General features: G+C 43.9%; 2 protein-coding genes and 1 pseudogene across 4 annotated transcripts; 2 read left to right on the top strand and 1 right to left on the bottom strand.

The window, feature by feature from the left end:
- The first annotated feature begins 25,179 nt into the window (after positions 1 to 25,179).
- Positions 25,180 to 29,841, top strand: LOC123069969 (glyoxylate/succinic semialdehyde reductase 2, chloroplastic). The gene is made up of 12 exons (XM_044492969.1): positions 25,180 to 25,482; positions 25,600 to 25,693; positions 25,978 to 26,043; positions 28,006 to 28,081; positions 28,182 to 28,237; positions 28,395 to 28,479; positions 28,616 to 28,676; positions 28,777 to 28,829; positions 28,925 to 28,995; positions 29,089 to 29,161; positions 29,252 to 29,356; positions 29,433 to 29,841. Exons 1-12 carry the CDS (start codon positions 25,377 to 25,379, stop codon positions 29,598 to 29,600), a joined length of 1,014 nt encoding a protein of 337 aa, XP_044348904.1. The 5' UTR covers positions 25,180 to 25,376; the 3' UTR covers positions 29,601 to 29,841.
- Positions 29,842 to 30,102: 261 nt separating this feature from the next.
- Positions 30,103 to 31,736, top strand: LOC123069967 (omega-hydroxypalmitate O-feruloyl transferase-like; annotated as a pseudogene).
- A 34-nt stretch (positions 31,737 to 31,770) lies between these two features.
- On the bottom strand, positions 31,771 to 37,603 carry LOC123069966 (ATP-dependent zinc metalloprotease FTSH 5, mitochondrial). 3 transcript variants are annotated; one of them, XM_044492968.1, is made up of 8 exons: positions 37,295 to 37,551; positions 36,134 to 36,189; positions 35,692 to 35,779; positions 35,119 to 35,379; positions 34,214 to 34,450; positions 34,001 to 34,125; positions 33,102 to 33,578; positions 31,771 to 33,026 (listed from the first exon to the last, which is right to left on the bottom strand). In XM_044492968.1, the coding sequence occupies exons 2-8, from the start codon at positions 36,152 to 36,154 to the stop codon at positions 32,127 to 32,129; spliced, it is 2,109 nt and encodes a 702-aa protein (XP_044348903.1). In that variant the 5' UTR covers positions 36,155 to 36,189; positions 37,295 to 37,551; the 3' UTR covers positions 31,771 to 32,126. The 3 variants fall into 3 exon arrangements, with proteins under 3 accessions (XP_044348903.1, XP_044348901.1, XP_044348902.1); XM_044492966.1 differs by lacking the exon at positions 37,295 to 37,551 and adding an exon at positions 36,396 to 36,447; XM_044492967.1 differs by lacking the exon at positions 36,134 to 36,189 and having other exon boundaries at positions 37,295 to 37,603.
- Positions 37,604 to 72,089: the final 34,486 nt, after the last annotated feature.

The following is a 72,089-nucleotide window of genomic DNA, read 5'->3' as shown; positions in this document are numbered from 1 at the left end:
CCAGACTTTGGATACACAATTGATCCAATAGGAGCAACTTATAAAATAAGTCTTACAATTTCCTCATGGAACAATGGATAACCTTGAGAAAAAGGAAACTATAACAATAGGTCCCCCGGCTAGGTGTGCTAGGCATGACATCACCCTACCGGATTTAAATAAAGACCAATGTTATGACTTTTGGAAAATGTCCCAACCATCATATCCGACCGAGATTCAGATCTGATTGGTGTCAGGATACCTCAAACTTGGGATGCTTGAGAAGAAAAGGTGCAACACAAATTGGTAAAATGACACTGCAAGATTCTCAGGAATGAACTATGGGAGCGGGTTCCTAAAACAATAGTTCATCATTAAACCAAGGAGAGGAGGAGGAGGTGGCTGATGGGCTCAGCGACAATTCATTGAGAATTTCAAACGGATGGATTTCCACAATAATGTGAACAAGAAGATGACACTTGTCAATTCAAATGATATAATGTTGCATGCTCTAGGAAAACACACACCATCAATCATTAGTTGAAAGGTGTGCCCGAAATATGACCTTAGGCAGCAAGATCAATGTTAGAGTGACGATTCAATAACCAACGGTCTAATAGCGAACATTCGATCGTTAACTTCAAAGCAATAGGGTTGCTAGAAGTACAGAACTCAAACAACAACGTTAGCATATTGGTATCCCGGTTAAAAACAACATGAGGCCCAAGGGAAGAATGGTGATGGTGAGAAGTATCATCATACCGAGAATTTCTAAGAGGTGGAGCAATCCCCACAACATTCTCGACATAAAAGACAGTAATAGTTCAAGGTAGAACACACCACTAGCTGGAGAGCAAGTTGTATTCATAATGTGGACAATTTCGCGATGAAAGGAAGTCAAGGGTGTTGTCAATGATAATAAAAATCATCGAGGGCAAGGAGGGTATTTCTCATCATGAACACAGTTGACATCTCGGAAGAAGTCAAAGTGTTGAAGGTGATCTGACACATTTGCCGGGAGGTTTCGAGAGGATGCAATCAAACAACAAGGGCAACAAGCGAGGAAATGATGAAATGGCAAGTTATAGGATCAATATATAAGATGCAAGCTCGAAACCAAAGTTGCCTTTCAAGACAAGCACCAGGATGTTGAAAGCTCGACGTAAGTCGTGCTCACACATTGAAGAATTCATGCACCAGAGAAGGACGAGGTAGCACAGTCAAAGATAGCAAGACCAGGATGCAGCCGATAGTCTAGGAATGACCAGACTGGGTTCAGAATTTCCCGGTAAAAATACTAGGGGTATTTGATTTGTAGAGTGGAATAATTTCACTAGTCGGTGTCCTCGGTTGACAACAACCCATAACCCGTAGAGTGATTACGACAATGAAAGACATTACTTCAATAGAGTTAGTAAGATGTGGTGCAATGGCAAGAAATCTTTGAGATACCAGGGGGTAATACTCGAAGGTAGAACATGATAGAAGTAGAACCGGGTCATTGACCTATGACAGTAGATACTTCGACATTGCCAAAAATAGATGAGGCACTGGAATGGATTCCCATCAGATATATGAGATCAGGACAGCATGGTCGGAACCATAACTGTAAGGAATCAATTTCAAGAATACCGAAAGAATCATACATCTGGATAATCATTTTGCAAGAAGCTTCTGAGACGGTCTACATCATTTTCATGGGCATGAACACAAAATTCAAGGTCGAATCCCACTTCTTTAATGCATATCATTTCATTCACCTCTCGTTTTGATAAAATTGTATTGTTGGAATTTTATTTGGTGGAACACTGAAAGAGTATGAATAGTGAAAACTTTCGGGTCTCACAGATTAGGGGAAAGCATAGGTTCAACCCATCGGGCATATTAGTAACATATACCACAAGTTTCAAAAGTAAATACACAAGCTCAAAAGCAGAGCATGGTTGGCCAATCAGAGGATACAATTTACCAAAGGCACTATGTATCAGGGAAATAACTCACAAGGTGATTGAATATGAAGGACACTGTCGGATAACAATCCAACAATGGATCGGGCGATCCACAACGGAGCTGATGTGAGTATTGGTACACACTCAGAGGAAGAAAGAATGCAGAGGCATCAGATTCAAGAATCACCTGATTAGTCTGATGCTTAAATAGAAAGAAATTAATGTTTCCAAAACGAAGGATCAGAAGCAGATGCTCTGATCAAGGATGGATAAGTTGAAAACACTTAGTTGGACAATCAATAAAGGTTTGAATCACCGATAACCAACTCATGTCCGGAATGACGCCTGAGTCGGAAACATAATCTTAAAAAGGATAACATGATGACTGTGTGCGTACGGACACATTGAATCAATAGGCTCAAAATGACTAAGACAAGGGATGTTAACGAGGAATACTAGTCATATGGAATTACCCATAATGCGAGCAGGCAAGAGTTTCAAGAGTAACAGGCTGCAGAGGATTTTTGAAAGATTGAAAGGTATTTCGAAGAATTATGTGAGACACATGAACAATTGAGAAGAATGGATCCTTGGTAAATGTGAGGAAAAACCCGTAAGGGTTTTCACGTGAAATAAAACTGCAAGACAGTAAACTGAGAGGATTCTCGGGACAACGGTGAATATTTCGAGTCATCTTGTAACAACAAGAGCGACGAGGAATGATCAAGAGAATGACAAGTGCATACATATATCCATAGGGATATATCGATGACAGTGGATTGCAAAGGCGATGAGCACAAGGGTCTCAGGAAAATATCGAGGGATATCCTCAGAATCTTCTGACGAAGCAGGTGATCTTCCGGATTGAGGGCTCTCCGGAGAACTAGTTACGAGAACCTAGAGTCAGCAAAATCATTTACCCCGAATAGAAGAGAGATCAGAGTCCCAGAGTATAGACAAGGAGTAAAAAGATCCTAATACCACCCGATGGCGACGTGGGCCCGTAAGCCGCACAGCCAAGTTAGTAAAAAGCTTTGCAATGTCTAGACTCAACTTTGGCCAAGCAGTGTGGAAGGGGGATTCCAACAGGTAGTCGGCTCTGATACCAACTTGTGACGCCCCCGATTTAATCGTACACTAATCATGCACGCAAATGTGTACGATCAAGATCAAGGACTCACGGGAAGATATCACAACACAACTCTAAAAGTAAAATAAGTTATACAAGCATCATATTACAAGCCAGGGGCCTCGAGGGCTCGAATACAAGTGCTCAAACATAAATGAGTCAGCGGAAGCAACAATATCTGAGTACAGACATAAGTTAAACAAGTTTGCCTTAAGAAGGCTAGCACAAACTGGGATACAGATCGAAAGAGGCATAGGCCTCCTGCCTGGGATCCTCTTAAACTACTCCTGGTCGTCGTCAGCAGCCTGCACGTAGTAGTAGGCACCTCCAGTGTAGTAGGAGTCGTCGTCGACAGTGGCGTATGGCTCCAGGGCTCCAGCATCTGGTTGCGACAACAAGGTAGAAGGGAAAGGGGGGAAAGAGGGAGAAAAGCAACCTTGAGTACTCATCCAAAGTACTCGCAAGTAAGGAGCTACACTACATATGCATGTGTATATGTGTAAAGGGCCATATCCGTGGACTGAACTGCAGAATGCCAGAATAAGAGGGGGATAGCTAATCCTGTCAAAGACTACGCTTCTGGCAGCCTCCGTCTTGCAGCATGTAGAAGAGAGTAGATTAAAGTCCTCCAAGTAGCATCGCATAGCATAATCCTACCCGGCGATCCTCCCCTCGTTGCCCTGTGGAAAAGCGATCACCGGGTTCTCTGTGGAACTTGTCTGGGTGTGTTTTGTTAAGTATCCGGTTCTAGTTGTCATAAGGTCAAGGTACAACTCCGGGTCGTCCTTTTACCAAGGGACACGGCTATTCGAATAGATAAACTTCCCTGCAGGGGTGCACCACATAACCCAACACGCTCGATCCCATTTGGCCGGACACACTTTCCTGGGTCATGCCCGGCCTCGGAAGATCAACACGTCGCAGCCCTACCTAGGCACAACAGAGAGGTCATCACGCCGGTCTAAATCCTATGGCACAGGGTCTGGGCCCATCACCCATTGCACACCTGCACGTTGCGAGGGCGGCCGAAAGTAGACCTAGCCTTCCTAATACAAGAGCAGGCGTTCTAGTCCAATCTGGCGCGTGCCGCTCAGTCGCTGATGTCACGAAGGCTTCGGCTGATACCATGACGTCGAGTGCCCATATCTTTCCCGCGTAGTTGGTTAGTGCATATAGGCAAGTGGCCAGACTCAGATCAAATACCAAGATCTCGTTAAGCGTGTTATTATAAAGCAACCGCGAGCGCCGACCAGGGCCAGGCCCACCTCTCGCCTAGGTGGTCTCAACCTGCCCTATTGCTCCACCACAAAGATCCACACGGAGGGCCGTCGGGTCAAAGGTCCTTTCAGCCCCCAATCCGTGAATCACTTGCGGGCACTCAACGAGCCGACCCGACTTTAGTCACCATCTGTAATAATATGTATATATGTATAGTATATACCCGTGATCACCTCCCGAGTGATCATGGCCCAATAGTATAGCAAGGCAGACTGACAAGAATGTAGGGCCAATGATGATAAACTAGCATCCTATACTAAGCATTTAGGATTACGGGTAAGGTATCAATGACTGTAGCAACAATGACAGGCTATGCAACAGAATAGGAGTAACCGAACAGTAACATGCTACACTAATCTAATGCAAGCAGTATAGAGAAGAATAGGCGATATCTGGTGATCAAGGGGGGGCTTGCCTGGTTGCTCTGGCAAGAAGGAGGGGTCTTCAACTCCGTAGTTGAACTGGGGTCGCCGGCAGTCTCGGGGTCTACCGGAAAGAAGTAATGGAGGGGGAACACAATAAATAACAAAGCAATCAAAGCATCACAAAGCGTAACATGGCAATACGCGGTGCTAGGTGTGCCCCAACGCAATAGTAGGTGATACCGGCGAAAGGGGAAAACATCCGGGAAAGTATCCCCGGTGTTTCACGTTTTCGGACAGATGAACTGGAGGTGAAATGTTGCAGGTTCGCTATGCTAGGGATGCATGGCGGATGAACGAGTTGCATGTTCGGGTTCGTCTCGTCGTTCTGAGCAACTTTCATGTACAATATTTTTTCAACCGAGCTACGGATTATTTTATATTAATTTTTAAAGTTTTAAATCATTTTTAGAATTTATTTAATTAATTTAATTCAACATTGTCCAGAATAGTGTTTGGTGACGTCATCGTGACATCAGCAGTCAAAAGGGAGTTGACTGGGTCAAACTGACGTGTTGGTCCCACATGCCATTGACTGTTTAATTAATTAACAATAGTTAATTAGGTTAATTAGCTAATTAGGTTAATTAAACGGGATTAATTTAGTTAATTAACTAATTGAATTTATTATTTTTATTTTATTTTTATATAATCGTTCTGGGGGCTAGGCCCCACATGTCATTGGCACATGTGTCAATAAATCATCTAACTAATTTAATCAGGGGGTCCCACTTGCCATGGACTACAAGCTAACTTATCACTAAGTACACCTAACAATCTTTTAATTAGGCCCTTGTTTAGTGGGTTGGCCGCATGTACAGAGAGCCAACCGGCCTCACACACGGCCGTGCACATAGCACAGGCAAGCCATGGCCATGGCACGGGAGCGTACAGGAGCACCCGGAGATGCGCGTGGGCTGGGCGGCTATGACGTGAGCAACAACAACGGGGTAGGAGCAGGCAGAAGAAGCAGCAAAGCAGCAGCTAGGCAGCACGCAGGCAACAGCAAGGAGGCAGCAGCGCAAAACACCAAAGTAGCATCAGTACAAGAAGCAGCAGAGCAACGACAGGGCCGCGGGTGGCTGCAGCGTGGCACGCGTGGGCATGCGGTATGTGCGGTCGTCGATGGAGGGAGAGGGAGGAGATAAGGCCGGAGCCTCACCGCAGGTCGTAGGGATAAGGCAGCGGGTGTCGAGGGGGAGGAGGGGGACGACACGTGGTGGGGAATAGGTCCGGCAAGGAAGCGTTCCGGCGACGTGGTGGTCGTGGCCGGCGGCCTGCCGGCATTGGAGGGCGTTGGAGCGGGGCGACTCGCCGAGAGCGGCCGCGGCCGGGTTTGGTGCGCGCCGGCGGAACCCTGCCGGCATGGTCCGGTGATGAGGTGGGCTTGGCGAGAGGCGCCAGCCTGGTGGCGGGGATGAGAGGGGCTCGCCGAGGTGGGCAGCGGGGCGCTGCCCCGATCCAGTCGAGTGAGGTGAGAGGAGGGGCACAGAGGAGTCCGGGAGGGGCGGTGGCCATAGCGGAGCGGCGGCGAGGGGGCGCCATTGCGCCCCGATCCAGATCAAGAGGGAGCGAGAGGAGCGAGGTGTGAGGGGAGAGTGGAGGGGTCAATCCTAATCCAGGGGGAATCGGGGGAGGGAGTGGGGCGAGTGGGTAGCGGTTTAGGGTTTCGGGGGATAGAGGCCATATAGGCCACGGGAGGTGCGGGGTGGGCCAGCCGAAGTGGCCAACTGGGCCTGCTTGTTGGGTCGGTTGGCCCGGGGGGGTCTTTCTCTTTCTTTCTTTTTTCCTTTCTGTTTATTCCCTTTTTGTTTCTTTCAAATTTTAATTTTATTACCATTTATAAAATGTGAGAACAACAACTAAATTTAGTATGTTTAAATATACCATTGCCACCTAATTTTTGGACAACTAAATAAAATAATTTAACATTTTAAATCATTGAAAAAGGTACTCAATTAAATGTTTTGCTGTTGTTTTAATTATTTTGATGACCTTAAACACTTTTTAATAATGTGGTTTCTTCACCAATGTTAATCAGGATTTATTTGCTACAACTAGAACATTTTTGTTTTGATATTTGAAAACTTTCATTATTTGACTTTATTTCAAATTTGAATTTGAACCGGTTTCGAACTAACACAAGATTAGCAACAATAATCGAGGTGACGTGGCATCATTAGCAGAGGTTCATTGTAGCTTGATTATTCGGGCGTTACACGGACGTGGCGAGAGAGAAGGCAAGTGGCGAGCGACGTCGGGCCGGTGGGGGTTATGAGGGGAGCCGATAGGGCGAGTTGGGTGACGATGCTACCGGAGAACACTTGGAACCAGTAATTATAGGCGGAAGGTAGGTGAAGCAGTGTTCGCGGGAAACACGACGGTCATTGGAATTCAATGCATAAGCAGGCATGGCTTAGCGCGCCAGCTTACTGTGGAAAACTAGAAAAACTGATGTGTCATCCCGTCCCGTCAGTGGTGCGTCCTGTCCGTGCTGGGTCGCACATCACCATGACGGTCAAATGAGTGCACTCGAATCATCTAGATGAGGTGCTCCCTCCTTGTCAAAAATTATTCCACCACTCATCATCTACCTTGGTGATACGTCTCCAACGTATCTACTTTTCCAAACACTTTTGCCCTTGTTTTGGACTCCAATTTGCATGATTTGAATGGAACTAACCCGGACTGATGTTGTTTTCAGCAGAATTGCCATGGTGTTATTTTTGTGCAGAAATAAAAGTTCTCGGAATGACCTGAAAATCCACGGAAACACGTTTTGGAATTAATAAAAAATATTAGCGAAAGAATCAGCGTAAGGGGGCCCACACCCTGTCCACAAGGGTGCAGGGCGCCCCCCCCCCCCCCCCGAGCGCGCCCCCTGCCTCGTGGGCCCCCTGGACCTCCACCGACCTCAACTCCAATTCCATATATTCACTTTCGAGGAGAAAAAATCAGAGAGAAGGATTCATCGCGTTTTACGATATGGATCCACCGCCAAGCCCTAATCTTCCTTAGGAGGGTTGATCTGGAGTCCGTTCGGGGCTCCAGAGAGAGAAATCCATTGCCATCGTGATCATCAACCATCCTCCATCACCAATTTCGTGATGCTCACCTCCGTGCATGAGTAATCCCATCGTAGGCTTGCTGGACGGTAATGGGTTGGATGAGATTTACCATGTAATCGAGTTAGTTTGATCCCTAGTATCCATTATGTTCTAAGATTGATGTTGCTATGACTTTGCCATGCTTAATGCTTGTCACTAGGGCCCGAGTGCCATGATTTCAGATCTGAACCCATTATGTTTTCATGAATATATGTGAGTTCTTGATCCTATCTTGCAAGTCAATAGTCACCTACTATGTGTTATGATCCGGCCCTCCGAAGTGACAATAATCGAGACCACTCCCGGTGATGACCGTAGTTTGAGGAGTTCATGTATTCACTATGTGCTAATGCTTTGGTCCCATACTCTATTAAAAGGAGGCCTTAATATCCCTTAGTTTCCATTAGGACCCCGCTGACACGGGAGGGTAGGACAAAAGATGTCATGCAAGTTCTTTTCCATAAGCATGTATGACTATATTCGGAATACATGCCTACATTACATTGATGAACTGGAGCTAGTTATGTGTCACCCTATGTTATAGTTGTTGCATGATGAATTGCATCTGAAATAATTATCCATCATTGTTCCATTGCGAATGAGCTTTTCACATATTTATCTTTGCTTAGTTACTTTTCTGTTGCCACTATTACGATTACTATAAAACTGCTACTGTTACTTTTGCAACCGTTACCGTTACCTCCATACTACTTTTCTACTAAATACTTTGTTGCAGATATTAAGTCTTTCAGGTGTGGTTGAATTGACAACTCAGCTGCTAATACTTGAGAATATTCTTTGGCTCCCCTTGTGTCGAATCAATAAATTTGGGTTGAATACTCTACCCTCGAAAACTATTGCGATCCCCTATACTTGTGGGTTATCACTTGGTTGATGAGATTTTTGAATTGAGCCCTGCAAACCAGAAAGGAGGTGGTAAGTGCGTGATCCGCTATTTATTCATGTAGGATCGAGTAGGTCGGATAGTGTACATGTAGGATCGAGTAGGTCTGATAGTGTTCGTCTAGGATTGAGTAGGTCAGATAGTGTACGTGTAGGATCGCATTAGCTGATGAACGTTCGCTGGGAGATAAGGCATTTGCGAACGTTTTTGCTGGAAGTTTCTTCAGATTCGCATGGCATTTTCTTCAGAACAGCTTGTTAGTTTCTTCAAAGGTGGGCATTTTTATTGAAAAAACTGCCACCTTTGGATCTTGCGTTGCAACTAAAACTGCAAGGAGTGTATTAGTAGGCTAGCTAGTGATTGAAAAGTAACTTGTAAACACTGAGCGAACAGAAATAAGGAACTGCTAGTAACATGTAAACACCGAGAACACGGAAATCAGGATCATGTTGTGCACTGTAGTAAGAGCCGATCTGTTCGAAATGTTCACACGAGACTCACAGGCCTAGCATTGTAATATGTTCACATTAGTATCCCAAATTCACAACCAACTAGTAACATGTTAATGCATATCAATGATTCACAGATCATATACAAATATGTAGCTCCAAAAGCAAAGATCTATAAAACACATATGTTCTTCCTACTAACATGGATGCTTCTCTGGGCCAACATTCAGTACAGAGTGAAAGACAAATTTCTTTGTGAAATCTACAATTCCTCTTGTAAACGTAAGTTGTTTCACCAACATCTGGAACCATGGGAATGAACCACACATGATGGAGGAACATCCACTGTGATATGATTTGGTCTTCTCTCGATCACACATCGAGACTATTTTCGGAATACAAACCTTAACTTAGGCAAAATGATGCCCATTTTATAATCAGACCAAAGCAACGAAGCACCTAGTGCTGGCCAATAAATAGTACACTACTACTTTTGTGCAGTCCATGAAGTGACTATCCAATCTTTCTGTGTCTATTTTCAAATGGCACTGCATGCAGTGACTATACTATTCTTTTGTGCAGTTCCACCAAAATTACGGTCACTTTGTTTGTTTGCCAAATAGCAACGGGCAGACATCTGTCTGCACAAATATCAACAAGCTAGTAAACATATATCCCACCTTGTATGTTCGGTTTAAACACGCCTCTTCCGCTTAGCGTCTGTCATGTTTTGCACTGGACAATTTGATACTGTCATGTTTTGCCCTGGACAATTTCATACTGAATTGATTTGCTGGTACAAAGCAGAAATATAGCGCCTATTCTTCATCAGACCAAAGATATCCATGTTCGCAATGATGGAAGAGGTGAAATCGATAGAACCAAAATTGAGCGTCCAATCATTGAATCATGTCCTGCACCTCCAATGTAAGTCCACCCTGCCAATAAATTCACATGCAAACCACTAATATTACTATCTAATGATTGTACAAAAAGAGTAGCAAACCATGTACCTTTATAATGAACAGCTCATAGTGCCACCAATTGGATATAAAGGTTTTGAAGAAAACATGCTCCTAATGTTGAACCATTTGGACTTTTTGTGCAGTTCCACTAAAATCGAGCATCCTTGTTTGCATAGATATTGAAAGTGTGATTACTATAAAAGTGGCACTAGTTGAAGCATAGACTCACAAATATAAGCATTCCAATTTCTTAATGGGAAAAGGTAGCAAGACTGTTTCTAACCACCTGTTTGAAGGAATAAATAGGGCAACAACGCTGATGTCAGGAAGGCATGCATATTTTTCTTAAAAATTGAACCATTCCTGACCTTTCCTCTTCTTTTAAGCATATTTTGTGCAGTTCAAATAAAATAAAATGCCATCACCTCCTTGACATTCAGTGACACTGTATAAAAACAAATGACTTAACATTACATCATGATGTCAGGTATGTAATCGGCATGCATTAGACACAAACATACAGACCTCCTCCGATAACATAATGAACATTAATTTTAACAAAGGTGTGACTAGCTTTACCGGGATAATTTGAGTGAACTCTACACCCTATGTTCCTTAATATAAGACGTTTTTTGCAGCTCAATTTAAAGTACCCAAACGTCTAGTATTTAGAAAAACAGGTAGTATTTTTCTTGAGCACATATCTGGGAAAGCTTGCCACACTTTATATATGTCCATACGCTAATGCAACACCATTCGAATAGTACAAATATACACTAATCCAGTGGCTAGTGCAACAGTAGGGTAGTTTTTTTATTATGGGGTGCAATACAATGGTTTTACTGAACATATTTCCATAAGCTAGCACCAGAAGATTTCTATAAGCATTAACAACACAAAATGTAAAGGTAACAAGTTTTGGCATTGGTATACTAGTTGTGCAACAACATTAAACTGAATACAAAAGTGTGAAGGTAACTAGCATTATTAACTAATGGTAGTATATAAAAAATGCAAACCATGTACCTTCAAGGTAAATATCATTTCGAACTCGAGGGGACTTGAAAAATTGATATCCCACTCTTGATAATCGATCAAACATAAAAACTTGATCGAACGGATCAAGAGAACAGCCGGAGGAGGAGGTGCCCACTCTTGACCTTTCCACTTCTGTTCGTAATTTTTTGTGCAGTTTAACCAAAATAAAATGACATCAGTGCCTTGGCATTTTGGTGACACTGTACAAAAAAATCGACTTATCTCATTAAAGTGAGGTATGTAATCTATAAGCATTAATAGTGTAAAAATCTGAAGGTAGTAACAAGTTTCATCATTGGTATACTGGTTGTGCAGCAGCATTAGAATGCCTTAGCTGAAAAATCTTTAATACATCCACAATCAACAGCTAACCCTAAAATAATCCAGCGACATTAAATGGCATTGCTTAAATTTATCGGTGGCATTAGACCGAGTGAGGCATTAGTTAAATGTGGCATCACTTTAGTAGTAGCATTGCTTGAATTTACCATTGGCGTTATACTAACAGCAAAAAAGTGGCAATAAGAGCATGGGAGGCCCATTCGGATAGTGGGTGCACCAGTACGATGTAACTCCACGGGCGCATAGAGTGGTGCCCAGAGCAACAAATATCCAGGCAGCATATGTGGATTATGTCCCATTTTTGTTCTCTTTAGCCACCTTTTTCCTATGTGAGGACAACAAACCGATCGACTTGGTCATTCTCTATTGCATTATCATGCCTTTCTACCCTTTTCACCTTTTTCAACCAAGAGACACAAGACTCGTTCCTTAGCTACTGATTTTCCCCTTTTCAACCTAGATGCGGATTCAATGCCTAGTCTCTTCGACAGTGCTTTCTCCCTTCCTTTCCTTATTCAACCCAGACATGGATTTGTCCGCATGAAGTAGGGTTTCCTTTAATAGTGCAAATTAAGTTTTTCGCCTGCGTGACCAGCAGAGCAGAGGATAGCAAATTGGGAAGAAGGTGGAGTGGAGAAAGATCCACATGTAGTGACGTGGCAGATGGGGCAATAGAACAAGGGTATGGTTTGAAAAGAGGTAGCATACCTGAGGGTCGGCAGGAAGTGGCTTCTCTTATGGTCGTTGTCCTCCACACACGCTACGGCAGCGAGCTTGGAGACTGAGGCAATCCCACGCGGGCGCTAGGTCTAAGAGGATGGCCTTATCGTCGGTGCGTGACCTCGCTCGCCGACGACGAGTGCGTCAACGATGCATGTCGTTTTCTTCCTTGGCGGATCTGTGACCACCTGTGAGGAGGGAGAGAGAGGCTGTCTTTTCTAGATCTGGAGAGAGGGTGATAGTGTGAGAATCAAGTGGGCAGCCCTTAGCAAGCAAGAGCTGAAGCTCTAGCGTATATATCATTTTTGATACTAGTACTAGAGGTGGAATAGTGGTAGAGTACTTTATATTTTCTCTGCATACAGTACCAGATAGTCGGCACCTCCGAGTACCGATCCAAGCACCGAACGTACGGCACCTCCGAGTTCAGCACATGTTCAGCTCGATGACGATCCCCGGACTCCGATCCAGCAGGGTGTCGGGGATGAGTTCCGTCAGCATGACGGCGTGGTGACGACGATGATGTTCTACCAACGCAGGGCTTCGCCTAAGCACCGCTACGATATGACCGAGGTGGAATATGGTGGAGGGGGGCACCGCACACGGCTAAGGAACGATCACGAAGATCAACTTGTGTGTTATGGGGTGCCCTCCTGCCCCCGTATATAAAGGAGCAAGGGAGGAGGAGGCCGGCCCTAGGAGGAGGGCGCGCCAAGGGGTGTCCTACTCCCACCGGGAGTAGGACTCCTTCTTTCCTAGTCCAACTAGGAGAAGGGGGGAAAGGAGGGAAGTGGAGAAGGAAGGGAGAGGGGGGCCGTGCCTCAAACCCCTTGTCCAATTCGGACTGGGCTTGGGAGGGGCGCGCGCCACCTCCTGGCTCCTTCCCACTAAGGCCCATTAAGGCCCAATACTCTTCCCCGTATTCCCGTAACTCCCCGGTACTCCGAAAAATACCCGAATCACTCGGAACCTTTCCGATGTCCGAATATAGTCGTCCAATATATCTATCTTTACGTCTCGACCATTTCGAGACTCCTCGTCATGTCCCCGATCTCATCCGGGACTCCGAACTCTTTCGGTACATCAAAACTCATAAACTCATAATAAAACTATCATCAAAACCTTAAGCGTGCGGATACTACGGGTTCGAGAACTATGTAGACATGACCGAGACATGTTTCCGGTAAATAACCAATAGCGGAACCTGGATGCTCATATTGGCTCCTACATATTCTACGAAGATCTTTATCGGTCAAACCGCATATCAACATGCGTTGTTCCCTTTGTCATCGGTATGTTACTTGCCCGAGATTCGATCGTCGGTATCTCAATACCTAGTTCAATCTCGTTACCGGCAAGTCTCTTTACTCGTTATGTAATGCATCATCCCGCAACTAACTCATTAGCTACATTGCTTGCAAGGCTTATAGTGATGTGCATTACCGAGGGGGCCCAGAGATTGTTGGAAATATGCCCTAGAGGCAATAATAAAAGTGTTATTATTATATTTCTTTGTTCATGATAATAGTCTTTTATTCATGCTATAACTGTATTATCCGGAAATCGTAATACACGTGTGAATACATAGACCACAATATGTCCCTAGTGAGCCTCTAGTTGACTAGCTCGTTGTGATCAACAGATAGTCATGGTTTCCTGGCTATGGACATTGGATGTCGTTGATAACGGGATCACATCATTAGGAGAATGATGTGATGGACAAGACCCAATCCTAAGCCTAGCACAAAGATCGTGTAGTTCGTATGCTAAAGCTTTTCTAATGTCAAGTATCTTTTCCTTAGACCATGAGATTGTGCAACTCCCGGATACCGTAGGGATGCTTTGGGTGTACCAAACGTCACAACGTAACTGGGTGGCTATAAAGGTGCATTACAGGTATCTCCGAAAGTGTCTGTTGGGTTGGCACGAATCGAGACTGGGATTTGTCACTCCGTGTAAACGGAGAGGTATCTCTGGGCCCACTCGATAGGACATCATCATAATGTGCACAATGTGACCAAGGGGTTGATCACGGGATGATGTGTTACGGAACGAGTAAAGAGACTTGCTGGTAACGAGATTGAACAAGGTATCGGTATACCGACGATCGAATCTCGGGCAAGTAAAATACCGCTAGACAAAGGGAATTGTATATGGGATCGATTGAGTCCTTGACATCATGGTTGATCCGATGAGATCATCGTGGAACATGTGGGAGCCAACATGGGTATCCAGATCCCGCTGTTGGTTATTGACCGGAGAACGTCTCGGTCATGTCTGCATGGTTCCCGAACCCGTAGGGTCTACACACTTAAGGTTCGGTGACGCTAGGGTTATAAAGGAAGCTTGTATGTGGTTACCGAATGTTGTTCGGAGTCCCGGATGAGATCCCGGACGTCACGAGGAGTTCCAGAATGGTCCGGAGGTAAAGATTTATATATGGGAAGTCCTGTTTTGGTCACCGGAAGAGTTTCGGGGTTTATCGGTAACGTACCGGGACCACCGGGAGGATCCCGGGGGTCCACCAAGTGGGGCCACCAACCCCGGAGGCTTTCATGGGCCAAGAGTGGTGAGGGACCAGCCCCTTAGTGGGCTGGTGCGCCTCCCACAAGGGCCCATGGCGCCTAAGAGGTGGAAAGGGGGCAAACCCTAAGGGGATATGGGCCTTAGGGCCCATATTGGTGCGCCTCCCTCTCCTCTCCCCTCTTGGCCGCCACCCCCTTTGCCATCTAGGGCTGCCGCCCCCCTAGGGGTGGGAACCCTAGAGGGGGGCGCACCCTCCTCCCTCTCCCCTATAAATAGTGAGGCATAGGGCTGCCCATAACACGCGATTCGATCTCTCGTTGGTGCAGCCCTGCGTCTCTTCTTCCTCCTCTTCTAGCCACGCTCCTCCACCACCACCACGCCGTTGTGCTGCTGCTGGATGGAGTCTTCCTCAACCTCTCCCTCTCTCCTTGCTGGATCAAGGCGTGGGAGACGTCACCGGGCTGTACGTGTGTTGAACGCGGAGGTGCCGTCCGTTCGGCACTAGGATCTCCGGTGATTTGGATCACGACGAGTACGACTCCTTCAACCCCGTTCTCATGAACGCTTCCGCTTAGAGATCTACAAGGGTATGTAGATGCACTCTCCTTCCCCTCGTTGCTGGTTTCTCCATAGATAGATCTTGGTGACACGTAGGAAAATTTTGAATTTCTGCTACGTTCCCCAACAGAGATACCTCTCCGACAATCGGAGTGACAAATCCTAATCTCGAAATACGCCAACCCAACATGTACCTTTGGAGACACCTGTAGAGCTCCTTTATAATCACCCAGTTATGTTGTGACGTTCGGTAGCACATAAAGTGTTCCTCCGATAAACGGGAGTTGCATAATCTCATAGTCATAGGAACATGTATAAGTTATGAAGAAAGCAATAGCAACATACTAAACGATCAAGTGCTAAGCTAACAGAATGGGTCAAGTCAATCACATCATTCTCCTAATGATGTGATCCCATTAATCAAATGACAACTCATGTCTATGGTTAGGAAACTTAACCATCTTTGATTAATGAGCTAGTCAAGTAGAGGCATACTAGTGACACTATGTTTGTCTATGTATTCACACATGTATTATGTTTCTGGTTAATACAATTCTAGCATGAATAATAAACATTTATCATGAAATAAGGAAATAAATAATAACTTTATTATTGCATCTAGGGCATATTTCCTTCAGGGGGTGCGTGTCACATAGAGAGAGAACAAGGGCGGAGAGTGTTAGATGGGTCTATGTAGCGCGAGCGAGATATATGTATGTGTGAACCAGGGATATATAAAGTTTTAGAGAGATAGAGGAGCCCCGATACGGCTGAGTGGTGCGTCAGATAGCTAAGAGGGGGAAAGAGATATTCCATCCGCTCGGTAATGTAGTGCATATACATTTTGTAGAAGTCGAACTTTGGAAACTTTGCCAAGGTTTACGCAAATATTATTTATATCTACAATACCAAAGATACATAATATGAAACTACATCTCATGATGAATCTAATGATATATGTTTGTCATTCTAGATGTAAATGTTTTTCTCCACGTACATGGTCAAACTTTGTGATGTTTGACTTTTCAATAAATCTATATGATATGGACCGAAGAGAGTGCCTAAGTCGAGAGAGATCAAGTGCGTGTGAAGGAGAATGAGTGAGTGTACAAAAAGAGAGTATGTGTGAAAGAGAAAGGGACAACAAACGATAAATTATAGAGAGTGTGTGTGTGTGTTCGTTTCTTATGCAAACATATCATGCATGCATCTCCAAGATAGAAAAGCGAGGTGAGGAGATACACGAAGATAGCTAATACGTGATTGTTTGCAATGGAGAGACACACCCCTATAGCACATGTCCAGTAGAGGTCTGGCCAACAAGGGACAAAGGTCGAGAGGGACGCATGGAAGAGATGGACGCATGGGGAGGGAGAGAGGGTGTTTGTGATAGAGTGATGCCTCGAGAACGTGAGGGGACTATATGGGTGGGAGATCGAGGGACGAGGGGTGCAATAGAAAGATGCCCCGGGAGAAATAGAGATAGACCATGCACATGTTTGTGATGGAGACTAAGAATTAGCTAGTCATATACATATAGGGGGGACTGTGTGTGCCTACAATTGAGTGAGAGACCATCATACTTGGCTAGGCGTGAGATTGTGTGTGTGTGCATGTGAGATGGAGAGAGAACAAGGGAGAGAGAGAGTTTTAGATGGGTCTATCGAGTGCGAGTGAGATATGCATGTGTATGTGTGACCCAGGGAGATGGAGAGTTTGAGAGAGAGAGAGAGGGAAGAGCTCCGAGACGGCAGAGTGGTGTGTGAGAGAGTTACGGGGAACGAGCCAGGTAATTTGTGTGTGTGCGATGAGGCACCCAAGATATTTAGCTTGGACTAGAGGATAATACATAGTGTGCGAGCGAGACCTATACATGGAGTGTGCATGCGAACTAGAAAGACCCCACACACACACACACACACACAGAGAGAGAGAGAGGGAGAGAGAGAGAGATAAAGAGAGAGATAAAGAGAGAGAGAGGGGGAGGGACCAACAAGGGTTGTGTTTGGATGTGTGCGATAGATTGAAGATTGTCGGCTAGAGAGAGAGAGAGAGAGAGAGACAGAGAGAGAGAGAGCAGGAGTCCGGGAGAGGGGGAGGTCGCGTTTTATGCATCAAAGACTGATATAAACCATGTTTCGATATAAACTTGCATTCAAATATTTAAATTGGAGAACATGTTGTGTGCAATCCACACATGAACGGAGATATGCGTATCAAATAAGTTCATTAATTTGACTTTCAACATGTTCATGGAGTACTATCATACTGTACAACATGCTACTCGATTGAGGTGTTCAATTTTGGATTTAGTTCACTATTTTGACATGGTGAATGAGCTATTTCATTGAATCGAGCTATTTCATTTGGGGCTGATTCCTGTTTTTTGAGTGGGTCAACTATTTGTCATATAGTAAATCGTTAGCAACGAGCATGTAAAAACAGATTAGTCCCGAGCATCATCTCTCCAACTAAAAAAGAAGTCGCAAGCTAATATTTCAAAATTTGATTGGAATCGACTTGGTAAGGTAGACATGGATTCTCGGGATGCTCATTCTCCCAAAATTTGAACAAGCCGCTAAACATCCTCTGCTCGGTGGAATTCGACTGAGCAGATAAATGGGAGACGCGAAATTACCGACCTACGTGGGACATGCATCAATTGGCCCGGTAGGTTCGTAACTTCATCCAAACGCGCCTTCTCCTCGGCCATGACATGTGTTGAATCATTCATAAACCATGGGCGGCAAAACACCCTCTTCTCGCCCGAAATCGCTCGCGCCCACTATTTCAAAACATGCCCTCCTCGCCCGAAATCGCTCGCGCACACTATTTCAAAACACGCCCTCCTTGCCCGAAATCACTCGCACCCACTATCTGGGAGAAGCAAAGTTACTCTACTATCCCTGACCCTCAGCACACAAACCCAAACCCAGAAGCCTAAAGGCAGGGGTAGAACTATAACTCCCCCCACATTTCAGACAAATGAGTCTGTAAGACATGGTTCCCCCTCCCAATTCCCCATTCATACCTCATGGGCGCCAAATCACCTTCTCCCCGGAAGCTTCCTTCTCCCCAGCCGCGAAACCTCAGCCCCTCCTCCATGGCGCCCCGCACCGCACCAAATTTACCCCCGCTGTTGTGCACGTCGCTGGAGCGGCTCCAACATCGGAAGCATCTAGCAGGGCCCCGACGCTGCTTCCCCGTAGCCGTCGACCGTCATGACCTATCTGCTTTCCAGCCGTCGATAGCCACCGCAACCGCGCCGGCCTCACCGACTCGGCAGCTGGAGCTGCCTACTTCACCGGGCCGCAAGATAGGACTTACACTCATCTCAAATCACTTTATTTAGGCGTCAGTTGTCCGAATTTTTATTCTGAGCCAATCGATTCCCAATGGGAAGCAGCACCCCTCGAGGCGGCGGAGCTCCTAGGCTACCGGTTGGCTGGTGTCTAACGTAAGGGTGCGGGGGCGCAAGTTCGTTGTGGAAGCAGTGCTTACATGGCTATCTTAGAGTTGTGTGGGTTGAAGGTACTACCGCCACCGGATCTGGATGACGGCGAGTCTTTGTGGATTGGCCGGGGGCGGCGCAACCACTGCATTGCGGTGGGGCGGGGAGCGGGGTTTTGGTCGGAGCTCTCGTGGCCACGGACAGCAAAGGCAGGCTGCTCTGCCGGTGGTCACTGGCTCTTCAGGGAAGATTCTGAACAGTGTTAGTCAGGAGGCACAAGAAGGCCATCAAGCCATCCGGCATAGATCGAACAGTACCAAAATAAAATAACATCGTGTGACCCCAATTTAGTCTTCAGTTAACAGATGTGTGACCACTCTCGTACCTTACTATTGATCTCTTAGGATATTTCTTCAGATCAGAGATATGTGTCGTTCTTAACATTATGCATTTTCTGTATCTTCAGCCACACCGTCTTCCTTCTCACCGGAGCTGCTCCAACAAGGGAGGCATACACCAAAAGGGAGCTATAGTCCCCACTCAACAGTTCCTACAAGGGAAGCATACATATGTGTTCTCCCTTTAGTTTTTTAGACTTGTTGCTGCTAGTTAACCCCAGTCCTACTATTTATATCGTCTCCTACAGGCACTCGTTACATAAATCTAACTACTAGTTGTCTTCCATGCATGTCAGATATAATTGCACACACTGATATATCCACAAGGACCTCACGGAGCAATGTAACGGCCAACAAACTTGATGTCAATGATACCCAATATGATGGAACATGTAAAGGCAGTTTTTCAGAAGACTTGCAGAAAGATGATGAATCCTATTCACCCCACAAGGTCCTTGCTCTAACTTGGCCCGTGATATGGGTACAACATGCATATAATGTCCTGGAGTGCATCTACTCTATTGCAATGCCATGTTCTTAGCCTGCTGATCATGCATGTAAATATGTCATGCCTTCCAGTTTTTCAGTACCTATTCCATTCATGATAACATGTTTTCAAATTTAAGAACTGTCATTCTACTCTATCGCAATGTCGTCTGCTTAGTTTTTACATCATGCTTGTGAATATCTTATGCATTGTTATTCATCAGTATGTACTTCATCTGTCTACCATACCATGTTTTTTTACATTGAAGTGATGTTCTAGTGGTCTGCTGCAATGTCATCTTAGTTTCCCAATCATACACGCATATGTTGCCTTAGTGTTTTTCTGTATGTATTCCGCTAGCATACAGTTTTACATTCAACTAGTGTTTTTTATGTTGTTGTCCTGTCGTATCCCTAGCTCTTACATCATACTCCCTCCGTCCGGATTACATGTTGCCGAAATGGATAAAAATGGATGTATCTATAACTGAAATACGCCTAGACCCATCCATTTATTTCCCGATGGAGGGAATACATGTCAATGTGTCATGCCTTTCTATTCTTCAGTACCTATTCCATCTCTCTGTTGTAGCATGTTTTATAATTGAAGCACCATTCTTCTATATAAGGCATGCAAGGGGAAGACGGCTATGTCAGAATATGAAGGGTTACAAACAAGGTCTTTGCAAAAGATCCAAATGCCAAGAGATAGTAAACCAACTCCAGTTTTCATAGATACTGCTCTAGCACAAAGAAACCCAACTCCTACTGGTAATAAGCAGATTCCAGTGGCCAAAGAACTAGTTCGCTCCAATCGAGCAAAAATATGTGAACTCCATTCTAAGAAGCGTGTGCGTATCCTCGCATCATAAAATTTTATAGCATGCTGATCGTATTTTCTACATGTTTCTTACCCATCTCTCTTTTAGAAAATAAGCTTAACAGACAGAAGAATTTCTGCACTCGTATCGTCTTGAGGAAAGTATCTTGCGGGAATTCTCTGTGCTCCAATGCTGATGTAAGTACCTATTGTATATCACTATATTTTTACATCAATGTGTATTTTGTTAATCGGCATGAATCCAACCTTTCTCTGATCTAAATTTAGTTGTAGCAAAATGTATAATTAAAGGTGACAATGTTGATCTTTGTAAGGAAAATTGCTTGGTAGTTTTGCATACTGAGCTACATGAGTGTACTATCTCATATCATGCACATTACTGAACTGCAGTGCTACTCTGGTTGCCCATTCATTCATTGTGTCAATGTTGCTTTCGTATTACCTTACCTGGCTGATGATAGATGTGTCATATTGTGTTAATTTGGTCTAGGCCGGTGTGCTCTGGTTGCCCAAACGTTCGTTGTGTCAATATTGCTTTCCTATTATCTGACATGGCCAATGATAGCAATGCTAGTGTGTTAATTTGGTGCAGGCTGCTGAAGATAAGAAGACAAACTCTAAAAGCAGCAAGGCAACCCCATTGTTTCCTTCCAATAAATCTAGGCCAGGTAATATGGAAATAACTCTTGATTAATCTGTTCGGTTCCCGTCCTAATTTATGTTATGATGCAGTGGTTGAGACACTCTCCACTATCAATAATACAAGCCTGCCAAAATCGCCATCTGAATCTGCTCACCTTTGTCTCGAATGCAACGGAAAAGATGTATGTTTGTGAACCAATTACTGGCTAAAGCAATGATGGAAATCGTGGAGAAATCAGAGGTGCACATTCTTGCGCAACAACAACAACTGATCAATGTTTTCATAGATAGTGTAGCAAAGAAGGAAGAACTTGCTCACATGCTTATGGGCGTCATCCGCGCTGAGGTTGCAGTTGTAGATCGTTAGGTTCTGTTCATTTATTTGCACTGGCATCAATCTTTGATTGGCCAGTGGATGTAATTTCCTGTAATATATGTTGGATGTGCAACATTTTTCCTTGTATGTCGTACCTTTGCTTAGCGTGCCTCGCATTCCAGCTAACTGGTCGCTACGAAGCTAAAAAAGTAGTGAAATTAATAGTTAGCACGAACAGTCATGGGCCCTATATGAAGGAAGCAGCCCACTGCCCTTAATGGGCTACCCTAATGGGCTCTCAGGGGCCAAAATTCTCCCTATGCATAATTGCTCGTCATAATGGGCTCAAATTATCTAATTGGGCCTACAGACATGTTCGAACTTTAGTGGGTCCATTAAGTTAATGGGCCGTAACCAGGCCGAAAGCTCTATCGAGCGGACAGTTAATGCTCGGCCCTGTTACCTCCCGGGTCATTAACGGGCCGACATCGAATCGGGCAATAGGTGGGCCCATTTGATTTCACGGGTCGTTAACAGGCCGATACTAAGGTCGGCCTACATATGGCCCAACTATACTGTGGGCCTTTAGCAGGCCGAAAGAGAAAGCGGGATCGTACTGGACCATGAAGAGCATGGGCTGCTAAGAGGCCGAAAGTCAGGTCGTACTGTATATGGCCCAACTATTTTGTGGGCCTTTAGCAGGCCGAAAGAGAAATCGGGCTGGTTTTGGACCATGAAGAGCATGGCCCCTTAAAAGGCCAAAACTCAGGGTCCGACTGCAAGTGGCCCAGCTCATTCATGGGCCGCTAACAGGCTGGAAGACACACCGGGCCGAAAATTGGCCAACCACTTAAATGGGTTGCTAAAAGGCCGAAAGTCGTACATCTTGAAAATTGGCCCATCCCTTGGATGGGCTGTTAACAGGCCGAAACCACATCGGGCCGATATTGAGCCCAAATATATAGCGGGCTGTTAACGGGCTCGAACTGACGATGGGCTACAATGGTGTCAAATCGTTAACGGGCCGAATTGGCACTTCTTGTATGGGTCGTGGGCTTAAATGGACCCCACACAAGTAGGCCTTATATGGACCGGCCTGCTAATTTTTACTGGGCCGACCTTTTTCACCAGAATGGGCCACTGGTGGGCCTTGCCACGTGCCGACGTATCATAGGCGCCTCCCGTACTATGAGTGGATGACATCTGTCCCAACGCTGAGCCGACACGTGGATCCTCCGGCGAATGAGAATTTTACACGTGGAAATCCCCATTGGTCGGGGCTATTAACGGGTTATCGGATCCAAACCGGAACCCGGTAGCTTAACGGCAACCCGTTATGGTGGATGTCACGTGTCGGCCATCCTTGACGAAAGCACTTCTATGACGCATGATTTATCATCATGGATGTGGACACTTCCGTGATGATAGTTTTGGTAATGTCATGGAATACTTCTACGATAGCACATGTATGAGTATCTTGATTCTATCATAAAATCGCCATGGGTGTACATGCATGACAAAAAACGTGACCTACTATGGCAAACACGTATCATCACGGAAGTGTATTTTTTTATAGTGATAAGCGCCACGCTGGAAAATTAGTGCTTTTTTCGCCCGTGCGCTACCGCTCCGAGCGCTCCAGCGGAGGAGCAGAAACCGCGCGTGCGGCATAACTAGTTCAGCGCGGGGGCCGAAAGGCCACCGCGCGCCGTTTATTTGCTGTGCCCGCTCCCGCGCGCTGGACACTCGAGCGCCCGCTCACAACTTCCACCTACCCCCATCCAGCCGCTGGCACCGCCACTGCCCGCGCCACCCCATTTGTTCCAGCGACCGTTCCGGCGCTGTCCCGGTGTATCCCCGCGCCACCGCTGCTTCCTCCATCTCCCTCTAGTCACCGCCGCCCCTCGCACGCGGCATTCCTCCGACGAACAACGCATGGCCGCCCACTACCGCTCAGCGCCCGCAAGGTGTTCGACAAAACGCTTGCAAGGTATGCATTGCTTCAACTTCACATTTTTTACATGAATTTGGTGCATGTTGTTTGTAGTTTTTGTTTTTATAGCCTGGTTTAAATTGAACATTGTAGATGAGTTCGTGATATGATTCTTCCGAAGAAGAATTTGATATTGAAGAGGAGGAGGATCTTGTAATGATCCTAGCTATGCACATCAATAAAAAACCAAAGCACGGTGGTTTGGTTATGGGTCGACAAAAAATTTGGAGGGATAGGATCGATGCCCACAACAGATTGATCATGCACTATTTTGCGGATCCTCCCGTGAACCTCGAGTCGTACTTCCGGCGTCGGTTTAGGATGAGCACCGAGTTGTTCAGGCGCATTGCAGAGAAACTAGCGAGCCATGACCGGTTTTTTCAGCAAAGGAGGAATGCCGCCGGAGAGCTCGGGCATAGCACCTTTCAGAAGGTGACAGCCGTTTTGCGTATGTTAGCATACGGTATCCCCGCTGATCTAGTTGATGATCACTTGGCCATGGGTGAGAGTCAAGCGATCATGTGTGCCAAGCTCTTTGCAATCGGAATTGTGCAAGTGTATGGCCAGGAGTATTTGAGATCTCCCAATGTCGAAGACGCCGCACGGCTATTGGAGATGAACAAAGCTCGCGGCTTCCCAGATATGCTTGGCTCAATAGATTGCATGCATTGGAGTTAAAAGAATTGTCCTAAGGCATGGCATGGCCAATTCCATGGCCAAAAAAAAGGTTCCACTATAATCCTTGAAGCGGTGGCCGATCAAGAGACTTGGATTTGGCATGCTTTTTTGAAATGCCTGGATTTTTGAATGACATCAACGTTGTTAATCGGTCACCACTAATGAATAAGATTGCAAATGGTGAACTGTCACCGGTGCAGTTTGTAGCAAATGGTTGTACATACAACCATGGCTACTATCTTATGGATGACATCTACCCAAAGTGGCAAACATTTGTGAAACCGTTGGAAAATCCGGAAGGTAAGAAAAATCTTGATTTCCACAATGCTCAGACGGCGGCTAGAAAAGATATGGAGAGAGCTTTTGAGATTTTGCAGGTCCAATTTGCTATTATGAGAGGACCGGCTAGATTTTGGGATCAAAAGATGCTTTGATACATCATGTACGCTTGTGTGATCATGCACAACATGATCATCGAGAATGAGCATGGTCAAAATGTAGACTACTCTCAGTATGAGCTCTTGGGACATCTCGTGCGAGTGCAGCGGAGGGCTGCCAGGGTGGCCCGTTTTGTTGCCTCATATCATGTCATTCGACGTGCCGAAACGCATGATGATCTTCAGAAGGATCTCATCGAGGAGTGATGGACATGAAATGACCAACAAAGAGCATCATGATTTGTGCTTTTGATGTTGTATTGTTGAACTATTTGTTGTATTGAAAGATAAATTATTTGTTTGAGCTGTAATAACGAAATTGAACTATTTATTGTTGATTTATTTTGTTTGTATTTGATCTTCTTGGTTGTGTTTGAAGTGCATATGTTGTTTGTGCGAGAGCGCGCGCGTAATATTTTTGCAGCTCCTGCTGAAGCTACTCATGCGCGCTAAAGTTTACAACGGACGCTGAAGCCATTTCTCCGTGCCGCACAAAAACAGACGATCTGCAAACGCTTTTTAGCGTGCCTGGCGTTAGACGGCTGTCGGAGATGCTCTGTCAGTGGATAGTGGCCATGGACCCACCCGTCAATCTCGGGGGCAAATTATCAAAGTTAAAGTGGTGCAAAAGATTTTGGCACAGCCGCGTCGCGTCGGGCTCGCACCCTGTCCCAGATCACGATTTGCCACCGCGAATCCGCGACCACCAGCAGCTGCAACTTCGTCCTCGCGTAGCTCGAATCTTATCCCGCTTTATTATCTGCAGCCATGGCTGCGGCCAGCTTCCTCCTAAGCCCCAGGGTGACGCTGCCCCTGCGCCGAGGATCCCGCCTCCTCGTGTCCTGCTCCGCCACTTCGTCATCCTCCTCGTCAGGTGTCGGCTCCCTTCTTCGGTTCCAACATACAACGGGAAACGCAGCTGTGTATGTAATGTAATTGAAAGATTCAATGTAGTACTGGTAGTACTTATCAGATTCTTCTTGCCTCGCAGATGCTGCTGGAGGGGTGGGATTCCAGGGAAGGGTGGGGTTCTTGGGCCTCGGGATCATGGGCGCCCCCATGGCATCAAACCTCATAAAGGCTGGGTGATTCCCTGCACTTCTACTTCTGTCTCTCTTCCTTCTTTTCCCTTTTGTTGTTACTAGGAGATACGGTTTTACTTCGGTGCCTTGTCTTCTTATCTTGGATTTTTATAAATTTTTCATCGTATTAAGTACTGCCTCCGTCCGAAAATACTTATTGGAGGAATGAATGTATCTAGACGTATTTTAGTTTTAGATACATCCATTTTATCCATTTCTCCCACAAGCATTTCTGGACGGGGGAGTAGTTAGTAGTTTGACTGATATTACAGTTTGGTGATCTGCAGTTGTGATATTACAGTTTGGAACAGAACCAAGAGCAAGTGTGATCCTCTTCTCAGCCTCGGTGCCAAGTATGCTCCACATCAACTCAATTGTGATTTATAACCATCTTCTACTTATCAAATGTGTGCCATTTCCAAAACAACTTACCTGAGGGACCGTCTGTAGCTTGTGGATTCCGGACGAAACCACACCACCTCATTTTTTTCGATAAAGGACGCTTTTATTATCTTAAAATATAGCATCAAAGGGATACAAAGCATTAAGAGTATCACCCGGCCTCTGCATAATTAGGATGCACACAGCCAAAACTAGTAGTCTGATAAACAAAAAGATAAAAGACCGACAATTCGACATCAGTAGAGTCCATAGACCGACACTATGCCTATGTCGAAAGAGATGGTGGATCAATCCGGAGATTATGCTGCCACCCATGTTAGAAAAAAACCTCCGTAGCCACCTGCTCCAACAGCGTACACACCGCCTTGAACAACGGTTGGGACTCCGCTCGTTGTAGCGTACACCACGTACGAAGCAAGTGCGTACAACGGAAAATAACCTGCAAAGGAGAAACACTTTTGTCATTAAAAACAACATCATTTCTACATAGCCAAAGCGACCATAGTAAGGCATACGCTCCAACCCTTATTAGCGTTTTGTACCTATTTGAAATACCGTCCAACCAATGACTAAAAATATTGGCAACACTTGTGGGCGGATACAAATTTGACGCTATTTGGATGGCTGACCACGTAGAACGCGCAAACTTACATTGGAAAAAGAGGTGTTTAATTGTCTCATCATGAGTACAAAAACAATACTTCTTACTTTCGGACCAGTTGCGTCGTGCGAGGTTGTCTTTTGTTAGCACAACTCCCCTACGGAGATACCACATGAATATTTTAACTTTAAGTGGTACCTTCGCTTTCCAATTTTTTTTGTTATTATTCATCTGTACCTCAGGATGCGTGAGTGCACGATACATAGAGTCTACTGTGAAAGACCCCGATGTAGTAAGGTTCCAACGAAACACATCACGACCTTGTGTCAGGTTAATCGAATCCAGACGGGACAACAGATTATTCCATAACATTAGTCGGGTGCCAATCAAATCCCGCCTCAACGAAATATTTGGCGGGGATGAGCTGAGCACTTGAGCAAATAGTATTATTCTTATCGCGTGCAATATTGTATAAGGCTAGGTATTGTTCTCGGAGACTAGCATTGCCTAGCCAGATGTCTTCCCAAAAACGAATCTCCGACCCGTCCTTTATCGCGAAAGACCCAAAGCGAAAGAGATGTTTCTTTGTCGCCATTAGGCCAGCCCAAAAGTGTGAGTCTCCAGGTTTCCAAAACTATAAAACTCTCACAAGTTCACTAGTAAACACAACTACGTTTTTTTCTCTGATGACTACCTTGTTCTGCTCTACTTTATTTTGAAAAGATTATATTTTTCAAAAATCTTCTACTGTACATCTAGATAGCTAGCCCCCACTAATCTATTTCTCTCACCATGCAAGCATGTCACCTCATCATGTAACATGCATGGGAAAAGGCCCGCCTCAACATGCAAACATGCATAAGAATTTCCATTCTGTTATGCTATTTATATTTAATAAATACTCCCTCCGTCCCAAAATAAGAGTCGCTGATTTAGTACAAAGTTTTACTAAATCAATGACACTTACTTTGGGACCGAGGGAGTATTTTACAACTATACAGTAATCAAACATAATAAATCATATGTATTTTCATTTTATAGTTATCATATTATTGCCCCAAATATCCATGTATCATATAATCAAATATATTACAAAACATTCCAGCAACAGCATGTGGTGTATCATAGTTCTGCTAAAAACTGTTCCCACTTGAAAGAGACCAAAGATTATGTTCTGAATGGTTGTAGTCTATTAGATAGTTTCATGTTGTTGATATTGATCAAATTTAAGAGACAGTATTGCGTGTAACAAAAGATGTACGCAACACTCCGCTTGATTGATTCTCTCATACAAGAGGATGGCTCCCTACAGGTTCGAATCTTCACCCGCCAGAGTTGCATCATCTTGTGATGTCACCTTTGCAATGCTTGCTGACCCAGAAAGCGCGGTATAAGTTTCGTTTCAGCATTCCAATTGTCATTTCTTTTATTCATGAAGTCTCAGCATATGACATTTCTAATCATGTCCATAAACGATTTATTCCAAAGTTTGAGGTTGCATGCGGCGCTAATGGAGCCGCAGAAGGGATGGCCGCAGGGAAAGGGTAAGTGGTACTAATTGCTCTCAAGAAAAAGGGTCAGAAATTCCAGAGCATTTGCAGAAGAGCAGAAGTAGACCTTGAAAACATCATATTTTCTCTTGCTTGTCCGTCATAGGTATGTCGATGTTTCGATCATATTTGTCTTGCTTGTCTGCCGTAGGTATGTCGATGTGTCGACAGTCGATGATGCAACATCTAAGCTAATCGGCAAACGTATTACAAGTACTGGGGCATCTTTTCTCGAGGTAGTTTTTGGTCCATGTCATTGCTTGTACTCTTGTTGTATCGAATTGTTGATTTTGTTGTCTGGATGTGTAACTAGCGACGTAATTTCAGTGCTTCTACTCTTGGTCCAATGCTTACTTGATGATTTTTCAGTAGGCTCCAGTTTCAGGCTCAAAAAAGCCAGCAGAAGATGGACTGCTGATCTTTCTTACTGCAGGTAAACTTGTTTCTTCATGCTTGGTCATTGAGAAAATCCAGTAGTTAAATCTCCTTTCTCTTCTGACACCTTAAATTGTTGATATCATTGATTGCACAAGGTGATGAATCCTTGTACAAGAGAGTGGCACCCCTACTTGATGTCATGGGCAAGGTTAACATCTCTAATCAGAAAGAGGCACTTGAATAAGAAAATTAGTTGCATGTTGATAAGAGAATGTGCTTACATTTTCCGTACTCTGAAAGCAGTCAAGATTTTATCTTGGGGATGTCGGGAATGGCGCAGCAATGAAGCTCGTGGTTAATATGGTGATGGGGAGGTAAAGTGGAACCTCATTTATGTAGATCCTATGTATGGTCATGGAGATTATCAAATCTTAGGTTTCACTGATCCTTGCGGTGAAACACTGCAGCATGATGGTCTCATTTGCAGAAGGGCTACTCCTGAGTGAAAAAGTGGGGTTAGACTCGAATACTGTCGTCGAGGTAGCTTTACGGAAACAAGTATAATACTCTAACCTGCAATATGTCAAGAGAGTTTTTCATCTAACCCAGGGTGCACTGGTCGTCCAACAGGTTATTTCACAAGGTGCTATCAATGCTCCCATGTTCTCCCTCAAGGGCCCTTCCATGGTTAAAGCTGCATACCCTACTGCCTTTCCCCTGAAACATCAGCAGAAGGTAAGCAGAGCACTGAAAAAGAAAGCTGCATGTTGCACCTCGTCTTAATCTGATGCTAAGAAGAAACGCCTGACAGGATCTAAGGCTGGCGCTGGCCCTGGCAGAATCGGTGTCCCAGCCCATTCCTACAGCTGCAGCTGCAAACGAGCTGTACAAGGTAGCAAAATCGCTGGGCCTCGCCGACCACGACTTCTCCGCAGTCATTGAGGCGCTCAAGGCCAAAGTGCAGAGCTCGCAGCACTAGATATTGTTTCTTCAGCCGGCCAAGTTTGAGTGTGGCATTCAAATGTATTCGCCCATCTCGTCTCTTTTGCAGACATATAAATGTGCTTGTTTTGCGCAAATATATATATATAAATGTGCTTGTTTTACAGGCAGAGTGTATACAGCAATGTAAAATGAATATATACAGAATATCAACCCATGCAAAGGGGGAAAGGGTATCGATATTTTTGGTATGTTTGTAATTAAGTTTGGTTATCGCAGTCAGCTGTTAGAAATGGTAAAGATAACCTAGCAAATTTATGGTCCCAACCCAACTATCTGACCAACCGTGACCACTTCTCAAAAAAATAACAACGGTGTGTATGTGTGTATGTGATGTGTATGTAAATATGTCTTTGAAGCTTTGGTTCCATTATATATACTACACCCTCCTTTTCCGCCAAGAAAACACCCCCTCCATAAGATGTTCTAAAAAATAATCGAATCAGATGTATATATACACAATTTAATGTGTTTGTTCACTCGCTTCAGTCTTTGTGTACTCCCTCCGTTGCTAAATATAAATCTTTTTAGATATTCCAATATATATTTTTGTGGGTCTTTAGATATTCTCCAATATGACTACATACGGATATATATAGGCATAGCTTAGAGTGTAGGTTCATTCATTTTGCTCTGTATGTAGTTCATATTGAAATATCTAAAAAAGACTTGTATTTAGAAAGAGTAATTCATATTAATAAAATATTCAGAACATCTTATAACAGTGATCGGAGGGAGGAGTATATAACATGAGTTTCATGGTAGGCACAAAGAACGTAGGTGCGGGTGCGGGTGCGGAACACGGAGAATGAGGGTGACGAGGGCTGAGCCGGTGCTCGTGCACGCTGCCGGTGACGTTCCTGCCGCCGACGAGTACTACTTCCTCTCCAACCTCGACCAGAATGTGGCAGTGCTCATGAAAACCGTGCACGTCTTCAGCCCGTCCCGCGCCCGCGTCGACGCGGCCGCCGTGATCACGGACGCCCTGGGCAGGGTGCTCGTGCACTACTATCCGTTCCAGGGGAGCCTGGTGGTCAGCACCGACGACGGGAGGCTCTCGGTCCGGAACGACCGCCGTGGCGTGCCTTTCGTCGTCGCGGACGCCGACTGCGAGCTCAAGGAGGTCGGGGACGTCGTACTGTCGGCACCCAACGCCGCCGCGGTTCAGGGGCAGCTCGTGTTCGTCGGCCGCAGCAGCAGCAACTCCGAGGACAAGGAAGATGACGAGCTGAGGGCGCCTCTACTGAGCGTGCAGGTCACCAGGTTCAGGTGTGGCGGCTTCGTGCTCGGGCTCGCCATGAACCATTGCCTGGCGGACGGCGTCGCCGCGGCGGAGTTCCTCCGCTCCTGGGGCGAGATGGCCCGCGGCGGGCCCCTCTCCTCCCCGCCCTTCCTCGACCGCACCGTGCTGCGCGCCAGGACGAGCCCCACGGTCGCCTTCCCGCACGAGGAGTTCGCAGAGATGGAGGACGTGTCCAGCCTCGCCTGCCTCCGCGAGGAACCGCGGGTGCACCGGGCCTTCGCCATCGACGCCGACGGGCTCGCGCGGCTGAAGCGGCAGGCGTGCGCGAGCTCCACCTTCGTGGCGCTGACGGCGTTCGTCTGGCGCGCGACGTTGCGCGCCATGAGGATGCGCCCCGAGCAGAAGAGCAAGCTCATGTTCGCCGTCGACGGCAGGCGGCGCGTCGACCCGCCGCTGCCTCGCGGTTTCTGCGGGAACGCGTCGTCTTCGCCTGCTGCGTGTCCACTGCCGGCGACCTCCTCGGCGGGCCGGTGTCCGCTGCGGCCCGGTGGATCCAGGACGCCATCAGGCGCACGGACGACGCGTTCGTCCGTTCGGCCATCGACTACGTGCAAGTGGCCGGTGGCCGGGCGCCGTCGATGACGGCGACGACGCTGGTGACGGCGTGGAACCGTCTTGGGTTCCACGCGGCCGATTTCGGGTGAGGCGAGGCCGCACAGTCTGGCCCCGCGGAGCTGCCGCGCGGGGAGGTGGTCATGTTTATGCGGGACGTGCGTGAGGGCAGCATCGTGGTGCTTCTTGGCCTGCCGCGGTCGTGCATGCAAGAGTTCCAAGACATGGTAGATTTGATCTGAAACTTTGGCCATTTTAGCTGCTCACAAGGCCTTCCTTCATAACGTGTGTATGCATGGGATCTCAATCTCAGCGTTGCGGCTGATGAGCAAAATATTATTATTGCCAACTTTCATGACCAAACACGTGCATCGCACAAATACAAGGCAGATTTTAACGATAACAATTATTCAGATGTGAAGTTGTCAACAGCACAACTAGAGAAGTCACTTCAAACACTAGCTACATGTGCCTGCTACTATGTGTGAATTTTCCTCCATGTGTTTCTTTCTCTATCCACACCCCAAGCAACATCGATGTGTCCTCGTGTTTGATGCAGCAGTGTAGCATATTCTTCCTGGGGGATACTCATCAGCTGACGGTTTGGCAGAACAACCTGCTAATTTGGTGAATGCAAACCTGTGGATGCTAAGACCCGATACCGACAACTCCCTTGGCCTGCGCTGCCGCTTGTTGTGCCGCCGCCGCCGCAGCAGCAGCCGCCGCGGCGGCTGGAGATGGGGGTGAAGCTGGCGTCTTCTGTGGGGCTTCAACAGCATGCCCCTGCGGCTGTTTGTTATCTACTTGGGCCAACAAGTTCTTTATTTGGGTTCCGCTCATGGTCTCATGCTCAAGAAGTGCATTGGCTAGAGCATGGAGCTCCTTGTTGTGTTTGGTGAGGATAGCCTTTGCATTGTTGTATGCTTTCTCCAAGAAATTCTTCACCTCCTCCTCAATTAGAAGCCTCGTTTCTGAGCTCATAGTCTTTCCGTCCTCTTCATAGTTGTATGAAACAAGACCCACCTGCTTGCTCATACCATACTGAGTAACCATTGCTCTTGCCATCAAAGTCGCTTGCTCAAAGTCGGATGAAGCACCGGATGTCACCTCGCTATCCCCAAATATAAGCTCCTCTGCCACCCGTCCTCCCATGCACACATCCAATCTTGCTAGCATCTGTTTCCTTGACACGCTAGTCTCATCTTTGTCAGGGAGCTGAGCCACCATCCCAAGGGCCATCCCCCTGGGCACGATGGTAGCTTTGTGGACAGGATGTGCACCATCCGTGTGCATGGCAACAAGGGCATGCCCTCCTTCATGGTATGCTGTCAGCTTCCTGCACTCATCAGAGATAACTGCTGACTTGCGCTCACTACCCATCATGATCCGGTCCTTGGCATACTCCAGATCATTCATGCTAACGGATTTTGCGCCATCCATGGCAGCTCTAAGAGCAGCCACATTCACCAAGTTAGCAAGGTCAGCACCTGAAAATCCTGGTGTTCCCCTAGCAATGATCATCAAATCCACATCATCACCCTTTAAGACCTGCAATTATGTGCAGAGGGATATGAGATCACATTTTAATATTGATAGCATGCCAACAAAAATTCCCAAAATTACCTTTGACATGTGGACCTCTAAGATCTGACGTCTGCCCTCAACATCTGGATTGGGAACAACAATATGACGGTCAAAACGCCCAGGTCTGACTAGTGCTTTATCTAATGACTCTGGGAAGTTAGTTGCAGCAATGACAATTATCCCCTCATTCTGCTTAAAGCCATCCAGCTCAACAAGCAACTGATTCAAGGTCATCTTCATATACTGCTGATCCTTTGGATTTCTACTCCCACCAATTGCATCAATTTCATCAATGAATATGATACAAGGCGATCGTTTTTTTGCTGCAGCAAAAAGATCCCTCACTCTTCTAGCTCCCACGCCTACAAACATCTCCTCAAACTCACTACCGCTGCACGAGAAAAAAGGGACGCTGGCTTCCCCAGCAATAGCCCTCGCTAACATGGTTTTGCCAGTGCCTGGAGGACCAACAAGCAGAACACCTTTTGGCAGTTTTCCCCCAAGACGTGTAAAACGCTGCAAAACATACAGGCCGGTTATGAATATCAAATTAAGCAGATATAATGCCAACAATGGAGGACTGGATATAGCAAGGATACACAAAAACAGTGGCTAACAACTGATTTCTACACCACAAAATGTGAACTACATAACTTAGCATTGAGAAAGCAATTCAGCTGAGAACAAACAAATTGGACAGAAATAAAGCACAACACTAAGAAGACAACAAGACCTCTGCTGGCAAAATCAAACAACGGTGTTGAATTAAGCAAGCTATTCATAGATCAAATGAGTTACAGAACAAAAAATAAAATAATTCACTTCAAAAGTTGAATGTAATGTGAAGCAGTTCACAATATGACTAGGCAAAAGTTAATCCTTAGCACCGGGAATTAAACCTATTCAATTGTCAATGGAAAAAATAATAAAGGGTTTACCTTTGGATCTCGAAGATAGTGAACTATTTCCTCGAGTTCAGCTTTGGCTTCATCAACACCTTTTACATCACTAAATTTCGTACTAGATTCCATGCTTGGTTGAACCTCTTCGTTTAGACCAAGGCCTACAAGGATTTTATCAAATTTATTACTGGGATGAAGTCCAATTTGGAATTAGGAGATTAGTCTTTCAGATCGTTGAGAAAACCAAACCTTTGCTGATTCCTCTATCCTCAATGAGAGCCCCGATGCCCGAAATTAAAAGGAAAGTCAGTGCAATGCTTCGGAATGTGCGCCAAAGCTGATCCTTAAATTGACCTGTTTCTGCTGTAACCATGTGAATAGGCGCATTCGCAGTGCCAATAATTCCATCTTTTGTCACTTGACCAGCACTCTTTAATGCCGGCACGCTACCAAGGCTTCCTTCTGACCTTTCTGAAGCAGCAAGACCTAACAGGTATACCATGCACGATTTTTAAGCCGCGTATTATGAAAACTAGTCATTATGGAATGATGCTCAGGCTCCACAGATGGAACTTAACTGTAAACACATTTCCGCAGAAAACTAAAACAGCCTTAACCAACGACAGATCAACTTAAACTGGAGAAGGTAAAATAAAATACTAGGGCAATAATGATGCTTGTTCTAGTTGTTAGTTTCTGTATTGGTCTTTATTATTTCATGTTGCAGATTTTCAGCAACAACTGTGCGTCCTGCTTCCAATGGAACATTACCAATTTTGTGAAAAATAATCTTTTATTAGTAATATATCTCAGTACAGCCCTGAGCTACTAGAGTAGTACAGTGCAACATGATTGTAAACTAGCAACACATAGTACAAGGTTATCATTTATCTAACTGTAGTACAAGTGACTGATACTCCACGAGCCATAAAGAAAAACACATTAAAGTAATCAGGAGTTTAGGACTGGGTACATGATATAATAACATATATATGCTATAGAAAGAAGTATATATGAACAATTTCCAATCATGCTTGAACCTTCTTGACTATTTAAAAAAGAAAAATCAGACACAGCAGCATGCCCCAGAAAGCAGCTAAATTAAAACAACCTATTGAACACAGCAAAGTAAGGTATTTTGAGGATATAGGTACCTCTTTGCAATGTTTTTAGCAAGGTGCTATCATCCAGCCTATCGACCTTTACAAGAGCTTTTACATACTCAGAGAGTGCTGAAGGATTCGAATGCAACAAAGGCTGGCTTTCAAATATTTTTATCACACGCTCTGGGTCACTCCTGTATATCTCTTTTAGCATAGAACCTTCACTCTGGGAGCCCAGGTCTCGCGTGCTGCGTGAAAGGCCACCAAAATAGCTCGAATGATACCTCTCATGTAATTTTCTGAGTGCGCCACCTGCATTGACCATCCCCAGCACAAAAAAAACAATAAAAGGAAGGTAAAAGAATTACCCCCGAGAGCAATGTAACAAAACACTAACTACAGAATAAAAATAAATAGACCATAATGGCCTTCAAGGACTGCTTTAATGCAAATAAAAGGTAATAAGGGGCAGACAGATAAAGATATATGTTTAATATGCAGATACAGACACTCACATTTTTAATAAGTTTAAAAGTTTCAAATGACAAACTGTTAGATTAAACAATAAAGTAGAGACGGTTACAATTTGAGCCAAGATGCTGTCGTTGTACAAAGACCGTATACCTGCACTGATGTCACTTCTAAGTGACCTCAGAGGAGAGGAGGCTGCCAACTCATTATAGATTGCATATGCTGATTGGTTCCTTGCAGCCTGCAATAAAAAAATGTATACCTGAATTAAGTCTTGCATACACATAAATATATACGGCACCAAGAACAGTAGAAGGCAAAATAACTGAGCAAATTAATCGAATGCAAGGAACAAGTGTAGCTGGGGCATTCGGCTTGGCCAGGGATCCAGGAAGTAGAAACTCAGCCATGCCTCCAAATCCCCAAACCATGATCCCTAAACAACTTCCCTGAATTCCCCATCCTACACGGCAGTGTACACAGCAAGTTCCACCACCGCCTCCAGCAGCAATGCTACCTGCAAGAGGGGCCCTTGGGCAGCACGGAGCCATCGGGAACTGAGTGAAAAGCAAGATTTAGATCTGGAGAGGCTCACCCTCATCCGCATCCGACACATGGCGAATTGACCAATTGAAGTTGCAGATACTCCCTCTGTAAAGAAATATAAGAGCGTTTAGATCACTACTTTAGTAATCTAAATGCTCTTATATTTCTTTACGGAGGGAGTACTAGATAAGGCCAACCAGAGCAGTTGAGCCTCGTTATCGTGTGTGGTTCTAGATTAGCTATCGTATTGGGAATTTTTTCCTGATGTTGATCAAAGTAAGGGAATGGGTATGTTGGGCAGAGTGAGGGACCTGATTGGGTGGTGCATGGAAAAAATTGTTGGCGCATTTGAAGAGATCTTGGTAGATTATTATTGTTGATGCATGTACTTGTTCTTCCAACCCATCAACAAAGGTGGCGAAGCAAATCACATTGGTCAAAGACAGAGTTACTCAAGCACCACAGCGGTAGATAAAGAAAGAAAGAACAGAGCGCTGCAACATGTGAAACTAAGACCAAACATAGCTTACCCGGTGGAATTAAGCTATATCAATTCTATGTTAATTATGACTTGGTACGGAGTACTTTCTGGAATAATTACAAGTGTTTACCGTTTGGCCCGGGGTTCGGTTGAATCCTGGCTCCACCACTATTTAACTATAATTTCTTTCTGAAGTCTGAACTATCTCCATGCTCAAACATAGCAATACATGCGTACTAAACTACCTTTTCTGGTCCAATCCTGGCTCCGCCACTGTCAATCATAAATCTTTCTGATACATCTCCATGCTCAAACATAGCAATACATACTACACAACTTTTTCTGGCATACCGCATACCTAGCAACTGACACAAGCCTGTCCCGACTTAACTTACCAATACCTATAAATTCGTCAAAGCAATCTGATAACTTTTGATACAAAATAGAATCCATTACACTATAATCAGGAAACTCTTGTACTTTTAACAGATTAACTAACCTGAAATCCACAGGCATCCAAGATAAAAGGGATCACGCTTATAAGATCACAACTAGAATTAGCAGTCTTTCGTCTAATACAACATGCACACGGAGGCGAAGCTCCGAAGTCTAATGAAACCACGGCTACATCCCTCCCTCCCTCCCTCATATCCCATCACAACCGCGCCCCCCGCGAAAGGAGAAGTGCAGGACGAAGAAAAGCAAGAAGAAAGTTAATAGAAAACACACCTGGGAGAGGACGCGCCGCCACGCCATGTGCCCCAAATCTCAAATCCGCCGCCGCCTCCCCCGACGAGATCCCAAGTCCCAGGCAAGCAGAAACGCGGAAAGGCGGAAGGATTGGATTGGATTGGATTGCAGTTGGGGTGCAGAGGAACGGACTGGTGCTAACGGGAGGCTCAGAGGGAAGACGCCGCGGGGGCGAATGATTCAGCTGCGGCGTGGTGCGGCGCGGCGGGCTGGAGGAAGCGGCGCGAGGAAACAGCCCACGTCACGAGGCGCAAGGGAGACGAGACGAGTCCTCACATTTTTCTTTTCTCTTCTTTACCGGAGGCGGAGTCTGTAGTAAGCACTCTTCTTTTTCTCTTTTTTCTAAAAGAACTAGGAAATTACCCGGGTGTTGCAGCAGGATCTAAATATTAAATTAATAATTAAACCAACACAGTCCGTTTTCTTACATGGATGTTCTTGCAAAATCTAAATTTTGCTGCAACAAACTATATCAAATGTTTGATGTTCTTGCAAAATTTCATCAAAAAATAACGTCCCATGAGCTCTCATCAAAAACAACAAATCGCTGCTCAAAGTTTTGTGCACTGTTTGAGCAACGGCTTTTTTGTGAGAGCTCCTTAGATAATATATTTTTTTATGAAACTTTGCAAGAACTTCAAACATATCGTAGAGACTGATGTTGCCAAATTTCAGATTTTTTGGATGTTGTTTCATAATGTTTTTTCAATTTTTGAACAACTCGGATGTAGTACACTCACGAGTAGAAAATCCACTCTCCTCCGTAAATCTTGACTAATCTTACGAGTAAAGTATTAATATCTTTAAAATCCCCATGCATATGAAGCGACATTATTTCCCTTCTATTAATGTTAAATCACTCTTATTTTCTTCTTCTTTCAACCAAACTCAACATATCTTTCAACCAAACTCAACATATCCATATCCCTCCGATAATGTGAACCTTGTAAAATATAGAAGAGAAGATTAACGCTCTATATTAAGAGAACATATCAAGTTTACAAAAACATACAGTTCATCAGTTCATCGCTGATGAATCTTTGACACCAAAAAATGTATTATTTTCCCTTGCATATATATATCCATCAGTGGATGGAGCTGAACATGCACTAAACTACTGCTCTGCTTTTCTGGTATTATTAATAGGCATTGTTCATCAAGACCCTGAAGAATGCTAAAAATATATATCTAAATGCCCATGCTATGTTGAGAAGGCCCTGAAGAGTAGGCTTTTGGTGCTTGGATGCATTTGTTGAGGAGTAATGCCCTCACCTTTAAAAAACTTTGTCACCCTTCTTCTTTATTAATGTGATGAGGCAAATCTTTTGTCTCCGTTTAAAAAAAAGGCCATGAAGAAATCATATGTTGATTTCAACAGTGCAAGTTGTATGCACAACCCTTCGTGTATGTGGCAAGAAAAAAAATATCACGGAGTTTCTAGTCTTTGCCCTAATGGAAGTAGACCAGAATCAAGCCTTTCCTGGCCCCAGCCGTTTCACTCCAAGAATACCATCGAAGCTCTCAGGAAAAAAAAATTGCCTGCATACATGCAACAACAATCTGAGATGATGCAACGAACCCACGGATCTATGAGAACTACATATCAGCATCCAAACCGAAGACATCAAGCAAGCAAGTGAACGACTGATTGGATACCTTACAAGTGTGATTCACGACAAATGAAATAGTCGTTCTTGCTGTTGGTGCCAATCACATCAATGCATGTATATATGTCTTGGAGACACCAGCGTCAGCCTTTAATGTGAACTTGTGATCTTCATAATCCACATATCATCTTGTTAATCAGGATCAAACAATTCTCTAAAAATTATAAGAAAACAAAGAGTAGCATAGTGAAGGAATCAGTTGGCACACACGACATGAGAATCAAATTTTCTAACCTTTGAATCGAGGCCACTGGAGTCCGCGGACGTGACGATTAGGCGTCGGGGTATCAGCATGCCGAAGGGTCGGTGTCGGCGTAGGGCAGTTCGCAGCTCAGCGCCACCATCCCGCCGCTTCTGCAGCGTCCTCAATGCTGAGGATGGAAGACGACGATGGAGAGTGCGTCGCGGCGGCGGATCATGTGGGAAGCGGCATCGCGGAGTCCTCGCAGGGCACTAGTGTCACGGTGGAAGGCTGCCTCCAGCGATGTTGGTGGAGAGAATCTATGCCTCCATGAGGTAGGAAGGTGGGATGTGGCGGTGGTTAATGGAGATTTTTCAGGGTCGTGAATCGTGGGATTAATGGGACCGTGGGAGAGGATTTTTGGAAACAAAAATGAACGATGCATGCGGCAGATCGGCAGAAAAAAGGAAGGACGGGAGGCGGGACCATGGACGTGCGAGGGCGGAAGAAAAATTCGACGTAAGAGGGGAGAGGGAACCTTACAAATCTTTTAGGTAGTAGAGATTATTAAGCACCAAGTACTCTTCTTCTACACAATGGTACTAGGAAATTGTTCGTGCGTTGCAATGGGACATACATGGTTAAAATGTTAGCGTACCGGTGAAATCAGATAAAGGAAGAACACGACAGGGTTATTTGTGTTTTGCCTCCTCGCGGTCTTAGTTGACGCCCTTCTTTCGCTCCATCGCATACAACGACCCGACAACAGTCAGCATTGCCTAAGATCCTACCAGGAGTTTGCCTCTGGAACGCGTGAAAACCGGTCGTCCGCCGTCACCTTGATGGCCCTACACAACAGCAAGACGTGCTAGCCTCTATGAGTGTGTGGCCTATATGATGTTGAACACAACCGAGAAGGTCCTCAAGGCACCGGCCAGGCACCCAATGCCACCATTTCCCTCCCACTCATCTACCTCATGATTCGGCATAGGCGAACACACAATGACGCAAGGTGGCCATGACGCCACCACCAACCAATGGGCTAGACTTGTAACCGGGGGTGTGCCTACACGTAGAAGATGCTCTGGCCTTGAGACATGAGTTGTGCAAGTGGGAGTACTTGCTAACGCGGTGGAATGATGCATGGTAGCAGGGGTGCTCAAAGAGGCGCATTGTGCAAAACCCTCTCCGCAACCTCCATTCTAATGCCCCCATGCAAGAGCCATCTCTACTTGGAGCAAAATAAACACAACAAGAAGTACCACGGTAATCTCCGACACCGATTTGCGGCTTGATTCGGTGGTAGAACTATATCATAGTGTGAAAGGATAACTACATCATAGTGTATCACGATAAAAGAACTTGAGAGGACATTATAGAACAGCTATTGAAGTCAAATGATAAACATCTTATCATATTCTTCTAACTAATAGACTTCTTACCTTGTTAGTAGATAATTTTTTTTGTTCCCCATAACCACAAGGATGGTAGTTTTACTGGATTTTTTACGAAAAATAACCTTTATTAAATAAAACAATATTGACATCATTTATGAGGAGGGGTACAATATCATTCACATATTCTCAGACCAATCCTATTGAGCAACCGTATTTACTTTAGAAAAACTAGCTACCTCGCAAGTTCATGAGCAACCCTATTAGCCATGTAGCAATAATCATCAAAAACAGTTGTCATCGCGTCCGCATACTTCCCTTCGTTCTGTATGATCTCAGTGACTTCCATATTATCCGAAATGATAACCAGTCGATTGCATCCTGCCCTTTACATGAGAGATAAACCAAATCGGTGAGTGGAATTTGCAGTTCTCGGTGATGGCTCCCCCTCTCATTCCTCCTACTGGCTCTCCTTCCCCGTTTGCAGTGCCGACGCAGCCCTCGTTCCCCGCTCCCTCTCCGGCGACGCTCCCCCTTCTTCCGGTTCCCCCTCCCCCCTGCCCTTCTCGCCCGGTCTCTCCTCCTGCCCCATCTCGGCCTACCCCTCGGTCCTCTCCTCCCGGCCTGCGTCTCCGCAACAAGTTTTTGGCGCTAGCCGATGGCGACGACGGCTCTGATTCCGAGCCCAAGCCTTCGTCCCGCTCCCCGATTCCTCCTCGTGGGGCTGCGGCGGTCGTGCCGGGGGTGGCGCCATTGCAAAGTTCGCCCCGGGCAGGTCGGCCTTCTCCTCTCCGTCGGGTGACTCTGGTTGGATCCGCGTCGGTCGGCGGGGGCGGTCCTTAGGGCTGGTGCTTATGCCTTCGCCTGCCTGCGGTGTGCTGGGGGCGTGGTCTGGCCATGGCGGTGCTCCTGGTGGTGAGTCCTGCTCCCCTTGTTCCCCTCCCTCCTTGTCGTCGCCGTCGGGATCTGCGGTGGGGCTGCACTCGTTGTCAGCAGCAGCGAGGGTTTCCTTGCTAACCCTAGATTGGGTTCCTGGCCAGACGGCTTGTGGATCCCTGGTGTGGGCTTCCCCATCTCCTCCTAGGCCTGTTGGGCCGCCCCCCGCTTTCCTCGTCCATTTTCTTCCCCCCACTACCTGTCCTGGGCCATGGATCATGTTTGGCCCAACCCCAGCCCCCCCAACCTGGCCCTGCCTGCTCGGGAGGCCTCGGCCTGGCTTGTTCTGGCTACTTATGGGTCCGAAAGGGATCCTCCCCCTTCCTTCCCTCTCGTTTGCGGTCGTGCTCACCATAGACCGCTCGCGCAGCTCATATAGCGAGGCTGTCTCTGGCAAAAAGCGGCGGTGCAAGGGCTCTATCAAGATGGCTGCGAATCTGGAGCTCGAGGCGGAGCTCAAATCCAAGCTCGAGGCGAATCAAGCGGTGCACATGCAGGTGGCCTGCGACCGCGAGGCTTGGGCGACTGTCCTGAGTGGTTGCAGCGCGGCAAGTGTGCCCGCCTTTCGACAGCCTTGGCGGCGGCGGTGGCGGGCTCGGAGGCACCTAGATCTGGCGGTTCTGGCACGGATCCATGGGAGGCCGCAGCGGCGGCGGGCGGGGTCTCCGGCTTTGTCCCCCTCCTCCTCCCCCTTGCGGGCCGCTGGCCCTGCTCGTGGCGCTGCCCATGCGTCGGGGGAAGCCTCGGGCTTTGGTGCTCGTCCTCTGCCGTGCGGTGGCTCGGGCTCGGGCTCCTTCGGTCGTTACCCTCCCCCCTCATGTCCTGGTTCGTCTTCGGCTGGCCAGGGCGATGGCATCCTCCATCCTCCTCCACCCTCTTCCGCTCACCCGCTTCCTTTAGCCCAACCCCCCAACCCCAAGCCCAACCTTACCTTCTTCGCTTGCCATCAGCCAGGACATTTCCAATCTCGATGCTTCAATCTTCCCTTCTGCCTCATCTGCACGGAGGAGGGGCACCTCACTGTGGAGTGCCAAAATCGCCGCAAACCTACTTCTTTTATGCATTATGGTCTTGGTCTGCCAGGGTGTCCCTTCTTCGCGCTCGATAGTGAGACCCCTCAGGTGGTAGTTGCCCCTGCCCTATCCAACGCCACCATTATCTCTGTCAAAGACCAAAAGATATCTCCTCGGGATCTTCTCAATGAGCTTAAACTATGGGACAATGGTGGTTGGGACTAGCATGTCCGACAGCTCTCTAATTTCGAGTTTACGGTTGCTTCTCCCTCCAAAGAAAGTCTTAAAATGATCTCCTCGTGCACTAGTTTCACGTTGCCTCTTAACAAACTTGTTGTGTCCGTCAAGGCCGCGTCCAATGGCTCCAAATCGATTACCTTTCTCTCTGATGTTTGGGTCCTTGTCGACGATGTCCCTCCTGCCCTACGCTCCTCTGAGTTCTTGATGGCTTTTGGCGTGCTGATTGGCAAACCCATTATGGTTGACCTTAACTCCCTTCAGATCCTTGGCCCTACTCGTCTCAGAGTTTGGTGTGTTGACCCCCTGTGTGTCCGTGGCGCTATTGATATATTCCCTTCTGTTGTCTATGCGTCCGTGTTGAGGGCATGATGACCCACAAGTATAGGGGATCTATCGTAGTCCTTTTGATAAGTAAGAGTGTCGAACCCAACGAGGAGCAGAAGGAAATGATAAGCGATTTTTAGCAAGGTATTCTCTGCAAGTACTGAAAAAAGTGGTAACAGATAGTTTTGTGATAAGATAAATTGTAACGAGCAACAAGTAACAAAAGTAAATAAAGTGCAGCAAGGTGGCCCAATCCTTTTTGTAGCAAAGGACAAGCCTGAACGAACTCTTATAATAGGAAAAGCGCTCCCGAGGACACATGGGAATATCGTCAAGCTAGTTTTCATCATGCTCATATGATTCGCGTTCGGTACTTTGATAATTTGATATGTGTGTGGACCGGTGCTTGGGTACTGCCCTTACTTGGACAAGCATCCCACTTATGATTAACCTCTATTGCAAGCATCCGCAACTACAACAAAAGTATTAAGGTAAACCTAACCATAGCATGAAACATATGGATCCAAATCAGCCCCTTACGAAGCAACGCATAAACTAGGGTTTAAGCTTCTGTCACTCTAGCAACCCATCATCTACTTATTACTTCCCAATGCCTTCCTCTAGGCCCAAATAATGGTGAAGTGTTATGTAGTCGACGTTCACATAACACCACTAGAGGTTAGACAACATACATCTTATCAAAATATCGAACGAATACCAAATTCACATGACTACTAATAGCAAGACTTCTCCCTTGTCCTCAGGAACAAACGTAACTACTCACAAAGCATATTCATGTTCATAATCAGAGGGGTAATAATGTGCATAAAGGATCTGAACATATGATCTTCCACCAAATAAACCAACTAGCATCAACTACAAGGAGTAATCAACACTACTAGCAGCCTACTAGCACCAATCCCGAACTTGGAGACAAGAATTGGATCTAAGAGATGAACTAGGGTTTGGAGATGAGATGGTGCTGGTGAGGATGTTGATGGAGATTGCCCTCTCCCAATGAGAGGAGCGTTGGTGATGACGATGGTGATGATTTCCCCCTCCCGGAGGGAAGTGTCCCCGACAGAATAGCTCTGCCGGGGCCCTAGATTGGTTCCGCCAAGGTTCCGCCTCGTGGCGGCGGAGTCTTGTCCCGAAAGGTTCTCTTCTATTTTTTTCTCATTGAAAGACTTCATATGGGAGAAGATGGGCATCTTAGAGCCACCAGGGGGCCCACGAGATAGGGGGCGCGTCCAGGGGGGCGCCCCCCACCCTCGTGAGCAGGGTGTGGCCCCCCTGGCCTTCATCTTTGGCGACGATTTTTCTTTATTTATTTTAAGGTATTCCGTGGAGTTTCAGGACTTTTGGAGTTGCGCAGAATAGTCCTTCAATATTTGCTCCTTTTCCAGCCCAGAATTCCAGCTGCCGGCATTCTCCCTCTTCATGTAAACCTTGTAAAATAAGAGAGAATAGCCATAAGTATTGTGACATAACGTTAAATAACAGCCCATAATGCAATAAATATCGATATAAAAGCATGATGCAAAATGGACGTATCAACTCCCCCAAGCTTAGACCTCGCTTGTCCTCAAGCGAAAAGCCGGTAACAATAAATATGTCCTCATGTTTAGAGGTAGAGGCATCGATAAAAATAAAATACGTACATGAAGGCATCATGATTATTTCATAACAACAACATATATAGAATTTGTCATATGATTACTCATGTTCAAGTGATGATCTTTTCACAAAGCCAAAGTATGAATCAGAAACCTTATTGGGCACCAACAAATTATACCCTCACTCATTGAAGCAATTTCAATTTATCATAACATCGAAAAGAGTCTATGTCAGAGCTTAAAAGCAAGTCCACATACTCAACTATCACTTAGTCCTTCATAATTGCTAACACTCACGCAATAATTGTGGTTACGGAGTTTTAATCGGACACAGAGAAAGATAGGGGCTTATAGTTTTGCCCCACAACTTTTTACCTCAAGGGTAACGTCAACAATAATAATTCATGCTCCCCCACATCCAATTAGATATATATATATATATCATGTTCTTTCCAACATGCTGAGCTTGCCAAAGGATAAAAATAAAAAAGGAAAGGTGAAGATCACTGTGACTCTTGCATAAAGTAGAGGATAATAATAAAAGATAGGCCCTTCGCAGAGGGAAGCAGAGGTGTCATGCGCATTTAGGGTTGATGCACAAAATCTTAATGCAAAAGAACGTCACTTTATATTGCCCCTTGTATGTGAACCTTTATTATGCAGTCCGTCGCTTTTATTGCGTCCACAACAAGTTCGTACAAAGTTTATTTTCTCCGCACTAATAAGTCATGCATAATTAAAGAGCAATTTTTATTGCTTGCACTGATGACAACTTACTTGAAGGATCTTACTCAATCCATAGGTAGATATGGTGGACTCTCATGGCAAAACTAGTTTAAGGGTTTTTGGAAGCACAAGTAGTATTTCTACTTAGTGCTGAGAATTTGGCTAGCATGAGGGGGAAAGGCAAGCTCAACACAATAGAGGATCCATGACAACATACTTTATCTCAGATGTAAGAAAACATAACTCATTATGTTGTCTTCCTTGTCCAACATCAACTCTTTAGCATGTCATATTTTAATGAGTTCTCCCAATCATAAAAGATGTCAATGATAATATATCTATATGTGAAACCTCTCTTTCCTTATTACTTCCTATTAATTGCAACGATGGCCAAAGCTATATTTGCCAACTCCCAACAACTTTTAATCATCATACTCTTTCTATGTGGAGCCATTACTTTCACTAAGATTAATATGAACTCTTTGATTCTTTTTTTTTCTTTTTTCTTTTAATCACCCAAGATCATGGCAAAATACTCAAGCCCTTGACTCAATACTAATCTTTATTATATAGCTCACGGACTCGATTACAAAGAAGGATCATAAAGCAAAACTCAAAACTAGATCATGCCATGACTTTATTCTACTAAATCAAGATACTACTAATAGGATCGAACTAAGAAAAATGGTAAAGATCAGAGTTGTGATGGTGATACGATACCGGGGCACCTCCCCCAAGCTTGGCAGTTGCCAAGGGGAGTGCCCATACCCATGTGATTATTTCTCCTTCTTTGTTGTTGGCGTAATATTCTTGGCGATGATTCCCCTCAAAATACGGTTCTCCTCCTCGAGCTTATTGACCTGCTGCTTGAGGTCCATTATTTCCTTGCGAAGCTTTCTTGTAACGGCTAAAGCTCCTTGCACCCAAGGGTGTTGCATAGCTGCGGGAGAACCAGAGATACTTCTCCTCATATTTTCATAGGAAAGAAATTTAACATTGGAAGGGATAACCGAGTTTGGAATAGCTGAGCTCTGTAGTTCCCCCATCGTAAACCCAGCTCGGAAGCGAGAGGTGACTTCTTGATCTTCCATGGCATCTACTCTCATCAGGTCAGCCTCCATCTCTTCCTCCGTTGCTGGCCCAAAGTGGTCAGCGTCGCTGTTTGCCCTTGGTTCTGGTGCCGGGTCAGATACCCGGCTCTCCCCGACTGACTCTTGAGAAGCCATCTTGCTCTTATCTGCAGCAGCGACAACTCGAAACAAAAACAGAGGATATTTGTGTGATACGGGAGTCAAAACCTTCGGGAGTATATATAATGAATTTTTACCGACCAAAATACGTATCGTGTAAGGAAACGGAGTCCGGAGGGCACACGAGGTGCTCACAAGGTAGGGGGGCGCGCCCTCCACCCTCGTGGAGGCCTCGTGTCCTCCCCGGACTGCTACTTATTTTTCTATTTTTCTAAATATTCCAAAACGGAGAAATATTGCCTTAAAAATCGTTTTGGAGTCGGTTTACTTACCGTACCACATACCTATTCCTTTTCGGAGTCTGGAACGTTCTGGAAAGTGTCCCTTATGTACTCCTCCGGGGTTACGGTTTCAATAATATTAGTTTCTACATTTATAGGATTACCTGAGATATAGTGTTTGATCCTTTGACCGTTTACCACCTTCGGATTTGTGCGTGCAAAGTTGTTGATTTTTATGGCACCGAAATGATAGACCTCGATAACGTAGGGACCTTCCCATTTGGAGAGAAGTTTTCCTGCAAAAAATCTTAAACGAGAGTTGTATAGCAATACATAATCACCTACATTAAACTCACGCTTTTGTATCCTTTTGTCATGCCATCTTTTAACTTTTTCTTTAAATAACTTGGCATTTTCAGCTTGGGTTCTCCATTCATCAAGTGAGCTAATATCAAATAACCTCTTCTCACCGGCAAGTTTGAAATCATAGTTGAGCTCTTTAATAGCCCAATATGCCTTATGTTCTAGTTCGAGAGGTAAATGACATGCTTTTCCATAAACCATTTTATACAGAGACATACCCATAGGATTTTTGTATGCAGTTCTATAGGCCCATAATGCATCATTCAATTTCTTGGACCAATTCTTTCTAGACCTATTGACAGTCTTTTGCAAAATGAATTTGAGCTCTCTATTGCTCAATTCTACCTGACCGCTAGACTGCGGGTGATATGGAGATGCAATTCTATGATTAACGTCATATTTAGCAAGCATCTTACGGAAAGCACCATGAATAAAGTGTCAACCACCATCAGTCATTAAATATCTAGGGACTCCAAACCTCGGAAAAATAACTTCCTTAAGCATTTTAATAGAAGTGTTATGATCAACACTACTAGTTGGAATAGCTTCTACCCACTTAGTAACGTAATCAATAGCAACTAAAATATGAGTGTATCCATTAGAGGCAGGAAAAGGTCCCATATAATCGAAGCCCCAAACATCAAATGGTTCAATAACAAGTGAATAATTCATAGGCATTTCTTGACGTCTACTAATGTTACCAATTCTTTGACATTCATCACAAGACAAAACAAACTTACGGGCATCCTTGAAGAGAGTAGGCCAATAAAAACCGGATTGCAATACGTTATATGCAATCTATCTCCAGCGTGGTGTCCTCCATAAGCTTCGGAGTGACACTTGCGTAGGATCTGTTCCTGTTCATGCTCAGGTACACAACGTCTAATAACACCATCTACTTCTTCTTTATAAAGATGTGGGTCATCCCAGAAGTAAGTCGCAAGTCATAGAAAAACTTTTTATTTTGTTGGTATGTGAAGCTAGGTGGTATAAATTTAGCAATAATATAATTAGCATAGTCAGCATACCATGGAGTGCTACGAGAAGTACTTATGACATTCAATTGCTCATCAGGAAAGCTATCATCAATAGGTAGTGGGTCATTAAGAACATTCTCTAACCTAGATAAGTTGTCTGCAACGGTGTTCTCAACTCCTTTTCTATCAACAATATGTAAATCAAATTCTTGCAGCAGGAGAACCCATCTAATAAGTCTAGGTTTTGCATCTTTCTTTTCCATAAGATATTTAATAGCAGCATGATCTGTGTGAATAGTTACTTTAGAATCAACAATATAGGGTCTGAATTTATCACAAGCAAAAACAACTGCTAAAAGTTCCTTTTCGGTAGTAGCATAATTTCTTTGAGCATTGTCCAGAGTCTTACTAGCATAATGGATAACATTCAATTTCTTATCAACTCTTTGCCCTAGAACAACACCTACAGCATAATCACTAGCATCACACATAATTTCAAAGGGTAAATTCTAATCAGGTGGCTGAACAACAGGTGCAGAGACTAATGCTTTCTTAAGTATTTCAAAAGCTTCTACACAATCATCATCAAAGACAAATGGCACATCTTTTTGTAATAAATTAGTCAGAGGCCGAGAGATTTTTGAGAAGTCCTTAATGAACCTCCTATAAAATCCGGCGTGACCAAGGAAACTTCTTATACCTTTGATGTCCTTGGGACATGGCATCTTTTCAATAGCATCAACCTTGGCTTTATCAACTTCAATACCTCTTTCAGAAACTTTGTGCCCCAAAACAATACCTTCATTAACCATAAAGTGGCACTTTTCCCAACTCAAGACAAGATTAGTTTCTTCACATCTCTGCAAAACCCGAGCAAGATTGCTCAAGCAATCATCAAAAGAGGAACCATAGACGGAAAAGTCATCCATGAAAACCTCACAAATTTTCTCGCAAAAGTCAGAGAATATAGCCATCATGCATCTTTGAAAGGTAGTAGGTGCATTACATAAACCAAAAGGCATACGTCTATAAGCAAAAGTACCAAAAGGGCAAGTAAAAGTAGTCTTTGATTGATCTTTAGCCGACGCAGGTATTTGAGAAAAACCAGAATAACCATCTAGAAAGCAATAATGTGTATGTTTGCATAATATTTCTAGCATTTGATCAATAAAAGGTAAGGGGTAATGATCTTTCTTAGTAGCCTTATTTAATTTGCGGAAATCAATTACCATCCTATAACCTGTGATAATTCTTTGCGGAGTCAATTCATCTTTATCATTAGGGACAACAGTAATACCTCCCTTCTTAGGGACACAATGAATAGGACTTACCCACTGACTATCAGCAACGAGATAAATTATACCTGCCTCCAGAAGCTTGAGTATTTCCTTTCTTACCACTTCTTTAATTTTAGGATTCAAACGTCGTTGAGGATCACGAACTGGTTTGGCATCAGCTTCCAAATTTATTTTATGTTGACAAAGAGTGGGACTGATGCCCTTAAGATCATCCAGAGTATATCCAATAGTAGCATGGTGCTTCCTCAGAGTTTTCAATAATCTTTCTTCTTCATGCTCTGAAAGGTTAGCACTAATAATGACAGGATATATTTTCTTTTCATCAAGATAAGAATATTTAAGATTATCAGGCAATGGTTTAAGCTCAAACACGGGATCACCCTTGGGTGGAGGAGGATCCCCTAGGATTTCAACAGGCAAATTGTGTTGCAGAATAGGTTCCTGTTTAAAGAATACTTCATCTATTTCCCTTCTTTCATTCATGAACATATCATTTTCATGGTCTAGCAAATAGTGTTCTAAAGGATCACTAGGAGGTAAATCAATAGAAGCAAGACCAATAATTTCATCCTTACTAGGCAATTCTTCCTCACGATGTTGTTTACTAAATTTAGAGAAATTAAACTCATGAACCATATCATCCAAGCCAACAGTAACAACATTCTTTTCGCAATCTATCGTAGCATTAACGGTACTCAAGAAGGGTCTACCAAATATAATGGGACAAAAGCTATCTTGTGGAGAACCAAGAACAAGAAAATCAGCGGGATATTTGGTTTTCCCACACAAGACTTCAACATCTCTAACAATTCCCATTGGAGATATAGTATCTCTATTGGCAAGTTTAATTGTAACATCAATTTCCTCTAACTCAGCAGGTGCAATCTCATGCATAATTTCTTTGTATAAGCCAATGGGTATAACACTAGCACTAGCACCCATATCACATAAGCCGATAACAATGATCTCCTATTTTAACAGAAATAACGGGCACGCCTACCACATGTCTATGTTTATCTCTATCACAGGGTTTAGCAATTCTAGCAGTTTCACCAGAGAATTGAATAACATGCCCATCAATATTATCAGACAAGAGATCTTTAACAATAGCAATACTAGGTTCTACTTTGACTTGCTCAGGAGGTGTATAAGCTCTAGTATTGCTTTTATGAACAACAGTTGAAGCTTTAGCATGATCCTTCATTCTAACAGGGAAAGGTGGTTTCTCAACATAAGAAGTAGGAACAACAGGATCATTGTAAGTGACAATCTTTTCTTCAACTTTAATAGGTGCAGCTATTTTTACTTCTATGGGAGGATGATATTTAAACCACTTCTCCTTGGGGAGATCAACATAAGTAGCAAAAGATTCACAGAAAGAAGCTACTATCTTAGAGTCAAGTCCATATTTAGTGCTAAACTTATGGAAAATATCGGTATCCATAAAAGATTTAACACAATCAAACTTAGGTGTCATACCTGACTCCTTACCTTCGTCGAGGTCCCAATCTTCAGAGTTGCGTTTAATTCTATCCAATAAATTCCATCTAAATTCAATAGGCTTCATCATAAAAGAGCCAGCACAAGAATTATCGAGCATGGTGCGATTGTTATCAGAAAGCCGAGCATATTTTTTTTTGCATAATCACTTCTCTTGAGATCTCATGATTGGGGCATGAATATAACATTGATTTAAGCCTCCCCCAAGCTTGAGCGATGCTTTCTCCTTCGCGAGGCTAAAAATTATATATATAATTGCGATCACGATGAACATGATGCATAGGGTAATACTTTTGATGAAATTCCAATTTCACTCTTTTATAGGTCCATGATCTCGTATCATCACATAGCCTATACCATGTCAATGCGTCTCCCTCCAAAGATAAAGGGAAAGCCTTCTTCTTAACAACATCATCGGGTATACCTGCAAGCTTAAATAGTCCACAAATATCATCCACATAGCGTAGATGTTCGTCAGGATGCTTTGTTCCATCTCCTGCAAAAGTGTTAGCTAGCAGTTTTTCCATCATACCCGAAGGAATCTGAAAAGGAGTTTCATTTTCAGTAGGTTCAATAGGTTCAGTAGGTTGAGGAGCAACTCTTGGCTCAACTGGACGGGGTGAAGATACCCCGAACAAGCCCCTCAGACAATTACTTTCCATAGTAACAAGTGACAGAAAATTTCAGCACACTAAATAAATTTTTCCTTACCAAATTCCACCTACCAAAGGCGCTTCAATCCCCGACAACGGCGCCAGAAAAGAGTATTGATGACCCACAAGTATAGGGGATCTATCGTAGTCCTTTCGATAAGTAAGAGTGTCGAACCCAACGAGGAGCAGAAGGAAATGATAAGCGGTTTTCAGCAAGGTATTCTCTGCAAGTACTGAAATAAGTGGTTACAGATAGTTTTGTGATAAGATAAATTGTAACGAGCAACAAGTAACAAAAGTAAATAAAGTGCAGCAAGGTGGCCCAATCCTTTTTGTAGAAAAGGACAAGCCTGAACGGACTCTTATAATAGGAAAAGCGCTCCCGAGGACACATGGGAATATCGTCAAGCTAGTTTTCATCACGCTCATATGATTCGCGTTCGGTACTTTGATAATTTGATATGTGGGTGGACCGGTGCTTGGGTACTGCCCTTACTTGTACAAGCATCCCACTTATGATTAACCTCTATTGCAATCATCCACAACTACAACAAAAGTATTAAGGTAAACCTAGCCATAGCATGAAACATATGGATCCAAATCAGCCCCTTACGAAGCAACACATAAACTAGGGTTTAAGCTTCTGTCACTCTAGCAACCCATCATCTACTTATTACTTCCCAATGCCTTCCTCTAGGCCCAAATAATGGTGAAGTGTTATGTAGTCGACGTTCACATAACACCACTAGAGGTTAGAAAACATACATATTATCAAAATATCGAACGAATACCAAATTCACATGACTACTAATAGCAAGACTTCTCACTTGTCCTCAGGAACAAACGTAACTACTCACAAAGCATATTCATGTTCATAATCAGAGGGGTAATAATGTGCATAAAGGATCTGAACATATGATCTTCCACCAAATAAACTAACTAGCATCAACTACAAGGAGTAATCAACACTACTAGCAACCTACTAGCACCAATCCCGGACTTGGAGACAAGAATTGGATACAAGAGATGAACTAGGGTTTGGAGATGAGATGGTGCTGGTGAAGATGTTGATGGAGATTGACCTCTCCCAATGAGAGGAGCATTGGTGATGACGATGGTGATGATTTCCCCCTCCTGGAGGGAAGTGTCCCCGGCAGAATAGCTCTGCCGGAGCCCTAGATTGGTTTCGCCAAGGTTCCGCCTCGTGGCGGCGGAGTCTCGTCCCGAAAGGTCCTCTTCTATTTTTTTTCTCATCGAAAGACTTCATATGGGAGAAGATGGGCGTCGGAGAGCCATCAGGGGGCCCACGAGGTAGGGGGGCGCGCCCAGGGGGGCGCCCCCACCCTCGTGAGCAGGGTGTGGCCCCCCTGGCCTTCATCTTTGGCGATGATTTTTCTTTATTTATTTTAAGGTATTCCATGGAGTTTCAGGACTTTTGGAGTTGCACAGAATAGTCCTTCAATATTTGCTCCTTTTCCAGCCCAGAATTCCAGCTGCCGGCATTCTCCCTCTTCATGTAAACCTTGTAAAATAAGAGAGAATAGCCATAAGGATTGTGACATAATGTGAAATAACAACCCATAATGCAATAAATATCGATATAAAAGCATGATGCAAAATGGACGTATCAGGGCACAACGAACCTCCAAGCTCCACCTTCTCCTCCTCTGCCCAGGCCTTCCCTATCTGCCAAACATGGGGGGGGGGACGACGACTCGGGGGCGTCCAATCTGAGCGGGGGCTCAAATCCTCACTTCACGCACTCAGAATGGGACGACATGGGTTCCGAGTCCCGTGAACTCTTCAAGGATAACGCCCCGCTGGATGGTGCACAGAAGGACGTGGCTGGCTCGAATGGGCAGGCGACTGTGGCTGCGGGTGGCCCCATCCCAATGGGTACGCCGACCTCGCGTGTTTGCTCCAACCTCCTGGTTCGCCCCAGCTCACCCTCTCTCTCAGGCATCAAGGACCTCCCCGTCTCCCCTCCTCTGGGCTACGATGGCTGCGTGTCCAAGCGAAAATCATTGGTCAGGAAGTTTTCGGCTTGGAGCAGGGCTTCGGTTGGCACCAAGCAGTCTATGGCAGGCCTATGTCGCCACCTGGAGGCTGACATGGGCGCTGCTTCGGGCCCGTCGTCTCCCCCTATGGTGGGTCATGCCACGCCTATCCGGTCCCCGTCCTCCACTGCTTGCAAGAGTGGCTGGGTTCGGGACAGCGGGGAGCGGGTGGCTGATGATACGTCTCCAACGTATCTATAATTTATGAAGCATTCATGCTATTTTATTACCTATTTTGAATGTTTATGGGCTTTATTATACACTTCTATATTATTTTTGGGACTAACCTAATTTAACCGGAGGCCCAGCCATATTGCTGTTTTCTTGCCTATTTCAGTGTTTCGAAGAAAAGGAATATCAAACGAAGTCCAAACGGAATGAAACCTTCGGGAGCGTTATTTTTGGAACGGAAGCAATCCAGGAGACTTGGAGTTGAAGTCGAGGAAGCTTCAAGGTGGCCACGAGGGTGTGCACCCCCCTAATGGGTGCGCCCCCTGTCTCGTGGGCCCCTTGAGGCTCCCTCGACCGACTTCTTTCGCCTATATATTCCCATATACCCTAAAAACATTGAAGCGAACAATAGATCAGGAGTTCCGCCGCCGCAAGCCTCTATAGCCATCAAAAACCTCTCGGGAGCCCGTTCTGGCACCCTGCCGGAGGGGGGGATCCCTCACTGGTGGCCATCCTCATCATCCCGACGCTCTCCATGACGAGGAGGGAGTAGTTCACCCTCGGGGCTGAGGGTATGTACCAGTAGCGATGTGTTTGATCTCTCTCTCTCTCTCTCGTGTTCTTGAGGTGATACGATCTTGATGTATCGCGAGCTTTGCTATTATAGTTGGATCTTATGATGTTTCTCCCCCTTTACTGTCTTGTAATGGATTGAGTTTTCCCTTTGAAGTTATCTTATCGGATTGAGTCTTTAAGGATTTGAGAACACTTGATGTATATCTTGTCGTGCTTATCTGTGGTGATAATGGGATATTCACGTGATCCACTTGATGTATGTTTTGGTGATCAACTTGCGGGTTCCGCCCATGAACCTATGCATAGGGGTTGGCACACGTTTTCGTCTTGACTCTCCGGTAGAAACTTTGGGGCACTCTTTGAAGTACTTTGTGTTGGTTGAATAGATGAATCTGAGATTGTGTGATGCATATCGTATAATCATGCCCACGGATACTTGAGGTGACAATCGAGTATCTAGGTGACATTAGGGTTTTGGTTGATTTGTGTCTTAAGGTGTTATTCTAGTATGAACTCTATGATAGATTGAACGGAAAGAATAGCTTCATGTTATTTTACTACAGACTCTTGAATAGATAGAACAAAAAGGATAACTTTGAGGTGGTTTCATACCCTACCATAATCTCTTCGTTTGTTCTCCGCTATTAGTGGCTTTGGAGTGACTCTTTGTTGTATGTTGAGGGATAGTTATATGATCCAATTGTTGAGAGAACTTGCACTAGTGAAAGTATGAGCCCTATGCCTTGTTTCCTACCATTGCAATACCGTTTATGCTCACTTTTATCACTAGTTACCTTGCTGTTTTTATATTTTCAGATTACAAAAACCTATATCTACCATCCATATTGCACTTGTATCACCATTTCTTCGCCGAACTAGTGCACCTATACAATTTACCATTGTATTGGGTGTGTTGGGGACACAAGAGACTCTTTGTTATTTGGTTGCAGGGTTGTTTGAGAGAGACCATCTTCATCCTACGCCTCCCACGAATTGATAAACCTTAGGTCATCCACTTGAGGGAAATTTGCTACTGTCCTACAAACCTCTGCACTTGGAGGCCCAACAACGTCTACAAGGAGAAGGTTGTGTAGTAGACATCAAGCTCTTTTCTGGCGCCGTTGCCGGGGAGGTGAGTGCTTGAAGGTATATCTTTAAATCTTGCAATTGAATCTTTTTGTTTCTTGTTTTATCACTAGTTTAGTTTATAAAAAAAAAACTACAAAAAAATGGATTTGAGTTTGTCTCATACGCTTCATCTTTTTAATATCTTTCGTGAGAATGATGGAAAGGAAAATTGTGCTCAATTGCTAGAAGAAGAATGCATTAAAATGCTTGGCACTAAATCTTTGAAGGATGAGCATGATTGCAATGTTGTTAGTATGAACTCTTTGAATATCCATAGTACTAACAGTGATTGCACTAGTTATGATGAAAATGTCTCCTATAAGCATTTCGATTTTTGTGGAGAGCATTGGGTTTGCATGGACACACAAAATAGAGAAGATAGATATTACAAGAGGCATAAGCATGTAGAAACTAAATTGTTGCAATAAGGCCAAGGGTGAGTGCTGAAGAATTATATTTCCTTTGCCGTACTTGTGAACTTTGCAATGAAAGTGGTCATTTACATCTCCGATGCAAATTGTTTCATGATCGAATCGTGTCCAAAAATTGTGATGATTTGATTTCCCTTGCACATTATAATGAACTTAGTTTGCTTATGGGTTATGAAGAAATGAAACGTTTAATTAAGCACCTTCCAGAATTTGCCCGTTATAAACTTCTTGATTTTGATCTAGAAGAAATTTATATGTATTGTGCGGTGAATTGCATTGAAAATCCTTATATTGCCAATTACATAAAGAAAAGAAAGCAAATAGAAATGAAGAGAATACTAATGAAAGGGAAGAGACTTCCCAATCTCCTCCTATTATTTATTATGATGAATCAGGTAACGAGGAGGAGCTTTCTATTCAACCAATCTCATTAATAAGGAGCTCAAAGAAGAAGGTTGAACCCACACATAATGTGAAGAAGAAAAAGAAAAGAAGGAACAACAAAGGTAAAAAGGTATCCCTCCCAAATGATGTTGCTCCTACTACTCATTGTGATGATGATAATTGCTATACTATTGGTGCTATCCATACTATTAATGATGAGAGTGATTATGCTTATGATATGAAAAGGCCCAAGCTTGGGGAAGCTATGTTTGATGAGGATGAAATATTTGAGAATATATTTGCTGCAATTAATGTTTGTCACAAGCTTGGGTATGCTATGTTTAATGAAGATGATATTTTTAGCATCCCAAGTTTTGATATGCAAAGTTGTTATGATGATAGCATGCCTCTTACCTATGATGATTATATTGATGAAAGTGGGTTTGGAAGAGTGTCAACTTTAGGAAGTAATGATCCCACTATTTTGGAGGATGTTGAATCTTATTGTGATGAATATGAAAGTGGATTTGGAAGAGTGTCAACTTTATTTAGATATGATTCCACTATCTTGGAAGAGGTTTCAATCAATTATGATGAGAACGAAGTTGCTACTTATGATGATTATTGTGATGAAACTTATGCTATAAAAAGTAGTGATGATTATATTTATAAAATTTGTCATGATTATGATTACCCTTTTTCTGAATATTACTCTTTTAATGTGGAAACAATTTATAGTATTCAAGTCTCTTATGATACTCCCACTATTCCGAATGAGAAGAATTTTGCTTATGTGGAGAGTAGTAAATTTTCTATTCTTGTAGATCATGAAAGGAATGTTTTAGGTGTTGGTTATATTGTTGAATTCATTCATGATGCTACTGAAAAATTATTATGAGGGAGGAACATATGCTTGTAGGAATTGCAATAATGTCAAGTTTCCCCTCTTTGTGTTGAAAATCTTGAAGCTATGCTTGTTTTGCCTTCCTATGCATAGGAAGTGGGTTAGACTTAAATGTGCTAGTCATATGCTTCATGATGCTCCCATTATGTTTCAATTCTTATCTTTTATGTGAGCATCATTGTCATCATCATGCCTACAACCCAATATTTACCTTTACTGTTTTTGTGTGTCCACATGATTATGCTACTGTAGTAATCATGTTTTATAGCTTTTGTTTCAATAAAGTGCCAAGTAAAACCTTTAGGATAGTTTACGGTGATAGTTGTGTTGATCCTGCTGAAAATCAGAAACTTTTGCAGTCAGTAAATTAGTTTTGATAATTCACAGAAACGTACTTCTGATATGATTATTTTTGATCTGGATTGGTACACAAATTTCTTAGGACTTCGTAATTTGGTAAAAAAAACTGAGTTCCAGAAGTATACGTTTGATACAGATTACTACAGACTGTTCAGTTTTTGACAGATTCTGTTTTCCATGTGTTGTTTGCTTATTTTGATGAATCTATAAGTAGTATCGGAGGGTATGAACCATAGAGAAGTTGGAATATAGTAGATATTACACCAATATGAATTTAGAATGAGTTCATTACAGTATCTAAGTGGTGTTTTTATTTTCTTATACTAACGGAGCTTATGAGTTTTCTATTGAGTTTTGTGTTGTGAAGTTTTCAAGTTTTGGGTAAAGATTCGATGGATTATGGAATAAGGAGTGGCAAGAGCCTAAGCTTGGGGATGCCCAAGGCACCCCAAGGTAATATTCAAGGACAACCAAGAGCCTAAGCTTGGGGATGCCCCGGATGGCATCCCCTCTTTCGTCTTCGTCCATCGGTAACTTTACTTGAAGCTATATTTTTAATTACCACATGATATGTGTTTTGCTTGGAGCGTCATTTTCTTTTGTTAGTATTTGCTTGATGTTATTTAGAATAATGTTTTGCATCTTTAGTTTCAATAAAAATGTCAAGGATAGCCTTTACCATGCTTATTTTGCTAGTATACATGTTGCTGTTTGAAAACAGAAAGTTTACCGCTGTTGCAAAAATTCCCTAGAAAATTCAGAGAATGGTATAATGTTGAAACTTTTTGCATATTGAGCTCTGACAAATTTACTATGGTGGTAATTTTCTCTCATAATTTTTGGAGTTAGGTAAGTATTGATACTCTTGCATTCTTTACAGAGTGTACTGTTTTGGCAGATTGCTGTTATGTTTGCATTGTTTGCATATGTTTGCTTGTTTAATGATTCTATTTGAGGATAGGAGTATTAAATATGCAGAGACATTTAGTATGCAATGTGTAATAATAATTTTAGTGATTTGTTACAGTAGAAAATGATAAGGTTTTGCATTGGTTTATACTAACCTATCCCACGAGTTCTTGTTGAGTTTGGTGTGGATGAAGCTTTTGCTAAAAAGAGAAACCATGATATGAGAGGAATTAAGGAGACACAAAAGTTCAAGCTTGGGGATGACCAAGGCACCCCAAGATAATATTTCAAGAAGTCTCAAGCATCTGAGCTTGGGGATGCCCCGTTAGGCATCCGACTTTTCTTCTTCAACAACTATCGGCTGAGCCTAAGTTTTTGCTTCTTCACATGAGTTGTGCTATCCTTGCAATGTCATTTTATATTGCTTTGCTTTCTGTTTGAATAAAGTACTTAAGATCTGAAATTCTTAAATGAGGGAGAGTCTTCACATAGTTACATAATTATTTAACTACTCATTGATCTTCATGTATATCTTTTGAGCTAGATAGTTTTTGCTCTAGTGCTTCACTTATATCTTTTAGAGCACGGCGGTGGCTTAATTTTGAAGAAATTGTTGATCTCTCATGCTTCACTTATATTATTTTGAGAGTCTTTTAGAACAACATGATATTTGCTATGGTTATGAATTTGGTCCTAGAATGATGAGCATCCAAGTTGGGTATAATAAAAACTATCATAGAAAGTGCATAAAACACTAGGATCAATTTGATGCTTGATAATTGTTTTGAGATATAGAGGTGGTAATGTTAGAGTCATGCTAGTGGGTAATTATGAAATTGAGAAATACTTGTGTTGAAGTTGGCAAGTCCCGTAGCATTCACGTATGGTAAAAGTTGTGTGACAAATTTGTTGCATGAGGTGCTCTTTTGATTGTCTTCCTTATGAGTGGCAGTCGGGGACGAGCGATGGTCTTTTCCTACCAATCTATCCCTCTAGGGGCATGCATAGTAGTACTTTGCTTCGAGGGCTAAGTAGACTTTTGCAATAAGTATATGAGTTCTTTATGACTGATGTGAGTCCATGGATATACGCACACTCACCCTTCCACTTTGCTAGCCTCTATTGTGCCGTGCAACTTTTGCCGGTATCATGCACCCATTATTTACCTTCCTCAAAACGGCCACCATACCTACCTATTATGGCATTCCCATAGCCATTCTGAGATATATTACCATGCAACTTTCCACTGTTCTGTTATTATGACACGCTACATCATTGTCATATTCCTTTTTGCATGATCATGTAGTTGACATTGTATTTGTGGCAAGGCCACCCTCATAATTTTCATACATGTCACTCTTGATTCATTGCATATCCCGGTACACCGCCGGAGGCATTCATATAGAGTCATATTTTGTTCTAAGCGTTGAGTTGTAATTCTCGAGTTGTAAATTAATAAAAGTGTGATGATCTTCATTATTAGAGCATTGTCCCAAGTTAGGAAAGGATGATGAAGACTATGATTCCCCCACAAGTCAGGATGAGACTTCGGACTTTAAAATAAATAAAAAATAAAAAAAGAGGCCAGAGAGCCCACCAAATAAAAAAAGGAAGGCCAAATAAAAAAAGAGAAAGGCCAAATAATAAAAAAAATAAAAAAATAAAAAAATGAGAGAAAAAGAGAGAAGGGACAATGCTACTATCTCTTTTCCACACTTGTGCTTCGAAATAGCACCATGATCTTCATGATAGAGAGTCTCGTGTGCTGTCACTTTCATATACTAGTGGGAATTTTTCATTATAGAACTTGGCTTGTGTATTCCAATGATGGGCTTCCTCAAAATGCCCTAGGTCTTCGTGAGCAAGCGAGTTGGATGCACACCCACTTAGTTTCTTTTGTTGAGATTTCATACATTTATAGCTCTAGTGCATCTGTTGTATGGCAATCCCTACTCACTCACATTGATATCTATTGATGGGCATCTCCATAGCCCGTTGATATGCCTAGTTGATGTGAGATTATCTTCTCCCTTTTTGTCCTCACAACCACCACCATATACCACCATAGTGCTATGTCCATGGCTTGCGCTCATGTATTGCGTAAGAGTTAAAAAAGCTGAAGCGCGTTAAAAAGTATGAACCAATTGCTCGGCTCGTCATCGTGATTGTGCATGATGGGAGTATTTTGTGTAATGAAAATGAAGCATGGCCTAACTATATGATTTTGTAGGGATAAGCTTTCTTTGGCTATGCTATTTTGATAGGACATGATTATTTGTTAGTATGCTTCGAAGTATTACTATTTTTTGTGTTTTATAAGCTTTTATCTTGAATCATTTGGATCTGAACAAGCATGCCACAATAAAGAAAATTACATTGAGAATTATGCTAGGTAGCATCCACATCAAAAATTATGTTTCTATCATTTACCTACTCGAGGACGAGCAGGAATTAAGCTTGGGGATGCTGATACGTCTCCAATGTATCTATAATTTATGAAGCATTCATGCTATTTTATTATCTGTTTGAATGTTTATGGGCTTTATTATACACTTTTATATTATTTTTGGGCCTAACCTATTAACCGGAGGCCCAACCCATATTGTTGTTTTCTTGCCTATTTCAGTGTTTCGAAGAAAAGGAATATCAAACGGAGTCCAAACGGAATGAAACCTTCGGGAGCGTTATTTTTGGAACAGAAGCAATCCAGGAGACTTGGAGTTGAAGTCAAGGAAGCTTCGAGGTGGCCACAGGGGTGCCCCCCCCTATTGGGTGCGCCCCCCTGTCTCATGGGCCCCTCGAGGCTCCCCCGACCGACTTCTTTCGCCTATATATTCTCATATACCCTAAAAACATCAAAGCGAACAATAGATCGGGAGTTCCGCCGCCGCAAGCCTCTGTAGCCACCAAAAACCTCTCGAGAGCCCGTTCCAGCACCCTGCCGGAGGGGGGATTTCGCACCGGTGGCCATCTTCGTCATCCCGACGCTCTCCATGACGAGGAGGGAGTAGTTCACCCTCGGGGCTGAGGGTATGTACCAGTAGCTATGTGTTTGATCTCTCTCTCTCTCTCGTGTTCTTGAGGTGATACGATCTTGATGTATCCCGAGCTTTGCTATTATAGTTGGATCTTATGATGTTTCTCCCCCTCTACTCTCTTGTAATGGATTGAGTTTTCCCTTTGAAGTTATCTTATCGATTGAGTCTTTAAGGATTTGAGAACACTTGATGTATGTCTTGCCGTGCTTATCTGTGGTGACAATGGGATATTCACGTGATCCACTTGATGTATGTTTTGGTGATCAACTTGCGGGTTCCGCCCATGAACCTATGCATAGGGGTTGGCACACGTTTTCGTCTTGACTCTCCGGTAGAAACTTTGGGGCACTCTTTGAAGTAATTTGTGTTGGTTGAATAGATGAATCTGAGATTGTGTGATGCATATCATATAATCATGCCCACGGATACTTGAGGTGACAATGGAGTATCTAGGTGACGTTAGGGTTTTGGTTGATTTGTGTCTTAAGGTGTTATTCTAGTATGAACTCTATGATAGATTGAACGGAAATAATAGCTTCATGTTATTTTACTACGGACTCTTGAATAGATAGAACAGAAGGGATAACTTTGAGGTGGTTTCGTACCCTACCATAATCTCTTCGTTTGTTCTCCGCTATTAGTGTCTTTGGAGTGACTCTTTATTGCATGTTGAGGGATAGTTATATGAGCCAATTATGTTATTATTGTTGAGAGAACTTGCACTAGTGAAAGTATGAACCATATGCCTTGTTTCCTACCATTGCAATACCGTTTACGCTCACTTTTATCATTAGTTATCTTGCTGTTTTTATATTTTCAGATTACAAAAACCTATATCTACCATCCATATTGCACTTGTATCACCATCTCTTCGCTGAACTAGTGCACCTATACAATTTACCATTGTATTGGGTGTGTTGGGGACACAAGAGACTCTTTGTTATTTGGTTGCAGGGTTGTTTGAGAGAGACCATCGTCATGCTACGCCTCCCACGGATTGATAAACCTTAGGTCATCCACTTGAGGGAAATTTGCTACTATCCTACAAACCTCTGCACTTGGAGGCCCAACAACGTCTACAAGGAGAAGGTTGTGTAGTAGACATCAGGTGACAAGACGGTGCATCGGCCAGCGGCCAGAGATCTTCCCCCCTCATGTACCTCCCCACCACCACGCTTGTTCCTGTTGCTTCTCCTAGTTCCCTATTCGGTTGGTGCTTCCTTCGTACTCGGATGATCATTTGTTTAAGGTGCTTTCGGACGTGGGCATTTCTTTTGAGTGTGGAGCTGGGTCCCCTTCTACAATTCTCGCGTTGGTTAGGGCCAACGAGATGGCCCAAGCCACCATTGCCAAAGCTAAGGAGCTTGCGGCGGCCCCAACCTCCTTTGGTAGTGGCCAAAGGAGCTTTTGAGGAGGCTGGTACGGGCCAGGTTCCTCTAATTCATGTCAAAAAGGGTGCTTCTAGGTGATCCAAATCCTGTGTGGCCCCTTGTAGGTCGAGCCTCCGCATAAAAAACTTATCGATTAGATGAGAGCTCTTTTTTTGGAATATTAGGGGTTTTTGCGCTAGGGGGCGCAGAGATCAATTAAGTGATGTGGTCAGAGGAGACAACATTGACTTGGTAGGTTTAGTTGAAACTTTCAAAAGCTCCTTCTCTCCCGACGAGATTTCCGTAGTTGTGGGAGCTGACAAATTTGATTGGAACTTTCTTCCCTCATCTAGCCATTCTGGTGGTATTCTCATCGATTCTAAACAGGATGTTTTTGACTTTGTGGCGTTTGACCATGGTATCTTTTGGGCCAGTATAGTTGTGCACCATCACCAGTTGAACACTCTTTGGGAGGTCATGGTAGTCTATGGTCCGGCGGATCACTCCCTTTCTTCCTTATTCCTTGACGAACTCTCCATCAAAATAGAATCATGCTCTATTCCCCTCTTGGTTGGTGGGGACTTTAATTTGCTTCATTCATCGGCAGATAAGAACACTACCAATTTCTCATGGCCCCTTGCAGATGCCTTTAATGATTTTATCAGCCAATGTGCTCTCTAAGAGATCCCTAGGGTGGGTTCTCGGTTCACCTGGACGAATCACCAAATTTCCCCCATCCGATCGGTCCTTGATCGCGTCTTTGTATGTCCAAGCAGGGATACTTTGTTTCCTCGTGCCTTGCTCAAAGCTAGACCCATTGTGGGCTCTAATCACGCTCCTCTCATCCTTGACGATGGCTCCAATCTCCTATTACCCCCCCTTCCAATTTGACGCCTCTTGGCTCCTGGCAGATGGCTTCTGTGACTTGCTTTCTTCTATGATCTCGGCCTTACTCTCTGCGGACAGGCATTCCTTCGGGCTGATGGATGACTTGCATCATTTCTCTTACTCTCTTCGCAAATTTCTTCGTGGTCGGGCATGGAACCACATTGTTGAGGAGAGCAGGGGCAAGGCTCTCTTAATGTGGTAGATCAGCTCTCTGGACTCGGCGTCCGACGGGCCGGGCCTTTGGGACCAGGAGTGGGCGCTGCGCTTCTCCCTTGAGGAGACCTTGGTTCAGTTGCACCATCAGGCTGAGATTTATTGGCGCCAAAGGGGCACTATTAACTGGCTATTAAAGGGTGACTCTTCCCACTTCATATTTCTTTGCTATAGCTAATGGGAGGCGCATACGCTTCAGATTGACTCCCTTCTCATTAATGGGGTTAGTACCACGGACCAGAACCTCATCATGGTCCACGAGGTAGATTTCTTCTCCTCCCTCCTCTCGGCCAAACCGGATTCTAGGTTTATGATTTCCCCATCTTTTTGGAACGATGATGTTAAAGTTTTTGCTGAGGAAAATGAAGCCTTAATGCTTCCCCTCTCTGAGGAGGAGATCTTGTACTCTATTAACAAGGCTGCTGACACCAGATTTTGGCATGGTTGAAAACATAATTAAGAAGGCCTCAAATGGAAAAGTACTCAAAGTGATAAAGTTCTGTATCATCAAAAGGAGAAACTTTGATATTTGGGCCATAGCCATCCGATCTCATCTCTAAGGCCGAAGTTGTGTTCGAAGTACTAAGATTTTGTATCCAGAACACTATTCGGCTGATTACTCTCTCAAGACGGCCTCTTATGAAAAAATTTCTAAAAAAATTATCTTCGTCTCGTCTAAATGGTTGATTTTGATATAAAAATCACCCCAATCCGAGTTCGTATGCAAAAGTTGGAGCCATCGGAATGCAGCCCTGTCAGGAGGCAAAATATGGCGCGCCCCACCAAACACCTTGTCTGATGGGTAGCGCGAGTAACAAACTGTTTTGCGTGAGTGATTCTGCCCTTTATATGGCTTCAAATCGAAAAACGTTCAACATCAAAGGTGTTCGTCCCATCGAAACGAGTAAATATGCTTTTGGGCGCATTTTCATCGGAGGTCGTTTACTACCTCAGAAAAGACCCGCAAAGTGTTGGGAAACGTAGCATGCAATTTCAAAAAAATTCCTACGATCACGCAAGATCTATTTAGGAGATGCATAACAACTAGAGGGGAGAGTGTGTCCACGTACCCTCGTAGATCGAAAGCAGAAGCATTAACTTAAGGTGGTTGATGTAGTCGAACGTCTTATCGAATCAACCACGGCACCTCCGAGTTCTGCACATGTTCAGCTCGATGACGTACCTCGAACTCTTGATCCAGCACAGTGTCGATGGAGTTGATGAGTTCCACAGCACGACGGCGTGATGACGGTGTTGGTGAAATGATCCGCACAGGGCTTCGCCTAAGCACTACAACGATATTATCGGAGGAGTAAACGGTGGAGGGGGGCACCGTACACGGCTAAACAATTGGTGTGCCTTTGGGGTGCCCCCACCCCTGTATATAAAGGAGGAGGGGAGGAGGCTGGCCACCAGGGATGCGCCAAGGGGGGAGGAGTCTTACTAGGACTCCACTCCTAGTAGGATTCGCCCCCCTTTTTTCCTTCAACCAGAGGGGGAAAAGAGGAAGGGAGAGGGAAGAGGAAAAGGAAAGGGGGGCGCGCCCCCTCCCATAGTCCAATTTAGACTCCCCATGGTAGGGGGGCACGACCACCCCTTGTGGGCTGCCTCCCCTCTCTCCTATGGCCCATGTTGGCCCAACAATTCCCCGGGGGATTACGGTAACCTCCCGGTACCCGAAAAAACATCTGAAACTTCCCAAAACCATTTCGGTGTCCAAATATAACCTTCCAATATATCAATCTTTACCTCTCGACCATTTCGAGACTCCTCGTCATGTCCGTGATCTCATTCGAGACTCCGAACAACCTTCGGTCACCAAAACACATAACTCATATAATACCAATCGTCATCAAACATTATGCGTGCGGCCCTACGGTTCGAGAACTATGTAGACATAACCGAGACACCTCTCCGGTCAATAACCAATAGTGGAACCTGGATGCTCATATTGGTTCCCATATATTCTACAAGATCTTTATCGGTCGAACCGCAATGTCAATATAGTTATTCCCTTTGTCATCGGTATGTTACTTGCCCGAGATTCGATCGCTGGTATCTTCATACTTAGTTCAATCTCGTTACCGGCAAGTCTCTTTACTCGTTCCATAGTGCATCATCCTGCAACTAACTCATTAGTCACATTGCTTGCAAGGCTTCATATGATGTGTATTACCGAGAGGGCCCAGAGATACCGCTTCGATACTCAAAGAGACAAATCCTAATCTTGATCTATGCCAACCCAACAAACACCTTCGGAGATACATGTAGAGCATCTTTCTAATCACCCATTTAAACTGTGACGTTTGATAGCACACAAGGCATTCCTTCGGTGTCCGGGAGTTGTATAATCTCATAGTCGGAGGAATATGTATCTGGCATGAAGAAAGCAGTAGCAATAAAACTGAACGATCAGTATGCTAAGCTAACGGATGGGTCTTGTCCATCACATCGTTCTCCTAATGATATGATCCCATTCATCAAATGACAACACATGTCCATGGCTAGGGAACTTAACCATCTTTGATCAACGAGCTAGTCAAGTAGAGGCATACTAGGGACACGGTGTTTTGTCTATGTATCCACACATGTATCAAGTTTCCGATTAATATAATTCTAGCATGAATAATATACATTTATAATGATACAAGGAAATATAAAATAACAACTTTATTATTGCCTCTAGGGCATATTTCTTTCAGTCTCCCACTTGCACTAGAGTCAATAATCTAGTTCACATTGTCATGTGATTTAACACCAATAGTTCACATCTGTATGTGATTAACACCCATAGTTCACATCGCTATGTGACCAACACCCAAAGGGTTTACTAGAGTCAATAATCTAGTTCACATCGCTACGTGATTAACACCCAAAGAGTACTAAGGTGTGATCATGTTTTGCTTGTGAGAGAAGTTTACTCATCGGGTCTGCCACATTCAGAGTCGTATGTATTTTGTACATTATTTATGTCTACAATGCTCTACATGGAGCTACTCTAGCTAATTGCTCCCACTTTCAATATGTATCCAGATTGAGACTCGGAGTCATCCGGATTGGTGTAAAAGCTTGCATTGACGTAACTATTTACGACGAACTCTTTATCACCTCCATAACTGAGAAATATTTCCTTAGTCCTCTTAGGTAACTAAGGATAACTTTGACCGCTATCCAGTGATCCACTCCTGGATCACTATTGTACCCCCTTACCAATCTCATGATAGGGTACACAATAGGTCTTGTACACAACATAGCATACTTTGTAGAACCTATGGATGAGGCATAGGGAATGACTTTCATTCTCTTTCTATTTTCTGCTGTGGTCAGGTTTTGAGTCTTACTCAACTTCATACCTTACAACTCAGGCAAGAACTCCTTCTTTGACTAATCCATTTTGAACTCCTTAAAAATCTTATCAAGGTATGTACTCATTGAAAGTCTTATCAAGCGTCTTGATCTATCTCTATAGATCTTGATGCCCAATATTTAAGCAGCTTCACTAAGGTCTTTCTTTGAAAAACTCCTTTCAAACACTCCTTTATGCTTTCCAGAAAATTCTACATCATTTCCGATCAACAATATGTCATTCACATATACTTATCAGAAAGGTTGTAGTGCACCCACTCACTTTCTTGAAAATACAGGCTTCACCGCAAGTCTGTATAAAACTATATGCTTTGATCACCTTATCAAAGCGTATATCCCAACTCAGAGATGCTTGCACCAGTCCACAGATGGATTGCTGGAGCTCGCACACTTTGTTAGCACCTTTAGGATCGACAAAACCTTCTGGTTGCATCATATACAACTCTTCTTAGAGATATCCATCTAAGGAATGTAGTTTTGACATCCATTTGCCAGATTTAAAAAATGTGGCAATTGCTAACATGATTCGGACGGACTTAAGCATCGCTACGGCTGAGAAAGCCTCATCATAGTCAACCCCTTGAACTTGTCGAAAACCTTTTACGACAAGTCGAGCTTTATAGACATTACCATCAGCGTCAGTCTTCTTCTTGAAGATCCATTTATTCTCTATGGGTCGCCGATCATCGGGCAGATCCACCAAAGTCCACACTTTGTTCTCATACATGGATCCTATCTCAGATTTCATGGCCTCAAGCCATTTATTGGAATCTAGGCTCATCATAGCTTCTTCGTAGTTCATAGGTTCATCATGGTCAAGTAACATGACCTCTAGAATAGGATTACCATAACACTATGGTGCGGATCGTGCTCTGTTTGACCTACGAGGTTCTGTAGAAACTTGATCTGAAGTTTCATGATCTTTATCAGTAGCTTCCTCTCCAGTTGGTGTAGGCATCACGGGGACAGATTTCTCGGATGAGCTACCTTCCAAATTGAGTGTGGTACAATTACCTTATCAGGTTCTACTTTTCTCCCACTCACTTCTTTCGAGAGAAACTGCTTCTCTAGAAAGGTTCCGTTCTTAGCAACAAAAACCTTGCCTTTGGACTTGTGGTAGAAGGTGTACCCAATTGTTTCCTTAGGGTATCCTATGAAGGCGCACTTCTCCAACTTGGGTTCAAGCTTATCAGGCTGAAGCCTTTTGACATAAGCATCGCATCCCCAAACTTTAAAAACGACAACTTAGGTTTGTTGCCAAACCACAGTTCATACGGTGTCGTCTCAACGGACTTTGACAGTGCCCTGTTTAAAGTGAATGCAGCTGCCTCTAATGCATAACCCCAAAGTGATGGTGGTAAGAGACATCATAGTTCGCACCATATCTAATAAAGTGCGGTTACGACGTTTGGACACACCATTATGCTATGGTGTTCCAGGTGGCGCAAGCTGTGAAACTATTCCACATTGTTTTGAATGAAGGCCAAGCTCATAACCCAAATATTCACCTCCACGATCAGATCGTTGAAACTTTGTTTTCTTGTTACGATGATTCTCCACTTCACTCTAAAATTCTTTGAACTTTTCAAATGTTCCAGACTTGTGTTTCATTAAGTAGATATACCCATATCTGCTCAAATCATCTGTGAAGGTCAGAAAATAATGATACCCACCATGAGCTTCAATACTCATCGAACCGCATACATCGGTATGTATTATTTCCAATAAGTCATTAGCTCATTCCATTGTTTTAGAGAATGGAGTTTTTAGTCATCTTGCCATAAGGCACGGTTCAGAAGTATCAAATGATTCATAATCAAGTGATTCCAAAAGTCCATCTGCATGGAGTTTCTTCATGCTTTTTCTACCGATATGACCCAAACGGCAGTGCCACAAATAAGTTGCACTATCATTATCAACTTTGCATCTTTTGGAATCAATATTATGAATATTCACTATGACCGAGATTCAATAAACCATTAACATTAGGTGTATGACCATAAAAGGTTTTATTCATGTAAACATAATAACAATTATTCTCTGTCTTCAATGAATAACCGTATTGCAATAAACATGATGTAATCATATTCATGCTCAACGCAAACATCAAATAACATTTATTTAGGTTCAACACTAATCCCGCAAGTATAGGGAGTTTGCGATGATGATCATATCAATCTTGTAAGCACTTCCAAGACACATCGGCACTACACCCTTAACTAGTCTCTATTTATTCTGCAACTCCTGTTTCGAGTTACTAATCTTAGCAACCGAACAGGTATCAAATACCCAGGGAATACTATGAGCACTAATAAGTTACACATCAATAACATGTATATCAAATATACCTTTGTTCACTTTGCCATCCTTCTTATCCGCCAAATATTTGGGGTAGTTCCGCTTCCAGTGACCATTTCCTTTGTAGTAGAAGTACTCAGTTTCAGGCTCTAGGTCCAGCTTTGGGCTTCTTCACGGGAGGGACAACTTGCTTGCCATTCTTTTTGAAGTTTCCTTTCTTTCCCTTTGCCCTTTTCTTGAAACTAGTGGTCTTGTTTAATCATCAATACTTGATGCTTTTTCTTGATTTCTACCTTCGTCGATTTCAGCATCACGAAGAGCTCGGGAATCGCTTTCGTCATACCTTGCATATTATAGATCATCATGAAGTTCCAGTAACTTAGTGATGGTGACTAGAGAATTATGTCAATCACTATCTTATCTAGAAGATTAACTCCCACTTGATACAAGCGATTGTAGTACCCAGACATTCTGAGCACATGCTCACTAGGTGAGCTATTCTCCTCCATCTTTTAGGCGAAATACTTGTCAGAGGTCTCATACCTCTCGACACAGGCATGAGTCTGAAATACCAATTCCAGCTCTTGGAACATCTCATATGCTCCGTGGCATTCAAAACGTTTTTGAAGTCCCGGTTCTAAGCCGTAAATCATGGTGCACTAACTATCAAGTAGTCATCATATCGAGTTAGCCAAACCTTCATAATGTTTGCATTTGCTCCTGCAATAGGTCTGTCACCTAGCGGTGCATCAAGGACATAATTCTTCTGTGCAGCAATGAGGATAAACCTCAGATCATGGACCCAGTCTGCATCATTTCTACTATCATATTTCAACTTAGTTTTCTCTAGGAACATATCAAAAAACATAGGGTAGCAACAACGCGAGCTATTGATCTACAACATAATTTGCAAATACTATCAGGACTATGTTCATGATAAATTAAGTTTAATTAATCATATTACTTAAGAACTCCCACTTAGATAGACATCCCTCTAGTCATCTAAATGATACGTGATCCAAATCAACTAAACCATGTCTGATCATCACGTGAGATGGAGTAGTCTTCAATGGTGAACATCACTATGTTGATCATATCTACTATATAATTCGCGTTCGACCTTTCGGTCTCTAGTGTTTCAAGACCATATCTGTATATGCTAGGCTCGTCAAGTTTAACCTGAGTATTCCGTGTGTGCAAATATGGCTTTCACCCGTTGTATTTGAACGTAGAGCTCATCACACCCGACCATCACGTGGTGTCTCAGCACGAAGAACTTTCATAGCAGTGCATACTCGGGGAGAACACTTATACCTTGAAATTTAGTGAGGGATCATCTTATAATGCTACCGCCGTACTAAGCAAAATAAGATGCATAAAAGATAAACATCACTTGCAATCAAAATATGTGACATGGTATGGCCGTCATCATCTTGTGCTCATGATCTCCATCACCGAAGCAACGTCATGATCTCCATTGTCACCGGCTTGACACCTTGGTCTCCATCGTAGTGTAGTGGTTGTCTCGCCGACCACTTCTTCTACGACTTCGCTACCGCTTAGTGACAAAGTAAAGCAATTACATAGCGCTTATATTTCATACAATAAAGCAACAACCATATGGCTCCTGCCAGTTGCCGATAACTTTTACAAAACATGATCATCTCATACAACAATCTTTATATCACATCATGTCTTGACCATATCACATTGCAACATGCCCTACAAAAACAAGTTAGGCGTCCTCTACTTTGTTTGTTGCAAGTTTTACGTGGCTGCTACGGGCTGCTAGCATGAACCGTACATTCCTACGGCATAAAAATGACAACGGTGATTTATCAAGTTTGCTGATTTAACCTTCACAAGGACCGGCCGCAGTCAAATTCGATTCAACTAAAGTTGGAGAAACAGACACCCGCCAGCCACCTTTATGCAAAACTAGTTGCATGTCTATCGGTGGAACCGGTCTCATGAACGCGGTCATGTAAGGTTGGTCTGGGCCACTTCATCCAACAATACCGCCGAATCAAAATAAGACATTGGTGGTAAGCAGTATGACGATCACCGCCCACAACTCTTTGTGTTCTACTCGTGCATATCATCTTCACATAGACCTGGCTCTGTTACCACTGTTGGGAAACATAACATGCAATTTAAAAAAATTCCTACGCTCAAGCAAGATCTATCTAGGAGATGCATAGCAACGAGAGGGGAGAGTGTGTCCACGTACCCCCGTAGACCGAAAGCGAAAGCGTTAACTTAACGCAGTTGATGTAGTCGAACGTCTTCTCGAATCAACCAATCAAGTACCGAATGTACGAC

The sequence above is a fragment of the Triticum aestivum genome, chromosome 3B (assembly GCF_018294505.1).
Source record: "Triticum aestivum cultivar Chinese Spring chromosome 3B, IWGSC CS RefSeq v2.1, whole genome shotgun sequence".
NCBI classification, from domain to species: domain Eukaryota; kingdom Viridiplantae; phylum Streptophyta; class Magnoliopsida; order Poales; family Poaceae; genus Triticum; species Triticum aestivum.
This window is presented reverse-complemented; position numbering and strand designations above follow the sequence as displayed.

Bases quoted from the DNA above. Each gene is read 5' to 3' on its own strand.
- LOC123069969 (XM_044492969.1), top strand. From the start codon at position 25,377: ATGGCTGCGGCCAGCTTCCTCCTAAGCCCCAGGGTGACGCTGCCCCTG. The intron at 28,480-28,615 runs GTAGTTTTTGGT...ATTTTTCAGTAG, and splicing joins CTGGGGCATCTTTTCTCGAG to GCTCCAGTTTCAGGCTCAAA. The intron at 28,677-28,776 runs GTAAACTTGTTT...TGATTGCACAAG, and splicing joins GCTGATCTTTCTTACTGCAG to GTGATGAATCCTTGTACAAG.
- LOC123069966 (XM_044492966.1), bottom strand. From the start codon at position 36,432: ATGCGCCAACAATTTTTTCCATGCACCACCCAATCAG. The intron at 36,190-36,395 runs GTCCCTCACTCT...ATTTCTTTACAG, and splicing joins TCCATGCACCACCCAATCAG to AGGGAGTATCTGCAACTTCA. The intron at 34,126-34,213 runs GTTTGGTTTTCT...AAATCCTTGTAG, and splicing joins GGATAGAGGAATCAGCAAAG to GCCTTGGTCTAAACGAAGAG.